At 47.4% G+C, this 72,089-nt stretch overlaps 1 protein-coding gene across 1 annotated transcript; it reads right to left on the bottom strand.

Moving 5' to 3' along the window:
- Window positions 1–28,375: 28,375 nt before the first annotated feature.
- Window positions 28,376–62,824, bottom strand: LOC146026617 (uncharacterized). Its single transcript, XM_083157427.1, has 2 exons — window positions 59,181–62,824; window positions 28,376–29,132 (listed from the first exon to the last, which is right to left on the bottom strand). The coding sequence occupies exons 1-2, from the start codon at window positions 59,635–59,637 to the stop codon at window positions 28,945–28,947; spliced, it is 645 nt and encodes a 214-aa protein (XP_083013553.1). The 5' UTR covers window positions 59,638–62,824; the 3' UTR covers window positions 28,376–28,944.
- Between the last annotated feature and the right edge of the window lie 9,265 nt (window positions 62,825–72,089).

Raw genomic sequence — 72,089 nt, 5'->3', positions numbered from 1 at the left:
CATAACTGTACCACTTTCTGATCTGCTATGAATTGGATTTTACTACACTCTGGATGTAAAATGTGAAGGGTATGCCAGCGTGCACGGACGTACGCTCACTCTCACGAGCGGTGACATACGCTGAGTTTTCCATTGAAAACAATAGAGACCCGTCCGTGCATGGAGGCGTACGCTCAGATAGCCGCAAGATGTCGGTGGGAAGACGGACGTGAGACGTCCGTAAACGGTGGCGTACGCTCTGTTGTACGCCAGTTGTTGGAGTCTAAGCGGTGATCCGTCCGTGTACGTTGGCGTACGCTCAAGTGTACGCCACTCCCCTTTGTCGGTGATTGTGTCCGTCCGTATGCGGCTGTTTTGTGGGTGGACTTTCGCTCACCGGCCGCGTACGGGGAACGTACGCTGATATGGAACGTACGTATGTTTGGCCGCCGCAACAGAATAAGGTCCTTAGAACCTTTAATTAGGCCCTGGTCATCTGAGTAACCCTCAGGGGCCGGAAGACACAGGCACTGACTCTGGCACACTCGCTGGTGCACAGCTGTAATCATTACTAAATGTCACATTCCCCATATCACCTAGCTGGTGCACAGCTGTAGTCATTACTAACTGTCACATTCCCAGATCACCTAGCTGGTGCACAGCTGTAGTCATTACTAACTGTCACATTCCCCATATCACCTAGCTGGTGCACAGCTGTAGTCATTACTAACGGTCACATTCCCCAGATCACCTAGCTGGTGCACAGCTGTAGTCATTACTAACTGTCACATTCCCCATATCACCTAGCTGGTGCACAGTTGTAGTCATTACTAACTGTCCCATGACCCAAATCCCCTAGCTGGTGCACAGCTGTAGTCATTACTAACTGTCACATTCCCCAGATCACCTAGCTGGTACACAGCTGTAGTCATTACTAACTGTCACATTCCCCATATCACCTAGCTGGTGCACAGCTGTAGTCATTACTAACTGTCACATTCCCCAAATTACCTAGCTGGCGCACAGCTGTAGTCATTACTAACTGTCACATTCCCCAGATCACCTAGCTGGTGCACAGCTGTAGTCATTACTAACTGTCACATTCCCCATATCACCTAGCTGGTGCACAGCTGTAGTCATTACTAACTGTCACATTCCCCAGATCACCTAGCTGGTGCACAGCTGTAGTCATTACTAACTGTCACATTCCCCATATCACCTAGCTGGTGCACAGTTGTAGTCATTACTAACTGTCACATGACCCAAATCCCCTAGCTGGTGCACAGCTGTAGTCATTACTAACTGTCACATTCCCCAGATCACCTAGCTGGTGCACAGCTGTAGTCATTACTAACTGTCACATTCCCCAGATCACCTAGCTGGTGCACAGCTGTAGTCATTACTAACTTTCACATTTTCCAAATCACCTAGCTGGTGCACAGCTGTAGTCATTACTAACTGCCACATTCCTCATATCACCTAGCTGGTACACAGCTGTAGTCATTACTAACTGTCACATTTTCCAAATCACCTAGCTGGTGCACAGCTGTAGTCATTACTAACTGTCACATTTTCCACCATGCTGCATTCATTCCTACTTGAGGACACATGAACTGTTGGTAGATCTTGAGGTCAGGTTTGGCCATGCCTGCACTAGTGTGTACTCAGCTTTACTTTACAACCTCTCCAACACTGTGCTCACGTACCCACAGTAACTCCTGCCATGGGCTGACTGTAGCCAGCAGTGTGGGTTTCATATACATATGGTTCATGTCATACTGACGATTGTGCTTTGGGAATACATAAAGAGAATGCCATATTTTCTTATAAATCTTCTGTTTATAGAAGATAAATCCTCTCCATGTTCCCCATCCAGCTCTATTCCCCATCAGGGATTTTATTTTGCACATCAAAAAGATCCTCTTATTATAATTGCAGATGGCTGACTTTATGTAACCGGATCCCAATTTCCATCCTGAACGTTTTCTCTGAAATTCTCGAGTGGCAGGAAATCATGTAACAGAGTCTGAACTCCATTCAGAGTGCTGAACTCACACTTATTACATTGCATTCAGCAGGGAGGTGCCGTACTCACACTCAGTCATTACATTGCATTCAGAAGGGAGGTGCTGTACTCGCACTCACTACATTGCATTAAGCAGGGAGGTGCTGTACTCACACTCACTACATTGCATTCAGCAGGGAGGTGCTGTACTCACTCTCACTACATTGCATTCAGCAGGGAGGTGCTGTACTCACACTCATTACATTGCATTCAGCAGGGAGGTGATGTACTCACACTCATTACATTGCATTCCGCAGGGAGGTGCTGTACTCACACTTATTACATTGCATTCAGCAGGGAGGTGCTGTACTCACACTCATTGTTACATCAGGGTTGCCGACCCTCCCGGAATTTCCGGGAGTCTACCGAAAATCGGGTCCCCCTCCCGGCCCCCCGGAAGGGTGGACAACCCTCCCGGATTCAGGGGCAGGCCCCCGCTGACCCCCGGATCGCGGTATTAAAATGCCGCAATCCTCAAGTCTCAGAGGAGGGGGCGGAGCTAAAATTACACAATCGCGTCATTTTAGCCCTGCCCCCTTAACGGAGATCCCTGAATTCGCTGGTTTACCAGCATGGGGCGGGGCTTAGTGATGTCACGCTTAAGCCCCACCCCCTGAGCGGCTACTGAAACTCTCCTCTCCGCGCTTCTCCTGGAGAGGAGAATAAGAAAGTCGGAAACCCTGTGTTACATTCCTGCTGGCTGCACTCATCACATTACATTGATGCTTGGGGGCACACTCGTCTCACACTCATCTTGTGACATTCCCATTGGACATTCTCACACTCATCATGTTACATTTCCATGGGGCACACTCAGATTTATTATGTTACATTCCCATGGGGCACACTCATTTTGTGACATTCCCATGGGGCACACTCATGATCTCACATTCTCATGGGGCACACTCACATTCATTTGATTGTATTTTACATTGGGCACACTCACATTGCTGTGTGGGCTTACATACAAATCATAGTACATCCATAGGGAAGGGCACACTCACACTCATAATGTTACTTCCTTAAGAGGACTCACGCATATCATATAACATTGCTGGGGGTCACACCCACACTCACATTACATTTAATGGAAGTGGGGTTCCACTGACCATATAACACTCCTAGGGGGCTACAGCTGCACGCACTTATCACAATACATTCGTGGGGATGGGATGGGGGTTGCACTCACACTTATAATGCACATTATGTTACATTCCTGTGGAGGAATGTTACAATACTCAGCATGTTACATTCATGGGGGCACACTCACACTCATCACCCCTATATTCCTAGGGGTGGGGGTTGTACTCACACTCATTGTGCAGTGCTGCACACACTCATCACATTACACTCCTGGGGGGTTATTCTGGTTGATTCGCTGAGATGCAAATTCGCCCCCTTGCGATTGAACCAGATCCCACCCTGCGAATGGTGGTACGCCCGCCCCCCTCGCAGCGTGCGTTCGTACGCAGGGCCTGCAAATGGGATTTTAACATGGGTGATGGTCGCCGACCATTGAATGATGTGGAACGTGCACCTAATATATAAGCGACTCTCACGTCCCTTAGGTTTGCGTGCACCCTCGGGAGGAAGTGGGCGGGCAGCTGACATCCGGTAATGTCAGCTGCCCGGCACCGACATCACGGCCCAATTACCATGGAAACATCCAGTGTTTAGCTGGAAACACCCATGAAACGCTGGGCGCTCCCATGGGCACGACTATCCGCCATTGCCCCAGTACCTCTGGCCGCAGCCTTGGGCGCGTCCACCCAGCCAACAGAATGTTCGCTGTGGACGCACGCACCCGGCGTATGCACATGCGCAGAAATGCGGCTGCGCATGAGCATACGCCGAACATTTATTTATTCTATTTATTTACAGATTCTTATATAGCGCAGCAGATTCCGTTACAGTGTCTTATATAGCGCAGCAGATTCCGTTACAGCGTCTTATATGGCGCAGCAGATTCCGTTACAGTGTCTTATATAGCGCAGCAGATTCCGTTACAGTGTCTTATATAGTGCAGCAGATTCCGTTACAGCGTCTTATATAGGGAAGCAGATTCCGTTACAGTGTCTTATATAGCGCAGCAGATTCCGTTACAGCGTCTTATATAGCGCAGCAGATTCCGTTACAGTGTCTTATATAGCGCAGCAGATTCCGTTGCAGCGTCTTATATAGCGCAGCAGATTCCGTTACAGCGCCTTATATAGCGCAGCAGATTCTGTTACAGCGTCTTATATAGGGAAGCAGATTCCGTTACAGTGTCTTATATAGCGCAGCAGATTCCGTTACAGTGTCTTATATAGCGCAGCAGATTCCGTTACAGTGTCTTATATAGCGCAGCAGATTCCGTTACAGTGTCTTATATAGCGCAGCAGATTCCGTTACAGTGCCTTATATAGCGAAGCAGATTCCGTTACAGTGTCTTATATAGCGCAGCAGATTCCGTTACAGTGTCTTATATAGCGCAGCAGATTCCGTTACAGTGCCTTATATAGCGCAGCAGATTCCGTTACAGTGTCTTATATAGCGCAGCAGATTCCGTTACAGTGTCTTATATAGCGCAGCAGATTCCGTTACAGTGTCTTATATAGAGCAGCAGATTCCGTTACAGCGTCTTATATAGCGCAGCAGATTCCGTTACAGCGTCTTATATAGCGAAGCAGATTCCGTTACAGTGTCTTATATAGCGCAGCAGATTCCGTTACAGTGTCTTATATAGCGCAGCAGATTCCGTTACAGTGTCGTATATAGCGCAGCAGATTCCATTACAGTGTCTTATATAGCGAAGCAGATTCCGTTACAGTGTCTTATATAGCGCAGCAGATTCCGTTACAGTTTCTTATATAGCGCAGCAGATTCCGTTACAGCGTCTTATATAGCGAAGCAGATTCCGTTACAGTGTCTTATATAGCGCAGCAGATTCCGTTACAGTGTCTTATATAGCGCAGCAGATTCCGTTACAGTGTCTTATATAGCGCAGCAGATTCCGTTACAGTGTCTTATATAGCGCAGCAGATTCCGTTACAGTGTCTTATATAGAGCAGCAGATTCCGTTACAGCGTCTTATATAGCGAAGGAGATTCCGTTACAGTGTCTTATATAGCGCAGCAGATTCCGTTACAGTGTCTTATATAGCGCAGCAGATTCCGTTACAGTGTCTTATATAGCGCAGCAGATTCCGTTACAGTGTCTTATATAGCGCAGCAGATTCCGTTACAGTGCCTTATATAGCGAAGCAGATTCCGTTACAGTGTCTTATATAGCGCAGCAGATTCCGTTACAGTGTCTTATATAGCGCAGCAGATTCCGTTACAGTGCCTTATATAGCGCAGCAGATTCCGTTACAGTGTCTTATATAGCGCAGCAGATTCCGTCACAGCGTCTTATATAGAGCAGCAGATTCCGTTACAGCGTCTTATAGAGCGCAGCAGATTCCGTTACAGAGTCTTATATAGCGCAGCAGATTCCGTTACAGTGTCTTATATAGCGCAGCAGATTCCGTTACAGTGACTTATATAGCGCAGCAGATTCCGTTACAGTGTCTTATATAGCGCAGCAGATTCCGTTACAGTGTCTTATATAGAGCAGCAGATTCCGTTACAGCGTCTTATATAGCGCAGCAGATTCCGTTACAGCGTCTTATATAGCGCAGCAGATTCCGTTACAGTGTCTTATATAGCGCAGCAGATTCTGTTACAGTGTCTTATATAGCGCAGCAGATTCCGTTACAGTGTCTTATATAGCGCAGCAGATTCCGTTAGTGTCTTATATAGCGCAGCAGATTCCGTTACAGTGTCTTATATAGCGCAGCAGATTCCGTTACAGTGTCTTATATAGCGCAGCAGATTCCGTTACAGTGTCTTATATAGCGCAGCAGATTCCGTTACAGTGTCTTATATAGCGCAGCAGATTCCGTTACAGTGTCTTATATAGCGCAGCAGATTCCGTTACAGTGTCTTATATAGCGCAGCAGATTCCGTTACAGCGTCTTATATAGCGCAGCAGATTCCGTTACAGCATCTTATATAGCGCAGCAGATTCCGTTACAGTGTCTTATATAGCGCAGCAGCAGATTCCGTTACAGCATCTTATATAGCGCAGCAGATTCCGTTACAGTGTCTTATATAGCGCAGCAGATTCCGTTACAGTGTCTTATATAACGCAGCAGATTCCGTTACAGTGTCTTATATAGCGCAGCAGATTCCGTTACAGCGTCTCATATAGCGCAGCAGATTCCGTTACAGCATCTTATATAGCGCAGCAGATTCCGTTACAGCGTCTTATATAGCGCAGCAGATTCCGTTACAGGGTCTTATATAGCGCAGCAGATTCCGTTACAGTGTCTTATATAGCGCAGCAGATTCCATTACAGTGTCTTATATAGCGCAGCAGATTCCATTACAGCGTCTTATATAGCGCAGCAGATTCCGTTACAGCGTCTTATATAGCGCAGCAGATTCCGTTACAGGGTCTTATATAGCGCAGCAGATTCCATTACAGCGTCTTATATAGCGCAGCAGATTCCGTTACAGCGTCTTATATAGCGCAGCAGATTCCGTTACAGTGTCTTATATAGCGCAGCAGATTCCGTTACAGCATCTTATATAGCTCAGCAGATTCCGTTACAGCGTCTTATATAGCGCAGCAGGTTCCGTTACAGTGTCTTATATAGCGCAGCAGATTCCGTTACATCGTCTTATATAGCCAGGGGCTGGCTGGCAACTTTTAGCCTGGGGGGCAAGTCCAGAGCACTGGCCCATAAGTAACAACGCATCATTAAATTGCGGTTTTTCGGTAAAAAAATATGTATTACTAAAAAAAAGATAATAACGACACCACAGGCTGCTCCCCCTGTATAATAACAGCACACCAAAGACTGCTCCCCCTGTATAATAACAGGACACTACAGACTGCTGCCCTGTATAATAACAGGACACCGCAGGCTGCTCCCCAGTATAATATCAGGACACCACAGGCTGCCCCCCAGTATTAAAATAACAGAATAGGACACCACAGACTGCTCCCTCTGTATAATTATACCAGGACACCACAGGCTGCTCCCCCTGTATAATTATACCTTACACCACAGGCTGCTCCCCCCGCACAATAACAAGAAGACACCACAGGCTGTTTCCCTGCATAAAATGAACCCCCTATATTAAAAGAACAGTATACCACAGGCTGTTCTCCCTGTATAATTATACCAGGACACCACAGGCTGCTCCCCCTGTATAATTATTCCTTACACCACAGGCTGCTCCCCTGCATACTAACAAGAAGACACCACAGGCTGCTCCCATATATTCCCTGTATAAGAACAGGACACCACAGGCTGCTCCCTCTGTATAATCATACCAGGACACCATAGGCTGCTCCCCCTGTATAATTATACCAAGACTGTCCTGGTATAATTATACAGGGGGAGCAGCCTGTGATGTCCTGGCAGGACACCACAGGCTGCTCCTCCTAGTTATTTATACCAGGACACCACAGGCAGCCGCCCCCCCCCCCCCCCCGGTATAATATTACCAAGACTGTCCTGGTATAATTATTCAGGGGAAGCAGCCTGTGGTGTCAGGACACCACAGGCTGCTCCCCCTGTATAATTATACTAGGACACCACAGGCAGTACTGTGCTGTATTACTGTAACTGATACTTGATTTTAGGCCCGGGTCCGTGCTGCGGCTCCCATCTCTCTGTGCACTACCTTGGTATCACTTTCCCACGCTGCGGCTCCGTCCATCTCCGATTAGCTGTCGTCCCCCATAGACACACGAGTGTGGTTGGCCAGGAATCAGGCCAGGAATGCTAATGTAACAGGCGGCCGGCCCGGGACATGTGAACATGTCCTCATGCAGGAGGCCGGCGGCCATGTTTCTGTAGCCACGGCACGGCCTACAGGAGTTCACAATGTTAAATACAAGGCGGCCCGAAGAAGTACCTTTTAGAGCGGCTCGGGGGGCACATGTCACCCTGCTCCCCGGCCCAGCCAGCAGCACCCTCCTTCACTACAGCTGCCCGTACCCCGAGTTAACTGTCTGCCTTCCCTTCTCATAAGCGGCGGGATGCGGGTCATCTGTAGCATGCCGCACAGCCCGGCATTGTGAGTGACCTTAAGTTAACAGCGCCTGCTGGCTGCTGCCTGACGATGTTTAAACAGGCAGTGCATTGGGCAGCGGGAACGCCTGGAGCCCCCACGGTGTTACATCTTGTGCTCGACGTGACTTGATGACGTCACACCTAGCGCGCCAGACGAAGGGGGCCGTGGAGCCAGTGCCCACATACTGAGTAGGAGCTCATCGGGGTAAGCCTTGTAATTGTAACACATCAGAGAGAGGGGAGGGGAAGGGAAGCCGGGGCTTCTATCTGTGACAGGCTGCTGCTGATTTTGTGTTTGAGTGAATTCGGTATGAAATCCCGACGGTCAAAATCCCAACAGGGTCAAAATCCCGAATGGGTCATAATACTGACAAGGTCAAAATACCGACATTTAAAATACCGACAAGGACAAAATCCCAACATTTGAAATCCCGACATGGTCAAAATACCGACATATAGAATGTGCAGGTGAAACTGTCAACATGACTTTGGGTCGACAGGTCACGAGGTCGACTGGGTTTTTTCACTGTTTTTTTTACCCGAATGTCGACACAGTCGACATGGACACAGTTGGGGGTGAACCGTAGCCGCTCGCTATGCTTTGGGCACACTATTTTATTCTCCCACCACGCCCTAGTGGATGGTAGGGCATGAAATACCGCCTGTCGGCACATGTCGGCTCAAAAAACAGCATCCCGTTTGAGTGTGTGTGCGCAGATTCAAGCAGCAAGGCTACAGTGTTTCATCCTTTTTTTTCAGATAGTCACTTAATATTTGTTAAAGCCTTGCTGCTTGAGCTTGCACACACAAAATTATCTTGATAATTTATTGTGAGACCAGGACCTAGTATCCCCCACCCCCCACCCCCCTGCCCGCCACTGATATATCTATCTAGTTTGTTTGTTTTTTAATATTTTTTTTTTTATTATTATTGTTTCATGTATTAAATGCTTTGTTCCTACTGGAATATTGGGCCTGATTCAGCAGGGGAGATTATAGAGGGGGTGCGGCCTGCCTATTTTGTCAGTCCGGGGCCCCACAATTTCTGATGGCAGCCCTGCTCGTTATTCATTGACACATTTTAAAATACACAGGTGAATATAATTATTATTTCACTTGCGATTCTGTGTGACAACCTGGGAAACGTGAACGGGACACGGTCATTAGGTGGACACAGTGAATGTCGACATACATTGGATGACCACTGAATGTCGACAGGCCTTAGGTCGACACAGACAAAAGGCTGTCGTGCCTAAGATCGACAGGGTCGTAAGGTCGACACATGCATTAGGTCGACATTGGGAAGGTCGACATGGGTTTTTCACTTTTTATTTGAGCCGACGTGCCAACAGGCAATATTTTATGCCCTACCATCCACTAGGTGGCAGAATAGTGTGCCGAGAGTAGCAAGGCACTGTGCCCAAAGCAAGGCAAGAGCAGTGAGTGGACGTGGTGCAACCCAATAGTAAATTGACTAGTTTCTCAAAAATAAAGAGTTGATGTTGCCGATAGCAACCGATTCGATTCTGTCTATCATTTTCTAGGACGCAATCTGAAAATAATACAGAATCTGTTTGGTTGCTATGGGCAAAATCACCTGTTTTTCATTTGTAAAAGCTTTAGTAAATGACACAATAGACTTTACGATGTGTTTAAGGTTTTGCACTTACAAATCCCACTCACGCCTCAGCAAAGCTGCAGTTTACACTATGAACACTAGAGGGTGCAATGGTAACATTCTAATGGTTCTTATACACTCACCCAGGGAAGAGACAGGACAATACGCTTCTAAGCATGAATATGTTCTCAATGTGATCTGAATTAATACGATTTTAATTATTCTTTCACATTTCATAAGGATGAAACAGAGAAGTGACTGCAAATAATATTCCTCTTGTAAACTGGGTCATTATTGTCTGCTTTCTTCATTACTGAGGGACAATGTCAATGTTACATGTAGTCATACTTGCCTACTTCTGAAAACTAGTTTCAGGAAGATTATAAAAAAATTACGCAGCACCGCATTGAGTGGGCGTGTCATGCTCCACCAAAAGGGCGTGTCTAGAGATGGTGAAAAGAGATTGTGAACGTGACAACTAGAAGCGTGGGTGTGTACTGCTACACCTGAAAGGATTTTTTTTAAATGATTTAGATCCAAATGTAGATGAGCCCCAAAGCAGTTAGTAAGAGCTACTATACTTGGTAAAGTGCTGGGAAATGGTGCTGATGATTCAATATAAATGTATCTGTTTTCTCTTTCCTTTTTCCCTCAAAATGTATCAGTGTAACGTGGGCTAGGTGAAATGAGGGAGATTGCTAGAATAATGAGGGAGAGAGGGAGATTGCTGTTATTTCAGGGAGTCTCCTGCAGAATGCAGGAGGGGAGGTAACTATGCATGTAGTATGTTTTACTTGCAGGATGCTGCAGGATTACCAGCAGATATAGGGACTGCACTGGGGCAGGATAAAAAATAGGAACATCCACAGGTAGTAATCACCCGCTGGCCCCTCAGCAGGTGCTGGCTGGCAACTTTAGGCCTGAGGGGCAAGTCCAGAGCACTAGCCCATGAGTAACAGCATTTGGCTGAGAAAACCCCCTGCTATACCTTTGTAACAACAACAACAGCAGCAGCAGCAGCAGGACCCCGCAGGTTGCTCCTCTACTATAATAATAAACCAGGACACCACATGCTGCTCCAACTGCATAAAAAGAATAGGACACCACTGGCTGCTCCCCCTGCATAATAACCCCTAGGACACTACAGGCTGCGCTCCCTCAATAATAAATGGAGGACACCACAGGCTGCTCCCCCTGCATAATAACCGGAGGACAACACAGGCTGCTCCCTCTGCCAGGCTTCTCTCCATGCATAATAACAGGACACCACAGGCTGTTGCTCCTGCATAATAAAACGACACCACAGGCTGCTCCCCCTGCATAATAACAAGACACTGCAGGCTGCTCCCCTGCATAATAACTGGACACCACAGACTGCTCCCTCTGCATAATAACTGGAAACCACAGGCTGCTCCCCCTGCATAATAGCTGTGCACCACAGGCTGCTCCGCCTGCATAATAACGACACCACAGGCTACTCCCCCTGCATAATAACACAACACCACAGGCTGCTCCCCCTGCATAATAACACAACGCCACAAGCTGCTCCCCCTGCATAATAACAGGACACCACAGGCTACTCCCCCTGCATAATATCAGGACACCACAAGCTACTCCCCCCGCATAATAACACAAAAAACAGGCTGCTCCCCCTGCATAAAGACATGAGGTACTTGTGTATTATCACGGCGCCCCCGATTTCCATCGTAGGGCATTGTACGATGAAAAATCGCGTTGCATCGCATGCGATGCAATGCAACGCGATTTCACCCGATTTTTCATTGTACAGGCACCCAGATGCCTTATACCATGTTAAATGCCCCCCCCCAGACCCGATTTTCAATTGTATACCCACCCTCATGGGTCATGAGTATGTGAAATGCCCCCCATTGTTAACGCCACCCCACTATGAACGCCAACCCGAAGCGTGGCGAGCACAGCGAGCCCGCGAGGGGCGGCGGCAGCGGCGTAACTATAGCACCGCAGCCCCCGCCACCGCATGTGGGCGCGCCGGGGGCTGCGGTGCTATAGTTACACCCCCCCCAATCCCCCGCAGACTTACCTATCTCGCTGGTCCCGGCGGCTCCGTTCTTCTGCTGAGGACCACCACAAAATGGCCGCCCCCATATAGCACACAGTTCTCTATACTTGTCGACCTAGTTGCGTTAGACCTAATACAGTTACAGGGCTAGATGTATCAAGCTTCAAAAAGTGATAAAATGGAAAGTGATAAACAATCAGCCAATCAGCTCCTAACTGCCATGTTACAAACTAGGTAAATCCATGGCTCAGCACAGATGGTTACATGGAATGGACAGATGTACTAATTAAGTCACCTGAGGCCAAGCATGGATATTCTTAAAACCTGGACCGTATTAGGGAGCCTCTAGCTTCCATGCTCCAACAGGTATTAACATATTGGATGTAGCTAAATGCTCGAATTGAATGTTCAAATGGTGACGGTGGTCTGCAGCACTAATTTGCCATTGGCTATTGACACATGGCCAAGATGCATTAAATATTGGGCATCATTTGATGAAAACTGGCTTGGTAAATATGGCCCCTAACTGACATTTACACATTTGTGACCTTTCGCTGGTCAGAGAAATCTGAATAATGTGACAATTTTACCAGAACACTGAATCTCAGCAGATATTCTCCTCTCTATGAGCAGATGAAATACGGGGATAAGTGAATCACCCAGATGTCAGTGGGGATTACAGAATATTTTGTGTATTTTCATTTTGCTTGAACAATCTACAATTGGAATTGTCTGTACAATGTGATAATCTTCCCGCGAAGGGGAGACACGATCCTGCCACAGGGTTCCCTCCTCCGTCCTTGCCAATTATATCCTACTTCACTGGAGGAGAGTAGATGTCACAGGGATGCCGCTGGTCATGTCTGTCCCAGATCTGGCCTGCCACCTGGGGAGACACTCACCTAACGTGTCTGCAGCCTGAATCTATCTGTCACAGCGGAGCAGAACTGGGCTGCAGGCAGCAGGGAGACAGGAGAGAACAAAAGTCAATTCCCTCAGTCACAACGATCACGGCGCCACTCCTATAACAGGGAGAGGCAGCCTTACTAAGGGGATGGATTGTATGGTCGACCTAAAGATGGTCAGCAGTCATTAAGTCCACATACTGCAAGGTCGACATGGGCCTAGGTCGACACATGGTTGACAGGTCATTAGGTTGACACATGTCACACGGAGCGATCCCACATACATAAAATTGACAAGTCCTTACTGAGAAGATTTCTGGATAACTGAAACAGTTCACAGAGTCCTGATATTAATCTGAAAAACTCAAAAAAAGACGGACATAGTGCAGGTGATTTAAACACCAGAGGAAAATAGATATGTCTTGATATCCCACTCACATATTCGATGTTAAATATACAGCAGAATGGGGACACTCAAGTCCTGCAAAGATCACTCTGGGCTCAGATGATAATGTTCAGGGAGATCCCTAGAACTTAGAAAAAGCATATAGTGCAACACTGTATAGATAAAGTAATAAATTTTATTACAAGTGTACACTCACATTTAAAATAAAAAACCAAGCATGTAACACCACAGCGGGTGTGAAAGAGGATGGGTGATAGCCCAGGACAATACTTGCTGCTGGTTCCAGATGGGGTTACCGGTTCCTCCAAAAGACAGCGGGTGGTATAGCGGTCAAGCAGGGTCCAAAGACTATTCCAAGGAGTCCAAATGAGATGGTGTAATGAAGCTTAAACGCGTTTTCAGACCTGGAGGGTCCTTCCTTTTTTCCTGCCTATTCTAAAACTTTGGTGAAAGTTTTTTGGTGTCATTAGAGCTGTATTCCACAAGGTGGCGCATTTAGGCGGTCTATATACATTTGTTTAAGGTCATTAGGTTGACACAAGCATTAGGTTGACATGATCTAGGTCGACATGTTTTTTTTTTCAAAGTTTTTGACCAGAATGTCGACACAGTCGACATGGACACAGGATTAAGTGTACCGCGTCCCCTCGTATGGCTCGCTGAGCTCGGCACACTATTTTACTCTCCCACCATGCCCTAGTGGATGGTAGGGCATGGAATAGAGAGAGCGAGGGCTGCCTAGGCATGAGGGAATATAAGAGTCGGTGCAGTTTGGGATGGTATGACAAAGATAGATATCAGAGTGTCACTTACCCATAGAAGTGCAGTGTAGATGGGGTAGCCAATCAGGTGTAGAAGGGGTGGTAGCTTAGGTGGAGGTATATAAGAGGTAGTCAGGTGATTCATCTTCCTCTTGAGTCTGGATTTCAGGTCAGGGACAGGTCGAGCTGCAGGGACAGAACAAACGAAGCTAAGTATTCTGCTCAGTATTTGTAATTTTTTCCTGCTGCTATATCTACTATGCGCCGCTCTCAGAGGCAAGCCCCCCCTCCCCGCTGGCTGAGTGAATCTGCCCGACCCATGTCTGCCGCAGCAGCACGGGTCTCCTCGCGGGAGTCACGGCCTAGCACCGGATCCCTCATTTATACTACCCGCTCCCCGGCAGCAGCAGCAGCCGCGGCTGCCTCACCATCAGTCACTCCAGCGGCGAGCGTCTATGGCGGCTCCCCGCCTGACTCGCCGCTGGACCTCTCCAGCAACAGGGCGCAGACGCCGGGCGGAGCGCGGGGTGTGCACATGGTTGCACAGTCTCCGGTCCCCGTGCCTCCGCCAGCGTCGCCTCGCGCGAGCAGCGCCGAATTGTTCCCCTCCCTTCTAAACCCCCTAGCGGCGTGTGCTGAGCCGCAAGCGGGGGCAGGGGGTGACGTCACGCCGCGCAGGAGCTTCACTCCGGCGGCTTCCATCCACCCCTCCACTCCTGGTTCAGGGTCTGGTTGGCCCATCATACATGGGGGGGTTAGGACGCCCCATGTATGATAACTTGCCGCAAGTTAGAGAGGGCCACAGCAGGGACACGGGACCCACACCACATGGTCAGGTTGTCCAGGGAAATCAGAGACGACATGTCATCTGGGCATCATTCCTGGTTAACTTTAACCGGGAATTGCTCTGGCCCTCTGAACCGGCGCCAAATGCCAGGCTTCAGCTATTCACAGACGCTGCAGGGTCCACAGGTTTCGGGGCGTTTTTCCAGGGGGAGTGGTGCGCCGCGCCATGGCCTCAGTCATGGGTTGACAGAGGTTTCACTGCCAACTTACTCTTATTGGAACTCTTTCCCATAATAGTGGCAGTGGGGTTATGGGCACAGAGGTTAGCGAACCAGACAATCGTGTTCTGGTGCGATAACCTGGGGGTAGTACACGCTATTAACAACCAGCGCACCTCATCCCCCCAAGCCCTGCGTCTGTTGCGGCATTTAGTACTGCACTGCCTGCAGCACAACATACATTTCATGGCGCGTCATGTCCCGGGGGTAAAGATAAAGAGCGTCGCTGGGGTCGCCCGGATGTTTTGGTGATACACCTAGGAGGTAACGACTTAGGCCGGGGAACCAGCATAGGCCTTATTTTGAGAATCGAGGCTGATCTTAAGACTCTGGTAGGCCTTTGGCCTGGATTGCAGATAGTTTGGTCCGACATAGTGCCTCGTTTCAACTGGAGGGGCTGCTGGAACCCCAAGTCATTAGAGAAGATCAGACGCAAGGTCAACTTTGCGGTCTCCAAAGCGGTCACGTCCATGGGAGGCACAGCGGTTAGACACCCCTCTTTAGCACTGGAGACCCCATCCTTCTACAGAAGTGATGGTGTACATTTGTCGGAATCAGGCATGGCCGTTCTACTTCAGGACTTGTTCAGTTGTTGCAGATAGGGGATTAGGTTTGTGTTACTCTGGTTGACTTAGTTATTGATTGGTTTGGCGGGCTTGGGTTCTTCAGTAATTGTCTTTAAGTGGCAATTTTTGAACCCAGCTGTGGCGGGAGGGCGCTCTCGATCAGCAGTCCAGTTTGAAGTACAGGTGGTCACTGTGAGGTATTGCCACCCTCTGCCAGGAAGGCTGGTGAGTTCTGCCCCCGAGGGGGGACGCAGGACACTTTTAGAACTGTCCTCATTAGGCCCTAGGAGGGGCGGCAAGACAGTCACAGCGCAGGCTGGCTTTGAATTCAATGGGGGCGGTTCCGCACCCTAGTTACAAGTTGGGGCGTTGTAGTCGCCGCCATTGCTAACGTTTATGACTGGCTGGTCGTCAAGCGCTCTCTAGGCCATCCCTTTCAATAGGGTCATACCACAATAAATACCCTTTACCTTTTTAAACTTATGCAGTGGTTGTCCGTGTCGTTATTTCAGGTCACGTGTCCGTGTGAGTTATTTCAGGTCATGTGTCCGTGTGATTTACTGCTAGGGGTAATCAAGGTTTAAGTTGAAAGAAAAGGTTCATCTCAATAATGCATTAGACGCCTTACTGCCTGTCGGCCCATGTTGGCTCACAAAACAGAGAGAAAAAACCATGTCGACCTTTGGACTGTTGACCTAGACCATGTCAGCCTAATGCTTGTGTCAACCTAATGACCTACCGACCGTATCCCCTTACTGAGGACCAGCAACAGTACTGTCTCAATAATCCTATGGCCGGCTATTACACACATCAGCAACAACCCCCTCTTAAAAACATCCAACAATAAGTAAGTGCCTCATTTTATTATGTTCCGATGCACAGATGCTTATTTCCCACAATGCATCCTAGGCAACTGCTCAGGGCCCAGTAGGTCCCAAGGGGCCCATAAAGATATCCTGACCATTCAAAACATTCACAGAGGAGCATTGTGGGAGTACAACGTGATGCCATGACATCATATGACCTGCTCACACTTTCAAGGTCCCTTTAATATTCTTTGATATGATTAAAAAAGGACACACTAAGTGATTACATCCACTGTATGGCCCTAATTCTGGTTGACTTGCAAAGCTGCAGATTTTGAAGCTTTGGGAGCCAACCCGCTGCCCGCACGAATGGCAAATGTCCCCGCATGCATGCGAATGGATGTTTTGCATCAGCTGTGTTTGAAAAATGGCAGTTAGGAGTTGACTTGCTGGTGCGTTACCACCTTCTACTTTATCACTGCTTTATCACTTCACCAGGCTTAATACATCTGCCCAATTGTACTTTATAACCCAGGGCTGGGCAACACCGGCCCTACAGATGTTAATGAACTACACATCCCAGGATGCTTTGCATTAGTTTTGCTATGTGGCCATGCTGAAACGGATGCAAGGCATGCTGGGATGTGTAGTTCATCAACATCTGGAGGGCCGGAGTTGCCCAGCCCTGTTATAACCAATGCAGGGAAACGCCACTGATGATCCCATATGAATGTATTTATCATTCCCCCAAGAATATGACAGCTACACAATGGCAGGTATTCAATACGGCCAGCGAGGGGGTTAAACAGCGAGGATTGCAGAAAACCAGCGATCCTCGCTGTTTAACCCCCGTGCCGGCCACTCGCTGTATTCAACGTTCTGGGGAAATCCCCAAAACAGCGAGACCCGCGGCTAATGCAGAAAACTCGCTGTATTTAGCCGCGAGTCTCGCTGCTTCTGGAGCCACATACGCCAATTCCCCCTCGCTCCAAAAAAATGGAGCGAGGGGGCAATTGGCATATGAGAGGGGTGCGTTGAATACTGACAGGGTGAGTGGTGACAGCGAGCAGGAAGTCCTTGAAGCATTGAATACCTGCCTTTGGGGTAAGGAGGAGGGAGTCAGGGAGATTGCTTCTATCTCAGGGAGCTCCCCTTACAAGTTGGGAGAATCGGTAAGTTTGCCCCATATCATATCTTTGTTTCTATTTCTTCCACTGAATTAAATCTATACTCACAGACACGGATTCACCGAGCGCCCTACCTGAATTCATTTATTAATAGACAGTGAGTTGGGGAAGACTCCTGATGAGGAGACAGCTGACAATCCGGCAGACATCACTATGAGGTTCTGTAATCTACAGCTGGTACCTGACCTGTCTTTGTTGAGTGAGTTATTGTGTGACAGCGGCTTATCAGCACCTCCAGCTGCTCCTCTCTCCTCCATGCTTCACTTTCTGCAGAGGGCACATTAACCCCTATATCCTTACAGGATGCATCTCATCAAGATACACTACATTCTACTAAAGGTGCCCACACACTAGAAAGATCTGTGATCGTAAGATGTGCGCATAAATTAGCCTTGATATCTTTTGCCCGTCCTGGACAAAAGATTTCAGGCAAGCACATCTCCCGTGTGCGTTCCTATGGATCTTTTACTAAATCTTCTGATCTTTCGTGCAGCACGCTCTATCTATCGGCTATATCCTTCAACTCCTACTGTCTCTGTGTTCTGGTCCCCTTACCAGACATATCCAAACTCTGGCCCTCCAGCTGTTGTCAAACTACACATCCCAGCATGCCTTGCCATAGTTGTAGCATTCCCTAATAGCAAAACTGTGGCAAGGCATGGGCCCTTTTAGACTCAGGTGTTCAGGTGTCTACAACTCATACTTGCCTACTTTTGAAAACTAGTTTCAGGGAGATTATAGTTGGTAATAGAATTTTGCAAAGCGCCCAATTGAGGGGGCGTGTCATGCTCCACCCAAAGGGCGTGTCTAGTTCCATATATGGAGAGATTGTGAAAAGAGATTGTGAACGTGGCACCTAGAAGCGTTGCTGTGTAATTTAAAATGACTTATATCCAAATGTAGTTGAGCCCCAAGGCAGTTAGTAAGAGATACTATACTTGGTAAAGTGCTGGGAATTGTGCTGACAATACACTGTAAATGTATCTATCTCTCATTCCTTTTATCCCCAAAAATGTAACAGTGTAATGTGGGCTAGGTGACATCAGGGAGATTGCTAGACTAATGAGGGAGAGAGGGAGATTTCTGTTATTTCAGGGAGTCTCCTGCAGAATGCAGGAGGGGAGGTAACTATGATGTAACAGTGTAATGTGGGCTGGGTGACATGAGGGAGATTGCTAGACTATGCTGCCCCATAGGAAAACCTGTTTAAAAAAAACTGTCTTTCGTATGGGGGCAGCCGTTTTCCAAAAGTCACTTTTCTTATAAGAAAAGTGACTTTTGGAAAATGGCTGCCCCCATACGAAAGACAGTTTTTTTAAACTGGTTTTCCTATGGGGCAGCCATTTTCTGAAAGACACTTTTTTTCATAAGTGCTTCCGACCATACAGAACTGCAGTGCCGGGATCCACAATGGAGGTACCGGCTGCACGGGGGTAGGTCGACACGGGGGGCGTCGACACACGTGGGGGGTGTCGACACGCGCGCGGGGGGGTCGTCAATACGCGCGGGGGGGTGTCGACACGCGCGCGGGGGGAGGGGGGAGCTGCACGGAGGGGAGGGGAGGGCTGAAGACTGCACTGGCTTTGACCCTGTATTTGGAAAGTTTCCAAAAACGGGTCTGCCAGTGTCAAAAAATCGGCACTTGAACGGTAATATACCGTTTAAGAGCTGCGGTGTGAAAGGGGTTTTATCTGGCAGACCCGTTTTTGGAAACGTTTCCAAATACAGGGTCAAAGCCAGTTATGCGGTCTGAAAGCAGCATAAGAAGGATTTTGTCAGAAAGAGTGAACTAGAATGAGGCCCTATGTAACTATTACTGGGAGCCGATACATCAGCCAGCGGGTACTGCTGTGTTTCTATGATTTCTATCCCCTCCCGTCCTCCCCAATTACTATGGCTAAACCTTACTGTACCTATCTGTTGTCAGGAAAGAGTTAAGAAAGGAGAAAAGTTTCCTGTGCTTGGCAAGGACACATCACATAAATTAGCATATTTAGATTAATAGACTAATTTGGTGACCATCTGCTTTTCCACGCCTGTCACTTGTGTGTCATCAGCTTCTGAAGGACGAGATGGATTCAGATAAATCTTCTCTATATGAATCTGGGGAACTGTTGTGCATATGTCTTTAATATAATCCATAAGTGGCAGCATTTACTTCCATTTATAGATTCCTTAATTCCTCTAGTAACGTGGTTCCCAACATGGAGTACTAGTACCCCTGGGGGTACTCTGCACACCAGTTGAGGGTACTTGAAAATAATATTGGTAATGACGGAAAAAGTAGACGTCTACCAATGGCAGAAGAAGTCTCCGGATACGGTGAGGATAAACCATGTTGCGTCACTTCCGGTTCAGTCTGCAGCACCATCAGCGTCTCCTTGTGCTTTTGCTCGACCAGCAATCCATGTGAGCTACCCTCGCTGCCCTCAGACATCGGCGATCATCTGACCCACGCTGATACGAGGGGAGGAAGCAGCTGTATTAATCCTAAAGGCATTAGTGGGAACCGGAAACAGAGGGACCGATTCCTGACCGCACACTACTCCTCCGCTACTCCTTACATAACTCACCAGATCCGAATAACCAACCTGTGAAAAGTATCCAACAGGTGAATTCCACCTACAACAACCAGAATGCAAACCTAAAAAACAGGCCAAAGGGGTGAGGGCATACACACAATCCCCACAGGGAAATGTATGGCATACTCAAGTTGTTTTGACAGGAAACAACTGCACCAATAGACATCTTTATTGCCCAAGGATGCACCCAACAGGCCTATCTAGGAACGACGTACGCACAGACCCCTCAAAAAGAGGTTCCCAGTGGATATGCTACACATTTTGTTCTTATTGCCTCACCAGCTACTAATGAGAGGATGACATCCCTACTGTATTACTATCAATACAGCAACAACAATATCACAATCAGCACACTTACCTTAACAACGATCTTTGTGGACAGCTACGAAAACGAATCTTCTAAATTGAAAAACAAAAGCCTCTTCGTTCAGTTATTGCAGTTTAGGCTACCCCAGCACTTAGCACATATGGCATTACAATATAAATTGTGACTTTTTTTGTTATATTAAATTATAAGGATTGATTGTCATTAATGCTACATTCATGGATCAAAGAACTGAAGACTTCCAGAGTGTCAACTTTGGATCCAAATCTTGGATCAATACTGACAAACCGATAGGATTCTGAAGAAGGGAGGAAAGTGTCACCCCTTCATCGCAGCCTACTGCAGTATCTTTCACCTGACTATAGTGTGGAGCCCCATTCAAACACACCACTGTCAAAACCACTGCCCCCCCCCCCCCCCCCCCTTTAGAACCACATGACAAGGTTCCACCTAGAGCAAGCCACTTTTCCCATAAAGCTGGTCACACTCTGAAGCAAAACTGCTGCTATCAGGGACGTGCAGTCAGGGGAGGCAGGGGAGGCAGTGCCTCCCCTGTCATTAATGATTGATCAAATAATACAAATAAAATACTTATGACACATATTATGTGTCATAACTATATGCTTTATATTATTATAATAATTTTACCCCCCTTTTTTTTCGAATGGGTTACGGAGGCATCAAGAGCGGTGCCTCGGGTTGTTAATGGTAAAGTTTCTGAACTATGGGGCAGGTGGGGGGCGGGGCCAACTAGCACGCTGTCAATGCCCATTAAAAAAAGCATTACAGGCGGCACCTATAGCGATGCCTCAATGACAGTCAGGGACATGCTTTCTGTTTCTGGCTATAAGAAAGCACACCCCTGTCACTGAGGCAGATGTGATTGGGCACAGTGGCGCTGCCTCAGTGACAGGGGAGTGCTTTCATATAGCCAGAAACAGAAAGCATGTCCCTGACTGTCACTGAGGCACTACTATAGGTATCGTTGTCTGTCCGTCCGTTCCGTGCGTCCCCCCACCCCTCCCCCCAAGCCCCAGCCCCTGCTCCAGCGCTACTCAAGAGAGACCAGCGGGAGAATTATTTGGCGGATCCCTCTCTCCCCTGGCACTGTCCCCAGCTCCAGAGCTGAACTTTAGTCCAGCGGGGGGATAAAAGGTTGTCTGCCTCCCAGCGCCGTCCCAAGCGCTGACTGACACCAGCGGCTCCCGCTCCCCCTATCCCCGGGCGCTGGTCCCAGCTCCAGAGCTGAGTGTTAGTCCAGCGGGGGATAAAAGGTTGTCTGCCGCCCAGTGCCGTCCCAAGCGCTGACTGACACCAGCGGCTCCCGCTCCCCCTCTCCCCGGGCGCTGGCCCCAGCTCCAGTGGCTCCAGCACTGATCAGTAGCTGAATGTGCTCAGCAGCACTGATCAGCACTGATTGTGACATCAGCGTCTCCCCCTCTCCCCCCGGCGCTGGCCCCAGCGGCTCCAGATGACACCAGCGGGGGAAGTGACTTTGTGGCTGCCGCCTGGTCCCAGCCCAGGCTCCATTTCTGATGAGATCAGCGGGGCTTGAAGGCTCCCTCCTCGCCTGACGCCAGTACTGCTCAGCAGCGCAGCTGGAGCTGAGGAAGTGCAATCCCCATTCCCCAGGTCAGTGCTTCTATTCCCCAACCCCCATCCCCAGGCCAGTGCCCCCTAACCAGCCACCACCGTCCCCAGCCCAGTGCCCCCTATCTAACCAGCTATCCCCTTCCCCAGCCCAGTGCCCCTATCTAACCAGCTATCCCCTTCCCCAGCCTAGTGCCCCCTATCTAACCAGCTATCCCCTTCCCCAGCCTAGTGCCCCCTATCTAACCAGCTATCCCCTTCCCCAGCCCAGTGCCAGTATCTAACCAGCTATCCCCTTCCCCAGCCCAGTGCCAGTATCTAACCAGCTATCCCCTTCCCTAGCCCAGTGCCCCACTATCTAACCAGCCATCCCCATCCCCAGCCCAGTGCCCACTATCTAACCAGCTATCCCCTTCCCCAGCCCAGTGCCCACTATCTAACCAGCTATCCCCTTCCCCAGCCTAGTGCCCCCTATCTAACCAGCTATCCTCTTCCCTAGCCCAGTGCTCCACTATCTAACCAGCTATCCCCTTCCCCAGCCTAGTGCCCCCTATCTAACCAGCTATCCCCTTCCCTAGCCCAGTGCCCCACTATCTAACCAGCCATCCCCGTCCCCAGCCCAGTGCCCCCTATCTAACCAGCTATCCCCTTCCCTAGCCCAGTGCCCCACTATCTAACCAGCTATCCCCTTCCCTAGCCCAGTGCCCCACTATCTAACCAGCTATCCCCTTCCCCAGCCCAGTGCCCACTATCTAACCAGCTATCCCCTTCCCCAGCCCAGTGCCCCACTATCTAACCAGCCATCCCCGTCCCCAGCCCAGTGCTTCCTATCTAACCAGCTATCCCCTTCCCTAGCCCAGTGCCCCACTATCTAACCAGCTATCCCCTTCCCTAGCCCAGTGCCCCACTATCTAACCAGCCATCCCCGTCCCCAGCCCAGTGCCCCCTATCTAACCAGCTATCCCCTTCCCTAGCCCAGTGCCCCACTATCTAACCAGCCATCCCCGTCCCAGCCCAGTGCTTCCTATCTAACCAGCTATCCCCTTCCCTAGCCCAGTGCCCCACTATCTAACCAGCTATCCCCTTCCCTAGCCCAGTGCCCCACTATCTAACCAGCCATCCCTGACCCCAGCCAAGTGCCCACCTATCTAACTAGCCATCCCCATCCCCAGGCCAGAGCCCCCATCTAACCATCCCCCACCAACAGCCCAGTGCCCCCATCAGCAGGGTTGGTAGAACAATGGGCAGACTCTGTGGCGGCTTGGTGGAGCCAGCACTGACAGGGTCTGCTGGGAGAGCTGGGTCAGGGTAGGAGATGCTTATGCAGGCGGCTGCTCCCGCACTTGCCTGTCAGCGCAGAAGCAACGCAGACCCGGTGCTCCCAACAGAGCTTGTCGGCGCTGGCTCCACCAAGCTAGTGCCTCACCATCCACTAACCACACCGCAGGTCACTGGCTGCTATTAATTTTTGTACGTCGGTTAAACAGAGCATTCAGACTTTGGACAGCTCCTGACTCTAAACAGAGCAGCTTAAGGGCAGATTCAATTAGCCACATGCTAAAGCTCTGCCAAGTGCAATTCCCTAACTGCCGCACAGTGGTGTAGCAAACCCCAGAGGATGCACTTTCTGCGAGGAAAAAGCTACTTTAAGTGCACCCTCTGGGGCTTACCCGGAATCTATGAGTTAACGTGTGCACTGCCTTACCGCATAGAGAAAATTGATGTTTAATTGAATAGCTCCAGATGTTAAACCTAATGCTAAATCTAATTGAATCTGCCCCCAACAACGTCTTCAATCTTCCTCTTCATGAGTTCCTTATAGGATGAATTAAGGGGCTCATTTATCAATGAGTGATACAACTCGGTGCCTATGATAAATACTATTACAGCCCATCGGCCCCTAACTGTCATGTGTTTGAAAAAGGACAGTTGAGAGATGATTGGCTGTAGCACAATTTAGCATCTGCAACAAGTGATATCGTAACCCAATCGTTGATAAATGATAAGAATATTGTTTTATAGTAATTTATGTAGAAATGTTATATACAGGAAAGTATGTCTGTACTTTAAACTTTATTTCACTTCTTTCCAACTAAAAACATGAATTAGGAAATGTATTTTTAGAAGGCATCAGACCTGGCTTCTGTCATTGGGGGCTTTAACCACATATTCTGGTAACGTCAATTTTAATCCAGGAGCCGAGTCATTGCCACATGAAGAAGGGAGATCAGAAGGACAGATTTAGAATCTCTCTCCTTCCTTCAGTCATCCGGAATCTTTGGCATAACATCCTATATACACTGTCTACAGATATTATCCCCTGAGGGGGTTGATGGCAACATATTTTACACTTCAGTCGCTGAAATCCTTTTGTCTGGAATCCGCTTATGTTCAGAAACGAAACCGAGGTGTGAAGCGGAGCGGACCAGGGCTTAATATAAACCGGGGCATGCAACATGCAGATTGATGAAGAAAGTAATCCCTATGATCTTATTCAAAAGTCAGGTGCAGTGCACAGGGCTCGTGATGATTAAGGTGCCCACAGCTGCCTGCTACCCTCTTCCTGTTATATATGGTTTTCCCTGTCACACTCTGCCTTCCCCTGCCTCTCCCTGTCCCCCTCTGCCTCGTCCTGTCACCCACTGTTTTCCCTGTCACACTCTGCCTCCCCCTGCCTCTCCCTGTCCCCCTCTACCTCTTACTATCACCCACTGTTTTCCCTGTCACACTCTGCCTTCCCCTGCCTCTCCCTGTTCCCCTCTGCCTCTTCCTGTCACCCACTGTTTTCCTTGTCACACTCTGCCTTCCCCTGCCTCTCCCTGTCACCCTCTGCCCCACCCTGTCACCCACTGTTTTCCCTGTCACACTCTGCCTCCCCTGCCTCTCCCTGTTCCCCTCTGCCTCACCCTGTCACCCACTGTTTTCCCTGTCACACTCTGCCTTCCTCTGCCACTCATTGTTCCACCCTTTCTCTCCTTGTCACCCACTGTCATATTGCATTTTTTGATCGCTGACCCCCAGTTGGTCAGGATAGCACCCCCGCTATATGAAATAAGAACAGCGGTAAAAACCCGATAATACAGGGCAAGGAATAGAATAAATTGAGTGCAGAATCCACAACCCCATCTGTTCACACTCTGCCTTCCCCTGCCTGTCCCTGTCCCCCTCTGCCTCGCCCTGTCACCCACTGTTTTCCCTGTCACACTCTGCCTTCCCTGTCCCCCTCTACCTCTTCCTGTCACCCACTGTTTTCCGTCACACTCTGCCTCCCACTGCCTCTCCCTGTCACCCTCTGCCTCGCCCTGTCACCCACTATTTTCCCTGTCACACTCTACCTTCCTCTGCCACTCATTGTTCCACCCTTTATCTCCCTGTCACCCACTGTCATATTGCATATTATGAATTAATTTTATTTAGTAACTTAAACTTATCTTTTGAACGGGATACATATGATATCCCAGCACTGATGATGTGGAGAATCCGGATAGGGGCTCATTAGTACTGTAACCCTATCCCCTTACCCTCCCTTGAAGCAGTATAACCCTCCCATCCGCCTGGCATCCTGACACTAACCCTTCTTGCTAGTTCCTAAACCAGCCCCTCTGTACCCTGCCACCTAAACCTAACCCTCCCTCCTCACTGCCTAACCCTACCCCCCCCCCACTCCATGGCAGATTAATCCTAACCCCACTTTCTAAGTGCCTGTCCCTATCACCCCACACACAACTAGTGCCTAGACCTAACACCCACCTTTCACTTCTATGCCCACTTACCAACAAAGATGCCGGCTGTTGATATCCCAACATCGATCCTGATCTGTTAGAAGTTCTGGTGCTGGTCCTCTGATGGCAGTTAGGATACCAGCGTCAGTATACTGAATGCATCCCTTATGTACACACCAACCAATCGCTATATATATATGCGTGTGTACCCAGCATAGCAAAAACAAGCATGAAAATAGACAAAGAACCACACTGCACTGCAGGTGGGGCAGATGTAACATGTACAGAGAGAGAGTTAGATTTGGGTGGGGTGTGTTCAAACTGAAATCTAAACTTCTGTGTAAAAACAATGCAGGTAGTATTTATCCGCCTGCAAAGAAAAATTATAACCCAACCAAATCTTACTCCCTCTGCACATGTTATGTCAGCCCCACCTGCAGCGCAGCATGGTTTTGCTCGTGTATGTGCTTTTTGCTTTGTTAACAAAGCTGCATCAATTCAGGATTCACATTCAATCCACAATTCAGGATTCTGTATGCAATTGGCTCTGGTGAATGCCCCAGAATTTGGTCTCAATTCAGTCTCTCTCCTGAGATGCAGTACCGTCCATTTCCCCATCCTAGTGAGTAGGTTAATGCCAACCCACCAAATGCATATAATATATATATATATATATATATATATATATATATATATATATATATATATATACATACAAAGGAACAATTGGGGTGTGCAACCTAATCCTTACAGTGTACCTCCCAGTTTGTATTATAATAAAATCAGAAATCCATTCTGGAGATTGTTTCCTTGTGTTTGGTGTTGAATATATGCGCAATAATCATGCACAGTCCTTTTCAAGATGAATCGTCTTTTTATTGTGAAAAAAAACGACGCGTTTCGTCCCTAAGACTTCATCAGGGTTAAAACCAATCAAAAGCTTATATGAGTAGCGCTCCTAGCGGGAGTCTCTGCTGATCGCTGTAGTTTTTTATTCAACATTTAAAAACATATCAGTATAGTATTCTGGAAATGGTCAAACAATTTAGTGTAATTCTGTTTTTTTTTACTGAGGGTGAACTTCCAGGATAAATAATCAATTTTTCATCCAAAAAAGAAAGTGAATTTCAGGACACTTTCTCAGTGACAGCCACCTGATCCTACATTCAGAAATGGAATTTCACAATAAAAAGACGATTCATCTTGAAAAGGACTGTGCATGATTATTGTGAATATATTCAACACCAAACACAAGGAAACAATCTCCAAAATGTATTTCTGATTTTATTATAATACAAACTGGGAGGTACACTGTAAGGATTAGGTTGCGCACCCCAACACCCCAATAATAACTCTATTATTCCGAGAGACAGGTGTGACACCAGCATTCTCCAATATTAAATCAAGACGGTTTCATTAGTCACTGACAGAATACATTTCATTGAAAAATACAGAAACTGCAACAAAATGATATAATCACAAAGCTGAAGTGGGACACATACAAAAATAGCAGCCGACGTGATCAGAATATCAGCCGAGTTAGAAAAGCTTAGGAAAATACCCAGATTATCATCAGTTTGCTGGAGACACAACACAATTGGAGTTTAAATACACATTGGATGAACTGGGGTATGGGTAAAAACCGGAACAGCACCCCGGAACGCTGGACCAGACAGGCTCCATTCATATGGAAAGGAGATGATAAAGAATCACGAATGCTGATTAAGCAGAGAGGGAGCATAAACCCCTGATGGGTTCCTGCAGGTTGCACTGTTAGTTAGTCATGTGATATGGTAATGAGGATGGGCACAAGGCCTATCAGAGCAGGGGGAGGGATGTAGACAGGGTAAGAAAAATCACATGTTAGATGTGAACTTCCTCTGTCCTGCGAAGATTCACCCACCCTTTCCTATTTTCTCTTCTTCGGCGGCGGTAAAGAACGGTCATACTTTTAAGAACTCTGTGTGTGTGTAGATAGTGGGGTGCACTCTCCCTTGACATCGATTGTCATGGGCCATGCTTCTGCACGGGGGATGGCCACACCACCTGCCTGGGTGGATGACCAGGGAGAGTGATCACCAGCGATGGTGTGTATGTGTATCCACCTTTAACCCCACTTTCCTATAGTGACCGTTCTTTAGTGCCGCCACCATTTAAAGTCATAGTTTAATTGTCAAAAATAAATTTGACATTCATTTTTTAAACGCCAGCACTTTCTGTCTGTGTCTTTTTTATTAGGATAAGTTAGTTAAGTTAAGGTTAAGTTACGGTTTAGTGCAGGGGTGGCCAAACCTGTCCTCAAGATCTACCAACGGTGCATGTTTTCCAGGCCACCTGTGGATCTATAGTAGGAATGAATGCAGCATGTTTGAAAATGTGACAGTCAGTAATGGCTACAGCTGTGCACCAGCTAGGTAACCTGGAAAACGTGGACCGTTAGTAGATCTCGAGGACCGGTTTGGCCAGCCCTGGTTTAGTGTGTTAACTTGTAAGTGTGGACCTGGGGATACCCGATGGTGAGTTTATGAATTAACAACACGTTGAGGGGCGCAGGGAATATGCGATGTTTGGAAAAGCTGCAGTGTGTGTAAGCTTCATAAATATATGTCATTCTGGTGCTTATAGTGTCCGGTCCGGGGGGGGGGAGGGGGGGCTGCTGTGATACCTGTCATCAGAGAGAGGAGATGACAGCCTCCCTGCATGGTCCAGGAAAGTAATAAAAACAGAACGGTCCAGACCACAACACGGGGAGGCTGTAAGTTCCCCTTCCCCATGTCCCTGGTGAAAGCTATAACAGGGATACCACTGGACAAGACAACCCCCCCCCCCCGGAACGGACACTACAAGCTCCGGAATGCAGAGTTTGATGTCCGGTCCAGCGTTCCGGGGACTTGTCCGGGTCCGGTTTTTACTGCATCCCGATGAACTCTAACAATGACATGTTGGGGCGGGGACTAAACACTCCTTGCTGTGCATGTTTCTTTAAAAACTAGTCCAGACGTCACAGAATAAATACAGAAAACAATTTATGGATTACATCTGGGTATTTATCACCCAACGTTTGCATTTATGATGTAACCAGTCCTTGAGAAATGTCCTCTCGATCAGACCTCAATAAAAGTGTAATTACTGAGCAGATGGACTCCGGCAGTCACAGCCTTAAAACCTATCCTGTTTTCATCCTGAGAGAACAAGACGAGAGCTGACAGGGGGTTGGGGTGTCATGTTTGTTGGGGAAGGTGGGTGATCTCATCCATACGTACGAAGAACTCTCCGGTGGGGGCTTGCTCCAGATGGTTAGAGGACACAGAAAGTTCTAGGTTCTCGCTGGTTTCGTTTGCACTGGGGCTGATACGGTTGATCTCGCCCTTGTTTGCGGTGGCATCTGGGCTGGAGCCAAAAATCCAGTCTGGTTTGGGAAGAAAATAGAAAAATGGAATAGTCAGAAAAAGTCACTACACAGGCAAAGGGTGTTACTGTTGTGAATGGAAAGGAAGTTATGCACCAATAGAAACATAGAAACCTAGAATTTGACGGCAGATAAGAACCATTTGGCCCATCTAGTCTGCCCCTTAATACATTGATTACATTGCCTATTGTACAGTGGGTGGCAGCGTTTGCTGCCTTACAGTCCTACGGTAACATTCAGTTCCTGACCAAGGGCCTGACCCTACCTGCCAATGGAAATGGGGGCTCCAAGGCCAGGAAGTGATCCTTGGCTCTCTCCAACTAGAAAATGGGGCCCACATGTCCCCGTTTTAGGAACGCAGGAGTATGGATCATTAGGTCTCTAAGCATTGGGACGACACCATTAGGTCGACATGCCCAAAGGTCGAGATGGTTCTAGGTCGACATATCATCAGGCCGACACAAGCATTAGCTTGACATGGGCAAGGTGGACAGTCAAAAGGTCGACATTGGGGTTTTTCAGTTTTTTTACCCAAATTTCGACACTGTCGACATGGACACTGAAATGTAGCACCGCATCCCCTCGCATGGCTCGCTGCGCTCGGCGCACTATTTTATTCTCCCACCACACCCTAGTGGATAGTAGGGCATGAAATACCGCCTGTCGGCACATGTCGGCTAAAAAACAGTGAAAAACCCCATGTCGACCTTTTGACTGTCTACATTGCCCATGTCGACCGAATGCTTGTGTTGACCTAATGACACGTTGACCTAGAACCATGTCGATCTTTCTGCATGTCGACCTACTGGTGTCAACCCAATGCACATTGACCAGATGCTTGTGGACCAAATTACCGTATCACCAACGCAGCCCTTCCTCCACCCCCTCCGTACAGCAGCGCATGGCACATTCCGCGGAACTAGTTCTATAAGTGTGTCACTCACAATGTGCCAGTTAGTAATGAATGCACCTGTGCTCCAACCAGAAGATACTGAGAACACGCAATGTAAGTGTTGCTTGAGGGCCGTAATTGAAATAACTCCCGTACAGTAAGTGCTGCTTTTCTATTATGCGATTCATTCCCATGCGAACTCGTACATAGCAAAAGCTGCATATGAGTTTGGATTTACAGGGCTGCTCTGGTCCTGATACTGTCTCTGGTCCTGATACTGTCACGGAAATGTCACATGTGAAGAACACTGCAGGGCTCTACACTGAGGTGTCCCCCTCACTGACAGACATCCTACAGGTGAGTGCTCCTTCACCATGGAGGATAATTGCTTTTCCCCTTCGCCTGACAATGTTCAGAGTCCATGAAGGCAGAAGATCCTGGAGTCTCCTGCAGCACAAACACTTCATATCGCTGGCTGGGTGGCTGGGGCAGAGGTGAAGATGGCTCAGTGAGCAGAGACACCAAGCGGGGGCAGGAAAGAGCTCTGGTTGCACCTAGTACCAGAATCTGACTTCTTATACTGTAGGAGGGCTATATAATATAACTGCATACTGACGTCACCGGATATAGGCCCTTATTCAGATCTGATCGCAGTACAAATATGTTCTCAAAATGGGCAAAACCATGTGGTGGGGCAGATGTAACATGTGCAGAGAGAGTTATGGCCCCCATACATCAGCAATCACAATTTAATTGCTTCAAAGATCCAGTGATTCCCCCCCCCCCCCCCCCCCGCCAGATAAATGGTTTCTTCAATCTATTTGACTTGCCCGCACATTACAGATTTCAGCAGAATTTTCCTGTTAGAATGCCCACACATACAAAAATGAAACTCCAATAAAACCAGATTTTTAAACATGTTTAAAAATCTGATTCAGCAATCGATTGGCGATCCCTATTAATTTTTGATTGGGATCGCCAAAAGGGGGAGCCCACACATTAAAGATTAAATGTGAAAATCATCTCCAGAACGGAGGATTGTCACAATTAATTGCTGATGTATGGGGCCCATTAGATTTGGGTGGGGTGTGTTGAAACTGAAATCTAAATTGCAGTGTAAAAATAATGCAGCCAGTATTTACCCTGCACAGAAACAAAATAACTCACCCAAATCTAACTCTCTACACATGTTACATCTGCCCCACCTGCAGTGCACATGGTTTTGCCCATTTTGAGAACAAATTTGTACTGCGATCAGATCTGAATAAGGGCCATAGAACAGTAACTGGGATTTAGAACATTTTTAGAAAATTTGTCCTAATTATTGCCTACTGCAGCAACTTTGAATGTGTTTCTATCATACCTGTCTATTTTTTATAACTCCTCTCTAGGGATGGCCATCGACCATTGATGATTCAAAATCATCAATGGTTTATGGCCGATGTCAAATACTTTGGCCATCAATGGGGGAGAACCAGATAGTTTCCCTCCATCGATTGCCATCAAAGGTAACCTTTGATTACCATCGATGGTAACCTTTGATGGCAATGGCAACAATGGCCATCCCTTTCACTCCTGGAGAAGTGAAAGGGGGACAGGACGAGGCTACGTGCCGGGGGCGGGACGAGGCTGACGTCACCAAGCCCCGCTCTTATGTCAGTCAGCAGCGGATTGGGAGAGGGGCTAAAATAATGCAAAGTGCCGCAATTCCTGCCATTTTAGTACTGCCCCCTCCCCGCGGACAGGCAAAATTTGGCATTTTATACAGCGGGGGAAGGGGGGACCGGGACTGCGGCAGCGATGCAGGAGACTTGCCCACGTTCACGGGGGTCGGGAGGGTAGGCAAGTATGTCTAGGGTCATTTATCAAGAACTGGGACAAGGGCTGTGGTTAAAAGGCTGTCGATAAAATAATATTAAAATAATCTAATAAATATAAAATAAATAATGTCAATGTTAAATAATTTATAGATATGCCAAAATGTTTTCAGCTGCTTGTTGTCTAAACATGAAAAAACCCGCGTCGACCTTTTCAGCGTCGACCATGTTGATGTCAAACTTTTGCTTGTGTCGACTTTCTGTCAATGTCAACCTAGGGTATGTCGACAATTTATAGGTGTATAGGTGTCATGATGATTAGCCATGCATTAGGTATCCCTTAGTATAGTCCAACCAACTGCTGTTGACAATTGTCATGAAATTCCTCCTCTTGCCTTTAGGTGTCGCTGTTGCTATTGCTGATCACTGCAGTGACTACAAGCTCTCCTCCTATAATATGATATTAAAGGGGACAAGTAGGAATAGTATCATGCACAGGACAATAAGAGAATTAAAAATAGTTAAAGAACCAACTGGAAAGACTGTATAGTTGATGACATACAACAGTTGTAACGTTGGAGGTGCCTCCAGGAATCAAGTACTAGTATACTTAAATATTTAAAATATTTAAATTGTGGTTCAACTCTTCATGGCTAACTATGCTTCATATGATTCTATAGAGTTACCACTATTTTAAATTAATCGGAATTAAAAGTTAAGTTTTAACTCAGTCATTATACATCATTTCTAACAAATTAAAAGTGTGCCTCCAAAAAGGAATCCTTTCTGCGAACGGCTGCCCACTCTCTGCGGACCACCGTTTCTCTTCCCTTTAAGGATATTAAAGGGGAACAAGACCCTGAAGGGGAGATTTATCTTGTCTTGGAGTTGCCCAAACTTCTACCATTTTATAGACTGTGCTAGATAATGACAGAGGCTAATTGGGTGCTTAATACATCTCCCCCTGAAAGTCATAAAACTTATCCTTATAATGAAATACACTGTTCATCTCGGTTACATCTGAGAACTAGGTTGCCAGCTCTCGTTACAAATAAATATGCTATTTCTACAATAACATTACTACGAAGCGCTAACAAAGTTGGCTAATTAAGGCCTGTCCGCCAGATCCCGTCTGTGAAGTGTCAAATGTTCCAGACAGTTATTGTAAATGACTGTACAGTGTCGGAGCCAGAACAGAAGAGCTGACATCTCTATAGACCGCTCCCCCCCACCCCTAGGAAATACCCTGAAAGGGCAGCTCATCAGAAATTCAGATTTGGTGTGAAGGGCATGATGTGGTTCTATTATCAGCCAGTGTGGGAGATGGGAATATGCCGCAGCTGATAATGATGCATATATTATGTACAGGCAGTATATAATAAACCCATTGTTATCATTGTTAATCTCCATCATTATCAATTATGTGTAATATATTTTCTGTGTTGACTATGGTTCTGTGACATTTGCCAAAGTAAAGTTAATGGGCTGGTGTGGGCTGGCTGCCTTGTGGAATCACACTGTAATTCCCCTTTCACACTGCAATCAATATAATAGGCAAATGCAGGGGGAGTTTCTGGTTGCCTGGAAACCCCCCTTTTTTTTGGTCAGTGGCTCACATTATGACAATAGCAATAGTACATAATACAATATCCACAGCTGCCACCAGAACATCTGGTTTAAGCGGACCTGACGCACCCTACTTGAAAAGGGGATGGAGCTTGAAGCCCAATGGGCATGGTCTCTCGACAGAGGGGGCATGGCCTAACTACACTACCCCAGTTATTGTCACTTTTGGTGCATGTCCAGCAGCTCCCTCCCTGCTCTGTAGCATCCATTCTCTGATCACCAATCAGAGCAGGGGAGATCTCCAGCTTCCTCCAAATGCCACTCCCCCTGTCCGCGGGACACTGTGACCCGCAGGAGGGGCAGTGGGACTGCCTGCAATTAGGGAGACTCTCCAGCTGTAACCGGGACAGTTGGAAGGTATGGTTTAAGAGACAGAGCAGCTGTAACAGCTTCTTCTACCAAGTTTGCTTTGTGAGTGGATCTGTGTGCTCAATCAGAGCACTGGACCAGAGAGCAGCTACCAGGAAGAAGAGACAGGAGCCTTACCATGAGGTGGGAGAATGTGTGATCAAAAACTGCTTTTCTGTAAAATGTAATGGGAAGTTTTACTTTTTAACTGATGACTTGCTTACACAAGGGGCGATTTCATCCCATTTTCTAATCGATCTGACTAGATCGCTAAGAAAATGACCCTACATCGCTTCATGTGTAGGGGCCATAGCAATAGCAATGCATGCAGAATAAATCTAGTTAGATTGCCAGTCAGGGCTAATGTGCTCACCGGAGAACACTGGCCCTGACCAATCATTCAGCACACAGCTCTGACGCATCGCTGTGCAGCGTTGTGTGCTACGCGATCATGCTGAGCGATCTACATATCATGGCAGACATTAAAAAGGACTGTCCTTGTCTGTAGCAGCAGGGTGAGGAAGGGGGTGGTTAACGATGTGCGAATGCACGCATCGTTAACAATATTGAGTGTACACACTAGAAGATATATTAAAAGATGACGTTCAGAAAGCCCTTTCTGAGCTATATAAATATATCCTCTAGTGTGTATAGGTCGTCAGTCTGATTTGCATTCAATATACAAATGTCTGGAATTTATACAAACATGTTGCTGTGCAGCAAATACATTTATACTGTTTCTGTGCAGGGTAAATACAAGGCTGCTTTTGCATGTAGCCCACAGATGTTAGCTTTATTTTTACACAACAATTTTGAACACATCCCACTCAAAACTTGCGTGCATTTTTTGCTTTGCTAACCAAACTGAATTTTTTGCTTTGCTAACCAAACTGAATCAGACCCTTGTGCCGATATACAGGGATCGGTTTCATGGCTCTCTCTGTATCTTGGTAATATTACATTAGAGTATGGCGAATCGAGGTTGCCATGGGAACACAGTGATTACCAAAGTACGAATGTAACTTTTACAAAGTAATGGAACCACTTCAGCTGCTGAAATCCAAGTCACCGACCGGAGGGGCCGGCAGCCGTAGCGTCTTATCCTCTGTCTTGCTGGCGTCTCTCCAGCAAAGTTCCAGGGTTTATGTTGGAGAAGAGATAAAACAATCGCTACTTGACAGAGGATTAATCAATCTCCCCTGACATTTGGGGTAGATAGGAGAGGCTGCGGGATATGTACAGAGCTCATCTGATTTCAAATCGTTTAGTTACTGATAAATATTACATTTCTATAAATGATGGGAGACGGAAACACAGATACAGAACGCTTTCCCGGAAGAGCATGCACGGGTTACTGTGGGCCTGATTCAGCCCCGTACGCTAGGCTGTATGTACTCGGCCACGCGAATCCTCTCGCTAGCATGTGTATGCGAACACATCCCCTCTCATACGGCCACCTAGACAAAAAATAAATCGATGGTCGTTGACTAACGATTGATTTTTTTCCTCCGTTCGTGGATAAAAGTAGTCTATACTTACTTATCCTGGACGCAGACGGCCAGTGGAGGGCAGCAATTTTGAGCAGGTCCCCCCCCTGGATAGAGGTGAGTGGTGGCAGCAGGCAGTGGCAACTCCCCCCACCCCTCTCTTGAGCGACTAGGCAGCCGTTCCCCTCCCCACCCATGGAGTGTTGCATCCCCTGTCACCCCCCGCCCCTGGCAACCCCCCCTCCCCCCGTGGAATGATGCGGCGGCCTGCCGCCGCAATACCTTGCTTGCAGTTCTGGAATGGTCTCCGGCGCTGGGGGAGGCAATATGGCTGAACCCATCGCTATCTCGGACTCAGGAAACAAGCCAGGCGGGGCACAGTACAGGGCAGCAGTCTGCAGGCTAGAGCGGAGAAGTTCGGGCAGTCTCGGTGCTCAGGCGAGCGGTAGCCGGGCGGCGGGGCCCTGCTCCTCCTGGTGTAATCAATGTGCACGCAAAGATCGGTGTTCCCGTTACTGCTTCCGGCGCTGTGCTGGGACTCACCCCTGCTGCTCCCTCACCCTGCTCTGTGCTGGCACCTGCAGCATTCTCCTTCTGCTGGGACTCTCCCGCAATACCAGGACACCCCCCCCCCTTCCCGTGTGGAGCGTCTGAATACCCGGCAAACTCACACATGCCCCCCCCGGTGAGCGCCGGAGCGCCCCCACCTGCCTGGGGCGCTCCGGTGTCTGGCACCGGCCCTGCCTGGACGGAGATGGCCGAGAAAGGGGACGGGTGCTTACGTCAACCACCCACCCCACGCAGGCATCGAACACTCAGAGGTTGTTTTGGGGAAGCCCTTAAAATGCTGGCTGTTCCGTTGCTACCGCCCCTGGCCCTACCTGTCCGGAGTGAGTGTGAAACTCCCAGGGGTTTGAGCATGTGTATATTCGTGCAATGCACATGTGCAGACCCCAAACATCGGGGAAGGAGCCAAATGTGGACCCGAGCGGGCCTGAATTGGCCCTTGAGTGTGAATTCTTAAAGCAATATGATTCGTTAGTAAATATGCCATAATGGAGAAATGTCAGCTGTCGTCACCAGGAAAACTGGTGTTTAACCCCTTCAGTGGCAATCCCGAGAATTTTCCAGGCTGTGCCTCAGTGCCCAGTCTGGCAAGCCCGGAAAATTCTCGGGATTGCCACTGTTTGGAGCCGGGCAGTGCCGCTGAGTTCACTCACTGATCTCAGGCAGCTTTGCGCTGCCCAGCTCCCTCCCCTCTGCGGCGCCGCCTCCTTCCCCCTCCCCTCCGGGTTTCTTATTGAAGTCCTCGGTGCCGGCTTATGACAAGCCGGCTGCCGGGGACAGGGACACGGCGTGGGGGCGCAGGTCCGGGCAGCCGCTGATTGACAGTGCAGCGGCGCTGCCCGGACCCAGGGAGGTAGTGGTGTTTTTTTTTTAAGGGAGCGCCCCCCTTAAAAAACTTGCCCAGTGGGGAGCGCTCCCAAAGAAAAAACTACATGTGGTGGTAAATAATAAGGGCCTTCTTTTACACTGGACTGGGTTGGCTACTGCTTTGGGCCCCACAAGTCTAGGGGCCCCAGAGCAGCCTGAGGCAGGGTTAAATCAAAAATAAAATGTTGCTTACGGAAATCCCATTAGCGCTGGCCAGCGCTAATGGGATTGTCGTAAGCAACGTTATATTTGGCCGGCATCCCTTCTCCCCCTGTCCTCCTCCAGTGGTCACACTGAATGTCAGGTGTGATGTCATCATGCTGGAAATTAGCAGTGAGGAGGCCGAGAGGAGCCATCAACGCAACACTAATGCTGGCCATACATGAGAACGATTTTAGGGACCAATGCGCGACTGAGATGCATTGTGTGAGATTTGAGTGCAAATCGTGAGGGGTTTCGGTAATGATGCACGGACCGGTGGGTCGTGAGATGGAACCTACAGTATGATCTTACCTGCTGCACATAGATCTGAAGATGCTACTAATGACCAGTATGCTGGAGTTGTAGATCTTACAGTAGATCTCAAGGTCAAGGGAAATTGTGTGTGAAATCTTGATTCCAAATTGTTGTAATGCAGCGTTTCTCAAACTGTGTGCCCTGACCCCAAAGTGGGTCAAGGCCTTCTCAGCATGGGGTCGCGACTCCATGTTGCTGACCATCAGGCTGATGACTTTTCTAATCTCAGTCAGTGATTCAAGGAGTCTGAAAAATCGGTTGCGTTGTCTGTTATGTTAGACTCCTCCCATTATTTTGTGCCTCCACAATGCTGCCATGTATGTGCTGGCTGCTGACTACACATGTGACTTGATGACCTTCTGCAGTAACTTGCTGGGGTCCTGTCATTATTTTTATTGTCTAATGGGGTCATAGCAAAATAGTTTGAGGACCCCTGTTCTAATGTATGGCCAGCCCTGGAATTGTATGCAGGTTGTGGAGCGGTCAAACTAGCGATCGCATGTGCTTAAAAAGAAACATGATCTGCTTACGACCGCAAGGAGAGCCGGCAGATGAGACGTGCAGCATATCTAAGGGCCAACCTCATAACCCACGGGATTGCGCATTGTGTTATGATGATGTGCACACAATCCGTCATATGACACAACAAGATTGTGCGTTTGTGTCCAATGTCGTTCTGGTGTATGGGGGGCCCCTACATCGCTCCATGTGCTGGATAAATCTATAATCTCCTATGTCAGATCCAACGTTCTGGCCACTCACCCTATTCAATGTTCCGGGGGAATCCTCGCTGTTAGAGGACGGTGAGGATTCCCTTAAACGGCGAGGTTCACGGCTAATGCACTGCTTTGCCCCGGGGCCCATAATGTTGATAAGATGGCCCTGGTGGTAATATCTCCAGAATATGTCATGTTACCTATAAAGATGGTCTCAACAGATTAAGGGTTTATCAAATTTAGGAGGGCAAGTGGAAAAGTTGCTCCTAAGTATCCAATAAGAGGTACTTATATGTTAGTTGGGCGCCCACTAAGCAATTTGCTTAGTGGGCTATTCTGCGTAGTGAAATCGCATCGCATCGCATGGGCCATTTTAGGGCCATGCGATGTGCGATGCGATGCGATTTTCCTATGTAAGTTATTCACTGCTCTCTCAGCCCCGGGCCATCGTATCTGCCGCAAAATCGAGCGAGCCCCGCGATGGGACGCGGATTACTTTACATGTATTCTGCGTCCCCTCGCCACGCTTCAGGCTCGGTGGCTTGCTGCGCTTGCCACACTATGTAAAATCAACTCCACGCCGACGTGGATAGTGGGGGGGGGGGGTGCGTTAAACCTATTTTTGGGTCATACAATCATATTATTGTATACCTAATGTCATGTCATCACACATCCTATGAAATCGCATGCGATTTTTTAAGGTGTGTGATGCCATGACATTCGGGGTGGCGTGGATAGTGGGGGGGTGCGTAAAACCTATTTTTAGGACATACAATCATATTATGGTATACCTAATGTAAAATCGCATGCGATCTCATGCGATTTTGCAGGAGGTGCGATGCGATATTGTGGTGTTAATTAATAAAAAAAATACATGAAAAAATCGCATCGCATGCCCTTAAAATGGCACATGCGATGCGATTTCTCTATGTTACCGTCCGTATGCTAATTGGGCGCCCAACTAACCTATAACTACCCAATTAGATTCTACCTATCAATAATCTAGTACATTCTAGAAAATGATAGCTAGAATCTAATGATAAGGGTAACTTCTGTGTATCTAACCTTGTCCTCCAGAGAAGGTTAGATACACCTTCCCCAAATCTGCTTCATTATTATAACACAAAATATACATAACTGCCATCTGCAAAATGGATTATTAATGGGTCAGTTTAGCATATATGTTAATTGTGTCCACTTAACCCTGGGTGTAATGGAATCATTCCAAATGTTCCTGGGAATAAAGCATTTTGTAGTTCCCGAATGTTCTTCTGTCTCTTAATACACAAACAATCTGGTACCTTAACTCTTTAAGTGCCAGGAGAATTTGTCAAAATAGGTGTGAAAATTGGAAAACATGTTCGTCAGAATAACCAATAACGTTACCGTATATAGGAAATATCATCTTTAATATGCCCACAGTAACCAACCAGTCTGCCATGTTACAGGCTGAGGGGTAGCAGTGATAAGGGAGGAGAAGTGAGCCAGATAAGAGGCCCATGGCAACCAATCAGCACTGAAGTGACATCTATAATTTGCATAATATTACATTATACAGAGCAGCTGATTGGTTGCCATGTACCACTTCTCTGGCTCACCCCTGAGTTTGAAAAATGACAGGAACAGGTTGGCAGGTAGTTCATCACTCTCCATTTTTCAAGGCTTAGTACATCTGCCCCTGAGAATTCTACAGAAAACAACAACAAAAAACAGACAAGGGAAAGTGTAGAAGGAAGTGAGCAGTGGCGGGCTGGGCAGGGGGACAGGGTGCCAGCTGCACCCCAGGCCAGTGCAATGTAACTGTTTGGGGCCGCAGATCTGCCATGCATACGTATACCTGTGGCCTCGAGGCATTGCAGCGTGTTCTCCTGACTGCTCTGACAGCCTCTCAGGACTGGAGTAGTCGGGTCAAAGACGCAGCGCACTGAACGAAGCCATGAGCCTACACAGCTGTGCAGTCCCTCTTTCCCTGGGACAGCCACCAATGAGCTGAGCTACATGCTTGCTGGCCCCTCCCCTCCTGTGTCCTGACCTCAGGCTCCTCCTCTTCTCTCCTGTTGCTACAGTATCTGGTACCTGTATATAGACAGTAGCGTCTGTAGCTATATATCTGGTATAGTTATGTGTGTATATGTACCATTTCTGTATGTGTTTCTGATAATTGTATATGTCTATACAATCTGTATATTCCAAGGTTTATCTGTATATACAGTATGAGTGTTTGTGTGTGTTTATATACGTACCTATATATATTAATATACACTATGTGTACCTATGTACAGTATATAAGTTCAGTAGCATAGGGTGTAGATGGGTATGTAATGTAGTGGTGGGTGTAGAAGGGTCAATTATGTACAAGGGTGTACAGAGTTCATTAGTGTAGCTTTTAGAGGGGTCAATAATGTAGTGGTGGGTATAGAGGGGTCAGGGATGTAGTGTAGAGTATAGAGGGGTCAGTGATGTAGTGTAGAGTATAGAGGGGTCAGTGATGTAGTGTAGAGTATAGAGGGGTCAGTGATGTAGTGGCGGGTATAGAGGGGTCACTGATATAGTGGCGGGTATAGAGGGGTCAGTGATGTAGTGAAGGGTATAGAGGGGTCAGGGATGTAGTGGCGGGTATAGAGGGGTCAGTGATGTAGTGTAGAGTATAGAGGGGTCAGTGATGTAGTGTAGAGTATAGAGGGGTCAGTGATGTAGTGGCGGGTATAGAGGGGTCACTGATATAGTGGCGGGTATAGAGGGGTCAGTGATGTAGTGTAGAGTATAGAGGGGTCAGTGATGTAGTGTAGGGTATAGAGGGGTCAGGGATGTAGTGGCGGGTATAGAGGGGTCAGTGATGTAGTGTAGAGTATAGAGGGGTCAGTGATGTAGTGTAGAGTATAGAGGGGTCAGTGATGTAGTGGCGGGTATAGAGGGGTCAGTGATGTAGTGTAGAGTATAGAGGGGTCAGTGATGTAGTGTAGAGTATAGAGGGGTCAGTGATGTAGTGTAGAGTATAGAGGGGTCAGTGATGTAGTGTAGAGTATTGAGGGGTCAGTGATGTAGTGTAGAGTATAGAGGGGTCAGTGATGTAGTGGCGGGTATAGAGGGGTCAGTGATGTAGTGTAGAGTATAGAGGGGTTAGTGATGTAGTGGCGGGTATAGAGGGGTCAGTGATGTAGTGTAGAGTATATAGGGGGCAGTGATGTAGTGTAGAGTATAGAGGGGTCAGTGATGTAGTGTAGAGTATAGAGGGGTCAGTGATGTAGTGGCGGGTATAGAGGGGTCAGTGATGTAGTGTAGAGTATAGAGGGGTCAGTGATATAGTGTAGAGTATAGAGGGGTCAGTGATGTAGTGGCGGGTATAGAGGGGTCAGTGATGTAGTGCTGGGTATAGAGAGGTCAGTGATTTAGTGGCGGGTATAGAGGGGTCAGTGATGTAGTGTAGGGTATAGAGGGGTCAGTGATGTAGTGTATGGTATAGAGCGGTCAGTGATGTAGTGTAGGGTATAGAGGGGTCAGTGATGTAGTGTAGAGTATAGAGGGGTCAGTGATGTAGTGTAGGGTATAGAGGGGTCAGTGATGTAGTGTATGGTATAGAGCGGTCAGTGATGTAGTGTATGGTATAGAGAGGTCAGTAATATAGGGCAGAGTATAAAGGGGTCAGTGATGTAGAGTAGGGTATAGAGGGGTCAGTGATGTAGTGTAGAGTATAGAGGGGTCAGTGATGTAGTGGTGGGTATAGAGGGGTCAGTGATGTAGTGGTGGGTTTAGAGGGGTCAGTGATGTAGTGTAGGGTATAGAGGGGTCAGTGATGTAGTGTAGGGTATAGAGGGGTCAGTGATGTAGTGTAGGGTATAGAGGGGTCAGTGATGTAGTGGCGGGTATAGAGGGGTCAGTGATGTAGTGGCGGGTATAGAGTGGTCAGTGATGTAGTGGCGGGTATAGAGGGGTCAGTGATGTAGTGGCGGGTATAGAGGGGTCAGTGATGTAGTGGCGGGTATAGAGTGGTCAGTGATGTAGTGGCGGGTATAGAGGGGTCAGTGTTGTAGTGGCGGGTATAGAGGGGTCAGTGATGTAGTGGCGGGTATAGAGGGGTCAGTGATGTAGTGGCGGGTATAGAGGGGTCAGTGATGTAGTGGCGGGTATAGAGGGGTCAGTGATGTAGTGTTGGGTATAGAGGGGTTGGTGATGTAGTGGCGGGTATAGAGGGGTCAGTGATGTAGTGTAGGGTATAGAGGGGTCAGTGATGTAGTGTAGGGTATAGAGGGGTCAGTGATGTAGTGTAGGGTATAGAGGGGTCGTGATGTAGTGGCGGGTATAGAGGGGTCAGTGATGTAGTGTAGGGTATAGAGGGGTCAGGGATGTAGTGTAGGGTATAGAGGGGTCAGTGATGTAGTGTAGAGTATAAAGGGGTCAGTGATGTAGTGTAGGGTACAGAGTGGTCAGTGTTGTAGCGGCGGGTATAGAGGGGTCAGTGATGTAGTGTAGGGTATAGAGGGGTCAGGGATGTAGTGGCGGGTATAGAGGGGTCAGTGGTGTAGTGGCGGGTATAGAGGGGTCAGTGATGTAGTGGCGGGTGTAGAGGGATCGGTGATGTAATGGCGGGTATAGAGGGGTCAGTGATGTAGTGGCGGGTATAGAGGGGTCAGTGATGTAGTGTAGAGTATAAAGGGGTCAGTGATGTAGTGTAGGGTACAGAGTGGTCAGTGTTGTAGCGGCGGGTATAGAGGGGTCAGTGATGTAGTGTAGGGTATAGAGGGGTCAGGGATGTAGTGGCGGGTATAGAGGGGTCAGTGGTGTAGTGGCGGGTATAGATGGGTCAGTGATGTAGTGGCGGGTGTAGAGGGATCGGTGATGTAATGGCGGGTATAGAGGGGTCAGTGATGTAGTGGCGGGTATAGAGGGGTCAGTGATGTAGTGTAGAGTATAGAGGGGTCAGTGATGTAGAGTAGGATACAGAGTGGTCAGTGTTGTAGTGGCGGGTATAGAGGGGTCAGTGATGTAGTGTAGGGTATAGAGGGGTCAGTGATGTAGTGGCGGGTATAGAGGGGTCAGTGATGTAGTGGCGGGTATAGAGGGGTCAGTGATATAGTGGCGGGTATAGATGGGTCAGTGATGTAGTGGCGGGTATAGAGGGGTCAGTGATATAGTGGCGGGTACAGAGGGGTCAGTGATATAGTGGCGGGTATAGAGGGGTCAGTGATATAGTGGCGGGTATAGATGGGTCAGTGATGTAGTGGCGGGTGTAGAGGGATCGGTGATGTAATGGCGGGTATAGAGGGGTCAGTGATGTAGTGGCGGGTATAGAGGGGTCAGTGATGTAGTGTAGAGTATAGAGGGGTCAGTGATGTAGAGTAGGATACAGAGTGGTCAGTGTTGTAGTGGCGGGTATAGAGGGGTCAGTGATGTAGTGTAGGGTATAGAGGGGTCAGTGATGTAGTGGCGGGTATAGAGGGGTCAGTGATGTAGTGGCGGGTATAGAGGGGTCTGTGATGTAGTGTAGAGTATAGAGGGGTCAGTGATGTAGTGGCGGGTATAGAGGGGTCAGTGATGTAGTGTAGGGTATAGAGGGGTCAGTGATGTAGTGTAGGGTATAGAGGGGTCAGTGATGTAGTGGCGGGTATAGAGTGGTCAGTGATGTAGTGGCGGGTATAGAGGGGTCAGTAATATAGTGGCGGGTATAGAGTGGTCAGTGATGTAGTGGCGGGTATAGAGGGGTCAGTAATGTAGTGGCGGGTATAGAGTGGTCAGTGATGTAGTGGCGGGTATAGAGGGGTCAGTGATGTAGTGGCGGGTATAGAGGGGTCAGTGATGTAGTGGCGGGCATAGAGGGGTCAGTGATGTAGTGTAGGGTATAGAGGGGTCAGTGAAGTAGTGGTGGGTATAGAGGGGTCAGTGATGTAGTGTAGGGTATAGAGGGGTCAGTGATGTAGTGGCGGGTATAGAGGGGTCAGTGATGTAGTGGCGGGTATAGAGGGGTCAGTGATGTAGTGGCGGGTATAGAGGGGTCAGTGATGTAGTGGCGGGTATAGAGGGGTCAGTGATGTAGTGGCGGGTATAGAGGGGTCAGTGATGTAGTGTAGGGTATAGAGGGGTCAGTGATGTAGTGGCGGGTATAGAGTGGTCAGTGATGTAGTGGCGGGTATAGAGGGGTCAGTAATATAGTGGCGGGTATAGAGTGGTCAGTGATGTAGTGGCGGGTATAGAGGGGTCAGTAATGTAGTGGCGGGTATAGAGTGGTCAGTGATGTAGTGGCGGGTATAGAGGGGTCAGTGATGTAGTGGCGGGTATAGAGGGGTCAGTGATGTAGTGGCGGGCATAGAGGGGTCAGTGATGTAGTGTAGGGTATAGAGGGGTCAGTGAAGTAGTGGTGGGTATAGAGGGGTCAGTGATGTAGTGTAGGGTATAGAGGGGTCAGTGATGTAGTGTAGGGTATAGAGGGGTCAGTGATGTAGTGGCGGGTATAGAGTGGTCAGTGATGTAGTGGCGGGTATAGAGGGGTCAGTAATATAGTGGCGGGTATAGAGTGGTCAGTGATGTAGTGGCGGGTATAGAGGGGTCAGTAATGTAGTGGCGGGTATAGAGTGGTCAGTGATGTAGTGGCGGGTATAGAGGGGTCAGTGATGTAGTGGCGGGTATAGAGGGGTCAGTGATGTAGTGGCGGGCATAGAGGGGTCAGTGATGTAGTGTAGGGTATAGAGGGGTCAGTGAAGTAGTGGTGGGTATAGAGGGGTCAGTGATGTAGTGTAGGGTATAGAGGGGTCAGTGATGTAGTGGCGGGTATAGAGGGGTCAGTGATGTAGTGGCGGGTATAGAGGGGTCAGTGATGTAGTGGCGGGTATAGAGGGGTCAGTGATGTAGTGGCGGGTATAGAGGGGTCAGTGATGTAGTGGCGGGTATAGAGGGGTCAGTGATGTAGTGGCGGGTATAGAGGGGTCAGTGATGTAGTGGCAGGTATAGAGGGGTCAGTGATGTAGTGGCGGGTATAGAGGGGTCAGTGATGTAGTGGCGGGTATAGAGGGGTCAGTGATGTAGTGTAGAGTATAGAGGGGTCAGTGATGTAGAGTAGGGTACAGAGTGGTCAGTGTTGTAGTGGCGGGTATAGAGGGGTCAGTGATGTAGTGGCGGGTATAGAGGGGTCAGTGATGTAGTGGCGGGTATAGAGGGGTCAGTGATGTAGTGGCGGGTATAGAGGGGTCAGTGATGTAGTGTAGGGTACAGAGGGGTCAGTGATGTAGTGGCGGGTATAGAGCGGTCAGTGATGTAGTGTATGGTATAGAGAGGTCAGTGATATAGGGCAGAGTATAAAGGGGTCAGTGATGTAGTGGCGGGTATAAAGGGGTCAGTGATGTAGTGGTGGGTATAGAGGGGTCAGTGATGTAGTGTAGAGTACAGAGGGGTCAGTGATGTAGAGTAGGGTACAGAGTGGTCAGTGTTGTAGTGGCGGGTATAGAGGGGTCAGTGATGTAGTGGCGGGTATAGAGGGGTCAGTGATGTAGTGGCGGGTATAGAGGGGTCAGTGATGTAGTGGCGGGTATAGAGGGGTCAGTGATGTAGTGGCGGGTATAGAGGGGTCAGTGATGTAGTGTATGGTATAGAGAGGTCAGTAATATAGGGCAGAGTATAAAGGGGTCAGTGATGTAGTAAAGGGTATAGAGGGGTCAGTGATGTAGAGTAGAGTATAGAGGGGTCAGTGATGTAGTGTAGGGTATAGAGGGGTCAGTGATGTAGTGTAGGGTATAGAGCTGTCAGTGATGTAGTGTATGGTATAGAGAGGTCAGTAATATAGGGCAGAGTATAAAGGGGTCAGTGATGTAGTGTAGAGTATAGAGGGGTCAGTGATGTAGTGGCGGGTATAGAGGGGTCAGTGATGTAGTGGCGGGTATAGAGGGGTCAGTGATGTAGTGTAGAGTATAGAGGGGTCAGTGATGTAGTGGCGGGTATAGAGGGGTCAGTGATGTAGTGGCGGGTATAGAGGGGTCAGTGATGTAGTGGCGGGTATAGAGGGGTCAGTGATGTAGTGGCGGGTATAGAGGGGTCAGTGATGTAGGGTAGGGTATAGAGCTGTCAGTGATGTAGTGTATGGTATAGAGAGGTCAGTAATATAGGGCAGAGTATAAAGGGGTCAGTGATGTAGTGTAGAGTATAGAGGGGTCAGTGATGTAGTGGCGGGTATAGAGGGGTCAGTGATGTAGTGGCGGGTATAGAGGGGTCAGTGATGTAGTGGCGGGTATAGAGGGGTCAGTGATGTAGTGGCGGGTATAGAGGGGTCAGTGATGTAGTGTAGAGTATAGAGGGGTCAGTGATGTAGTGGCGGGTATAGAGGGGTCAGTGATGTAGTGGCGGGTATAGAGGGGTCAGTGATGTAGTGTAGGGTATAGAGGGGTCAGTGATGTAGTGCAGGATCTAGAGAAGTCAGTAAAAATACTAATCCTTCATATATCAATTTAATTTAGACTCAAAATACAGGAAAAGTTGTGCAATATGGGTTAAAATAAAAAACGGAGGGGTAGCAAACTCAGAGGTCAGATATGAGTCAACTGTGTAATGTCGCGCACCACATACCGCAATGTTTAAACTGAGGTATGCTATTTTTTTGTGTGTCAGATGGGGGTCAGCAAAGGAAATTTTTGCCCTGTGCTCCATCATTTGGTCTTCAGGCCCATGCACACTGGGTGACTTTGAGCTGAAAGCCGCTCAGTTTTGTCTTTATAGCTGCTTTCAGCTCAAAATCCGGCCTATGCGTATGGGGCAGCGATGAGTGGTGAGCGCTGCTGCACGTTCCCGCATCATCGCTGGCCAACATCGCTCATCTGCTGGTATTATCAGCAGAAGAGTGTCTGAGTGGACAGCCTTCCATAGCGTCCAACTATGGGAAGTCGTCCCCACCTGGGGAAAATCGCTAGCATGGACAAAAGACACTAGGGGGGTTATTTTTGTTCACTCTTTCTGACAAAATCCTTCTTAGATGGATAAAACCATGTGCACTGCAGGTGGGGCAGATGTTACTTGTGCAGAGAGAATTAGATTTGGGTGGGGTTTTACTTCAAAGTGAGATCTATATTGCAGGGCAAAAATAAAGCAGTCAGTATTTACCCTGCACAGAAACAAAATAACTCACCCAAATCTAATTCTCTCTGCACATTTTACATCTGCCCCCCTGCAGTGCACATGGTTTTGTCCATCTAAGGGTTGGGATCGTTTGGTCGAATGCATTATGGTCGAATGTCATTACATCGAATCCATTAGGTCGAATTGCTAAAAGGCCGACATGATTCTAGGTCGACATGGGAAAAGGTCGAAATGATTCTAGGTCGAAAGGTCATTAGTTCGACAGGTCATTAGGTCGACAAGGTCATTAGTTCGACATTGTCTAGGTCGACATTCACAAAGTCGACATGGGATTTTTCACTGTTTTTTTACCTGAATGTCAACACAGTCGACATGGACACAGTTTAAAGTGCACTGCATCCCCTCGCATCGCTCGCTGCGCTCGCTATGCGTCGGTCACGGTGCCTCGCTACGCTCGGCACACTATTTTATTCTCCCACCACGCCCTAGTGGATGGTAGGGCATGAAATACCGCCTGTCAGCACATGTCGGCTCAAAAAACAGTGAAAAACCCCATGTCGACTTTGTGAATGTCGACCTAGACAATGTCGAACTAATGACCTTGTCGACCTAATGACCTGTCGAACTAATGACCTTTCGACCTAGAATCATTTCAACCTTTTCCCATGTCGACCTAGAATCATGTCGACCTTTTAGCAATTCGACCTAATGGATTCGATGTAATGACATTCGACCATAATGCATTCGACCAAATGACCGCATCCCTGTAAAAGGGCTTCTTTTTGCAATATGAACTGAGAGGATCCAGTTTGTTTCCTCCCAGTGTCTCCTTTTATCTTGTTTCCTCCCAGTGTTTTGTGTACCACTTGCCTGCACTTCAAAGTGATCTTAACAATCTAAATGAGTTGGCTAAAAGGTGGAAGATGAGGTTCAATGTGGATAAATGCAAGGTCATCATGCACCTCGGGAGGCATAACCAGTGTGCTAGTTATAACCTAAGCGGGGATGAATTGGGTATTTCAGTACATGAAAAGGATCTTGGAGTCCAAATAGATAACAAACTGGGGTGTAGTGCTCAATGTCACACAGCAACAAAAAAGGCCAACAGAATTCTAGCATGTATTAAAAGGGGCATGGAAACTAGGGACTCAAAATTATGCCTCTGTACAAATCATTGGTTAGACCGCACCTCGAATATGGAGTACAGTTCTGGGCCCCACACTATAAAAAGGACATAAGAGAATTAGAAAAAACCCAAAGAAGAGAAACAAAGCTTATTAGGGGGATGGAGAATTTAAGCTACAAGGAAAGATTGAGCACTTTGGGACTATTTACATTAGAGAACAGACGTTTAAGGGGGGACATGCTCAACATGTATAAATATATCAGGGGCCAATATAAGGAACTGTCAAACACCCTTTTTACTGCAAGAAAGGAATCTAGGACGCGAGGGCACGAGTTTAGATTAGAAGAAAGAAGATTTTGTTCCCTCAAAAGAAAGAATTTGTTTACAGTCAGAGCAGTCAAACTGTGGAACTCTCTTCCTGGAGAAGTGGTGTCGGCAGACACTATAAATACGTTTAAAATAAGGTTGAATAAACATTTATTGGATAAAACATCCAAGGGTACTAACAAGAATCCTATTCTGTCTTTAAAAATGACTCACACTCTTTTACAAGGGATAAGCTATTAAAACCAAGGTTGAACTCGATGGACGCAAGTCTTTATTCATCGTTATCTACTATGTAACTATGTAACTATGTGTGTGACAGGCAGTATTTTCTAATCTCAATCCTGCAAAACCCCTCCCCCCACTGTCACTCCACACCCACATTAAGCAAACTAACAAAGTGAATCCCGTTTTACATTTCATATGCTGGTATAAAAAGCAGGGCCACTTGCATGTTGTAAACGTTATATTGCAGTTTCAATACCGTTTTTGTACCTTTCAGATTCAACCCGTATCACCCATAGAAAGCCATACAATGTAATTTTAAATGTTTATTTCCTGCTTGTGGGCGGGGATTATGCAGGGAGATAACCTATCATCCCTGTGTGGTTATCATTTGTAGCAAATACCGTTTCTGAGCTGTTCAGACTGCAGGGAAAATGGCTCAGAAACGGCTTTTAACACGTTTCAAAATACTGGTATTCTGTAACCGGTAAACTGACAATGGAGCTTTCACACGGGCAGCTGTACCCGTTTTAAAACGGTAAAAAAACGGCAATATACCATGTTCAAGCTGCAATGTGAAGGGGGTACACTATACTACAAAACCAACCTGGTTTATTAGCAAAATGATTTTCTGCTTTAAAATAATCATGTAGATGCACCAGAATAAATTTGATATCTGCATCTTTTGTTCACCATATTGTTGGTGACTATACTTTTCTAGAAGTCTGAAAATACTGACGGACACTGGGATAATAAATGTTCAATGCTCATGTGAAATCAATCAATCCATTAGTACATTTCTAAAGGTTCCCATGCACTAGTGTGATTTGGACCCTTTCACTCCATTCCGACGCATCAATCTGAGAAATCGGCTGAAAAGTGTCAAATCGCATTTGTTTTACCTCTGATTCTGATCCGATGCAAGGTCACGTGCGCATCGGATCAAAGCCAGAGATTGCAAAGGCTGCCATCAAGATATATCGGATCCAGGAGCCCTTGCTGGAAACACATACGATACATTGTATGCCAAAAGACCACATTCGATGTATCGTTTGCGATCCTGCCATCTGGGAAGCTGCTGGCGGTTCAAGGAAGATCTTATGCAACTTCTCCCATTGTAGAAGTAACATATGACCTTTTATCATGCACAGTGTATGGGTGCATGAAAAAAAACACATCCATGGACAAGGAGCCAGGGACAGGGAGCCAGTTCCTGTTATGCGGAAGAGTAAAGTGATCACTAATGCACCTCTGACTGTAGGATGCTGCAGCATGTGTGGTCTTCAGACTGCACATGTGTGAGCAGCCATTACCAGGGAGGGATCTTACAGATTCCTCTCCTGTTAAAGTATGCAATCTGTACAAAGTACAATTGCTCCTGGGGTCAAGCTCCATAATGCGAACTTGGAGAATCTCACAATATAGCATCTGTATATTTGTTTTGTGTTTGGAAGTTTCACCCAAATGTTGTTTCTAAACATTTACAAATCCAATACTGAGCGTTATTGCTGCAATATGTTGCATGAAAGTGTCTGCTATGGATCGCTGCACGCTACACAGACATAGGGCACTACACCACCAACACGACCTGGTCATTCCACACATGACCATAATACAATTCTATTACAAGCTATACAGACATAGGGCACTACACCACCAACACGACCTGGTCATTCCACACATGACCATAATACAATTCTATTACAAGCTATACAGACATAGGGCACTACACCACCAACACGACCTGGTCATTCCACACATGACCATAATACAATTCTTTTACAAGCTATACAGACATAGGGCACTACACCTCCAACATGACCTGGTCATTCCACACATGACCATAATACAATTCTATTACATGCTATACAGACATAGGGCACTACACCACCAACACGACCTGGCCATTCCACACATGACCATAATACAATTCTATTACATGCTATACAGACATAGGGCACTACACCTCCAACATGACCTGGTCATTCCACTCATGACCATAATACAATTATATTACATGCTATACAGACATAGGGCACTACACCACCAACACGCCCTGGCCATTCCACACATGACCATAATACAATTCTATTACACGCTATACAGACATAGGGCACTACACCACCAACATGACCTGGCCATTCCACACATGACCATAATACAATTCTATAACACACTATACAGACATAGGGCACTACACCACCAACACGCCCTGGCCATTCCACACATGACCATAATACAATTCTATTACATGCTATACAGACATAGGGCACTACACCACCAACACGACCTGGTCATTCCACACATGACCATAATACAATTCTATTACAAGCTATACAGACATAGGGCACTACACCACCAACATGACCTGGCTATTCCACACATGACCATAATACAATTCTATTACAAGCTATACAGACATAGGGCACTACACCACCAACATGACCTGGCCATTCCACACATTACCATAATACAATTCTATTACACGCTATACAGACATAGGGCACTACACCACCAACACGACCTGGCCATTCCACATGACCATAATACATTTCTATTACAAGCTATACAGACATAGGGCACTACACCACCAACACGCCCTGGCCATTCCACACATGACCATAATACAATTCTATTACAAGTTATACAGACATAGTGCACTACACCACCAACACGCCCTGGCCATTCCACACATGACCATAATACAATTCTATTACACGCTATACAGACATAGGGCACTACACCACCAACACGCCCTGGCCATTCCACACATGACCATAATACAATTCTATTACACGCTATACAGACATAGGGCACTACACCACCAACATGACCTGGCCATTCCACACATGACCATAATACAATTCTATTACACGCTATACAGACATAGGGCACTACACCACCAACACGACCTGGCCATTCCACACATGACCATAATACAATTATATTACACGCTATACAGACATAGGGCACTACACCACCAACACGACCTGGCCATTCCACACATGACCATAATACTATTCTATTACACGCTATACAGACATAGGGCACTACACCACCAACACGCCCTGGCCATTCCACACATGACCATAATACAATTCTATTACACGCTATACAGACATAGGGCACTACACCACCAACATGACCTGGCCATTCCACACATGACCATAATACAATTCTATTACACGCTATACAGACATAGGGCACTACACCACCAACACGACCTGGCCATTCCACACATGACCATAATACTATTCTATTACACGCTATACAGACATAGGGCACTACACCGCCAACACGCCCTGGCCATTCCACATGACCATAATACATTTCTATTACAAGCTATACAGACATAGGGAACTACACCACCAACACGCCCTGGCCATTCCACACATGACCATAATACAATTCTATTACAAGCTATACAGACATAGGGCACTACACCACCAACACGCCCTGGCCATTCCACACATGACCATAATACAATTCTATTACAAGCTATACAGACATAGGGCACTACACCACCAACACAACCTGGCCATTCCACACATGACCATAATACAATTCTATTACACGCTATACAGACATAGGGCACTACACTACCAACACGCCCTGGCCATTCCACACATGACCATAATACAATTCTATTACAAGCTATACCGACATAGGGCACTATACCACCAACACGACCTGGCCATTCCACACATGATCATAATACAATTCTATTACAAGCTATACAGACATAGGGCACTCCACCTCCAACACGCCCTGGCCATTCCACACATGACCATAATACAATTGTATTACATGCTATACAGACATAGGGCACTACACCACCAACACGACCTGGCCATTCCACTCATGACCACAATACAATTCTATTACAAGCTATACAGACATAGGGCACTACACCGCCAACACGCCCTGGCCATTCCACACATGACCATAATACAATTCTATAACACACTATACAGACATAGGGAACTACACCACCAACACGCCCTGGCCATTCCACACATGACCATAATACAATTCTATTACACGCTATACAGACATACGGCACTACACCACCAACACGACCTGGCCATTCCACACATGACCATAATACAATTCTATTACAAGCTATACAGACATAGGGCACTACACCACCAACACGCCCCAGTCATTCCACACATGACCATAATACAATTCTATTACAAGCTATACAGACATAGGGCACTACACCACCAACACACCCTGGTCATTCCACACATGACCATAATACAATTCTATTACAAGCTATATAGACATAGGGAACTACACCACTAACACGACCTGGCCATTCCACACATGACCATAATACAATTCTATTACAAGTTATACAGACATAGTGCACTACACCACCAACACGCCCTGGCCATTCCACACATGACCATAATACAATTCTATTACACGCTATACAGACATAGGGCACTACACCACCAACACGCCCTGGCCATTCCACACATGACCATAATACAATTCTATTACACGCTATACAGACATAGGGCACTACACCACCAACATGACCTGGCCATTCCACACATGACCATAATACAATTCTATTACACGCTATACAGACATAGGGCACTACACCACCAACACGACCTGGCCATTCCACACATGACCATAATACTATTCTATTACACGCTATACAGACATAGGGCACTACACCACCAACACGACCTGGCCATTCCACATGACCATAATACATTTCTATTACAAGCTATACAGACATAGGGAACTACACCACCAACACGCCCTGGCCATTCCACACATGACCATAATACAATTCTATTACAAGCTATACAGACATAGGGCACTACACCACCAACACGCCCTGGCCATTCCACACATGACCATAATACAATTCTATTACAAGCTATACAGACATAGGGCACTACACCACCAACATGACCTGGCCATTCCACACATGACCATAATACAATTCTATTACACGCTATACAGACATAGGGCACTACACTACCAACACGCCCTGGCCATTCCACACATGACCATAATACAATTCTATTACAAGCTATACAGACATAGGGCACTATACCACCAACACGACCTGGCCATTCCACACATGACCATAATACAATTCTATTACACGCTATACAGACATAGGGCACTACACTACCAACACGCCCTGGCCATTCCACACATGACCATAATACAATTCTATTACAAGCTATACAGACATAGGGCACTATACCACCAACACGACCTGGCCATTCCACACATGACCATAATACAATTCTATTACAAGCTATACAGACATAGGGCACTCCACCTCCAACACGCCCTGGCCATTCCACACATGACCATAATACAATTTTATTACATGCTATACAGACATAGGGCACTACACCACCAACACGACCTGGCCATTCCACTCATGACCACAATACAATTCTATTACAAGCTATACAGACATACGGCACTACACCGCCAACACGCCCTGGCCATTCCACACATGACCATAATACAATTCTATAACACACTATACAGACATAGGGAACTACACCACCAACACGCCCTGGCCATTCCACACATGACCATAATACAATTCTATTACACGCTATACAGACATACGGCACTACACCACCAACACGACCTGGCCATTCCACACATGACCATAATACAATTCTATTACAAGCTATACAGACATAGAGCACTACACCACCAACACGACCTGGCCATTCCACACATGACCATAATACAATTCTATTACACACTTTACAGACATAGGGCACTACACCACCAACACGCCCCAGTCATTCCACACATGACCATAATACAATTCTATTACAAGCTATACAGACATAGGGCACTACACCACCAACACACCCTGGTCATTCCACACATGACCATAATACAATTCTATTACAGGCTATATAGACATAGGGAACTACACCACCAACACACCCTGGCCATTCCACATGACCATAATACATCTAATAAACGCTATACAGACATAGGGCACTACACCACCAACACGACCTGGTCATTCCACACATGACCACAATACAATTCTATTACAGGTTATACAAACATAGGGCACTACACCACCAACATGACCTGGTCATTCCACATGACCATAATACATCTAATACACATTAAACAGACATAGGGCACTACACCGCCAACACGACCTGACCACTGGCCATGACTATAATACATCTATTACAATCTACAGGCATAGGACACTATTTATTTATTTATTTACAGTTTCTTATATAGCGCATATTCCGTTGCGCTTTACAATTAGAAACAACAGTGATTACACAAACTGGGTAGATACAAACCGACATGGAGGTAGGAGGGCCCTGCTCGCAAGCTTACAATCTATAGGGATAATAGGAGGGGTACATAAGGATAGAATTCCATAGCATGGCAGTCCCATCAGATTACTAGACGGTCCTGATGAGATGCAATTATGATGAATGAATGAATGAATGACACTACAACTTCAACATGAACTGACCACTGGCCATGACCATTTATACAGTGGCGTAGCTAGTGTAAGGCAGCCCCCGCTGCTGCTTGGGGGAGCGGGGCCTGCATGGGCGCCGGGTTCTGTCTGGTGAAGATTCTCTGACAAGTCAGTCACAAACAAATTACAATACATACATATGCTGTGCGTGGCGAATTGAAAATTGCTCAATCCCGGGATTGCCGGGATCCCGGGATTGGCCTGTGAGCGTGTGAGGCGTTGTGGGCCCGGGGGCAGCAGTGGTGCAGCCTGTGCAGCGTGATTGTCATGCTACGCAGAGCTGCATGCCGGGGATTAGGATAACCCAATAGCCAGGCAGCATCAGAGCAGGTGCTCAGATGCTGCCCGCCATATACTGTGCAAGCGCGCAGTCTAATCCCAAAATCCCAGGATTGGAAACTCCAATCCTGGGACTGAAATCACGCTATTTTGGGTCAAATCCAGGGATCCCCCCGGGACTATACAGAAACATAGGACCCTACCCACGAACAGTGATTTTAATTATACAAGTATTTATTTGGGCTATTTCCATGAATCTTGATAGTTTGAGTTGTACCCAGGGCTTAAAGTGGTAATGCAGAGGTGGGGGAACTCATTTCTCTATGCCATCTAATTGCCTCCCCTCCCCATCCCCCATTAGGCAGAGACAGGGCCAGTGGTAGGGGTTTTGGCATCCCCCTGCAAACTAGAATGCTTTTCTGTGAGAATTACTGTACAGGGCCAATGTGGAGGTTAAAATGTTCCACCTCACCATTAGAGGTGGTGGAACTCAGTTCCACCCGTTCCCCCTCACTTTAACCCCTGTTTGTACCTTTATGCTAAAATTTGCTCATCCCCTTGATATTAGCAATTTTATAAATCATTTGGCCAAATTTTACTGACATAATTATGTAAACTGAAAATAACTGTTTTTTATCAGGGAAATTTTTTTTACATAATTTGTTATAGACAAAAACTGTTTTATAAACCTTGCGAAATAATTTGTTTAGAGAGATGGAGAAATAGGTGACCCTTATGTTCTTTTTGCCCAATGCAACCGATTTTGTTGTTCACTAAATGCTTATCCTTAATACAATTGGTTATTGTGCACTACAACAAGCAATGAAAATAAATTAATTCAAGAGGATTTTAAATTCAAGGGAAGATTTTTCAATAGCAAATCCTCTTTTGTAAACCAGAGACATCTGACAATTACACAAAAATTTGCACAGTTCTTGTGAAGGTTGCATTTCAGGTGGATTCTTCTGTCCCCTGATCTCCGGGGAAGGTTAATGCCTTATTCAGATATCCATTATCCAAATTACTTAGAAAACCATCTTTTACAGAATGTACTGTGCTAAAAGCACTACTTGGGACATGCTATGTAACTGGCACTACTGGGGACATGCTATGTAACTGGCACTACTAGGGACATGATATGTAACTGGCACTACTTGGGACATGCTATGTAACTGGCACTACTGGGGACATGATATGTAACTGGCACTACTTGGGACATGATATGTAACTGGCACTACTTGGGACATGATATGTAACTGGCACTACTTGGGACATGATATGTAACTGGCACTACTGGGGACATGGTATGTAACTGGCACCACTGAGGACATGATATGTAACTGGCACTACTAGGGATATGATATGTAAGTGGCACTACTTGGGACATGATATGTAACTGGCACTACTGGGGACATGATATGTAACTGGCACTACTGGGGACATGATATGTAAATGGCACTACTGGGGACATGATATGTAACTTGGACTACTAGGGACATGCTATGTAACTGGCACTACTAGGGATATTATATGTAAATGGCACTACTGGGGACGTGATATGTAAGTGGCACTACTGGGGACATAATATGTAACTGGCACTACTGGGGACATGCTATGTAACTGGCACTACTAGGAATATGTAACTGGTACTACTGGGACATGATATGTAACTGCACTACTACGGACATGATATGTAACTGGCACTACTGGGGACATGATATGTAACTGGCATTACTGGGGATATGATATGTAACTGGCACTACTGGGGACATGATATGTAACTGGCATTACTGGGGACATATGTAGCTGGCACTCCTGGGGACATGATATGTAATTGGCACTACTGGGGACATGATATGTAACGGACACTACTAGGGACATGGTATGTAACTGGCACTACTGGGGACATGATATGTAACTGGCACTACTGGGACATGATATGTAACTGGCACTACTGGGGACAAGATATGTAACTGGCACTACTGGGGACATGATATGTAAATGGCACTACCTGGGACATGATATGTAACTGGCACTACTGGGGACATGATATGTAACTGGAACTACTGGGACATGATATGTAACTGGCACTACTGGGAACATGATATGTAACTGGCACTATTGGGGACATGATATGTAACTGCCACTATTGGAAACATGACATGTGACATGATATGTTACTGGCACTACTGGGGACAGGAAATGAAACTGAAACTAAATATGTGCAAGAAAATGATTGCTTGGCATTTAAATTCAGTACCTGAGATAGTACAAACTTTGGTTCATGTTTTAAAACCTTGTTTTATGCACAAATAAAATATATTTGTGTGTATTTCATGTCTGTACAACATAAATGCAAGATACCTTAAGATACCTTATTGAAATATAAAAGTATTCAGAAATACGGAATAATCCGTTATCCAAAATACTTCTGGTCCCGAGCATTTTGCATAAGGGATAGTCAACCTGTATTAGCCTCCAATCTTAAGCACATTATCTACATATAGAAAGCTTTACCTACGTCACTAGTTGATTCTAGAATGGATTACATTACAGTTACTGATCTCACACTGCACCCCATAAACCTGCAACCATATAAGGGCTGTGAGTTGACTGAAGCTTCTAAAATTGAAAAGAAATGACATTGCCCATTGCAACCAATCAGATTTTATGTTATAATTTTTCTATGATGCAACAGAAAAATTATAGAATAGGTACATATTACCAAATGGGGCGGATGGGGGGGGGGGGACAAAAAAGAATATTTCGGTTTTTGGAATACACGGATAAGGGAAACCCGACCTGTAGTTGTATCGCAGAAAATTAAGATCACCAACTGGCTACATAAGATCAACTGGCAATAGCTGGATACACACTATACAATAATCAAGATAGTCTTCTTGGTAGAATAACCCCAGAGTGTTTTTGCAGAACTCAAGCCCAATATGCGTCCAAAAGCAATTGGATCAGATGTTTGGATCTGACCTGCAACAAGACATTTATCCCAAAGGAGCAGATACAGAACACGTATTAATTACAGTGTGTATGAATTCCAAATCACCTGTCTGGCATTTCTGCTGATAGTTCATGTGTTATGGTCTTAACAAAGGTAATCATTTAAAATGAACATTACATTTCTAGTGTTTTTACTGAAAATCTGATGTTCTCCAAAAAATTTTACACATAGAAAATCTTAAAGTCGGTCAGATCAGAAGGTGGAAATAGGGGTTCATTTATATATACATTTAATCTGTGATTTTCAAAGCAGTGCTATAGTTCTGAGGACCACCTTTTGTTGCTCCCCTGTCATTATGACCTACCCCTACTTCTACTTACCTAAATCTTAGCTAACCTGGAAGACCATTCTCTGCAGGATCCAGTATGAGCATGCAATGTATAAGTCATAAAGGTCTACAAAGACCAGAGAAGACTTTAGGAAAGTCATGAAGGTCTAAAAAGACCAGAGAAGACTATAAGAACCCTTACACGCCACCTTATGATCTACCACCCCCCAAGATTGATCCCCCATCTGCCAAGTCAATAATGGGTTCCTACCTTTTTTTTTTTATAATTGGAGGTGCTCACTCTTCATCCACAATATAAGTAAATGATATAGATTGTACCCATAGAGTTGAAACCCATTATACCAATGTCCCCCATGCTCTCAAACAAGCCAAAAGAACTTACCTATGAAGTCATGAATGAGATCCTTGATGAGGTGCCCTACAATGGCATACACCACGGCCACCATGACCAGCGCTGCCATCAGCAGGTAGAGCACAGCCTTGGGCAGAGGCACCGGCTCTTTGGGGGGTGGCTTATTGTAGTCCTTGTAGAGCTTCTGGTCCTCAGAGGACTGGGAGTAGGTGTAGTGGAAGAGCCGCTCAAGCCCGGTGGTGAAGTCATTGTTGGTCATGGGCTCAGTGTTGGGCAGGTAGCTGGGGGGCTCTGGCTCCTGGAGGACACTCACCACTGAGCTTGTTGTTGCCTCCACCGTGTTGATGCCCTGGTGCACCAGGCGGAGGGTCTTATTGACTTTGGGCAGGAGCTGAGAAAGGAACATTCCCCAATCTCTGATGGCGCTGATGTTACATAGCATCATGGTGAGTAGAACGTTGTAGAGGATGAGGCGCCCCCAGGACATGGGACACACTACTCCCCTCTGCAGCTGATTGCATGGGGCACCGCTTACTTCTCACTCAAGCCCTGCTCCATGCTAGGACCATCGACAGAGATGCTGGACCTGATCAGTCACTGGCTACTCTTCAACCCATCCTGTAAGGCGACACCAAAGCTCCCATTCTAAGCAACGGTGCTCACCACTACACTGCAGCCCCTCAAATTCTATCCAGCCAGTACTCTTCCAAGTTCCACTCATCAAGTGCTCCCTCAAGTTTAACTCAACCAGTGCTCCCCCAAGTTCAGCTCATCCAGTGCTCCCCCAAGTGCAACTTATCCAGTGCTCCTCCAAGTGCAACTCATCCAGTGTTCCCCCAAGTCCAACTCATCCAGTGTTCCCCCAAGTCCAACTCATCCAGTGTTCCCCCAAGTCCAACTCATCCAGTGCTCCCCCAAGGGAAAATCATCCAGTGCTCCCCTTAGTGCAAAGTGCAGTTCATCCAGTGCTACCCCCCCAAAGTTCAGTCTATCCAATGCATAGTTGGAAACTTGCACCCATCTCCCTGTCAGTATCTCAACACTACTGACTTCTCTCTCCTGTGTGAATGCTCTGGGTGGGTGTACCCAGATTCTGAGCTGTCTCCTGTGTATTTGCACTGGAGACGGGTCTCCTAGTTGTCTCCTATGTGCATGTGCTGTGCAGGGGTCTCTGCCTGTGTCCTGCGCAGTCTCTGCGCTGTCCCCTGTGTAAATGTGTTAAGTGGTGGTTTATGTGCTGTGTCCAGGTTTATATGTTGAGTGAGGTCACTGAGCTCTCTCTTGTGAATATTTGCTGGGTAGGGGTCTCTGAGCACTCTCCTGCATATTCTTGCTGGGGAAGGGTCTCTGAGCTGTTTCCTGTGTAAATGTGTTGGGTGGTGGTCTATGTGCTGTGTCCAGGTTTAAATGTTGAGTGAGGTCTATTAGCTCTCTCTTGTGTATATATGTTGGGTAGGAGTCTCTGAGCTCTCTCCTGTGTACTCTGAGCTCTCTCCTGTGTATACTTTCTGAGTAGGGGTCTCTGAATTATCTCTTGTGTATATGTGTTGGGTGGGGGTCTATGTGCTATGTCCTGTGTATATGCAATTTTTTTATGCTCTCTCTTGTATACTGTATATGCTGAGTAGGGGTTTCTTAGTGGTCTCCTGTATATACGTATGTGCTGGTAGGAGGATCTGAACTTTCTCAGAGAAATACTGTATGCTGTGTTGGGGTCTCTGATGGGGGTCTCTGATGTGTCCTGTGTATATGTACTGGTGGGGGTGCCTATGTTTAGTGGGTTTGCTGTGGTGCAGGGACTCTCTGTGGGGTGTGGAATATGTGGTGTGAGGTCTCTCTGGCGTGGAGTTTCAGTATTGCACGGTCTGTGGTGTACACTGTTGGTTCTTTATGTTGTAAGTTCTTTGTCCTGGGCAGTCTCTATGATGTAGGGTCAGTTTGGTGTGGGGTCTCTGTGCTGGGGAGTTAGTGATGTTGGGTCACTGTGATGTAGGGTCAGTTTGGTGTGGATTCTCTGTGCTAGGGAGTCCCTTTGATGTGGGGTATGTGCTGGGGAGTGTCTGCACTGAGGAGTCTCTGTGATTTGGGGTCTCTGTGCTGGGGAATCTCTGTGATGTGGGGTCAATTTGTTGTAGGGGTCTCTGTGCTGTGGAGTCTCTGTAATGTGTGGGTCTCTGTGCTGGGGAGTCTCTGTGATGTGGGGTCTCTGTGATGTGAGGTCTCTGTGTTGGGGAGTCTTTGTGATGTGGGGTCTATGTGTTGGGGAGTCTGTATGATGTAGGGTCTCTGTGCTGGGGAGTCGGTATGATGTGGGGTCTCTGTGAGCTGGAGTCTCTGTGATGTGGGGTCTCTGTGCTGAGAAAGCTGTATGATGTGGGGTCTCTGTGAGCTGGAGTCTCTGTGATGTGGGGTCTCTGTGCTGGGGAGTCTGTATGATGTGGGGTTTCTGAGAGCTGGAGTCTCTGTGATGTGGGGTCTCTGTGCTGAGAAAGCTGTATGATGTGGGGTCTCTGTGAGCTGGAGTCTCTGTGATGTGGGGTCTCTGTGCTGGGGAGTCTGTATGATGTGGGGTTTCTGAGAGCTGGAGTCTCTGTGTTGCGGGGTCTCTGTGTTTGGGAGTCTCTGTGATGTAGCTTCTCTGTGCTGGGGAGTCTGTACTATGTGGGGGTCTCTGTGAGTTGCTGTCTCTGTGATGTGGAGTCTCTGTGCTGGGGAGTCTGTATGATGTGGGGTCCCTGTGAGCTGGAGTCTCTGTGCTGGGGAGTCTGTATGATGTTGGGTCTCTGTGACCTGGAGTCTCTGTGATGTGAGTTCTCTGTGCTGGGGAGTCTGTATGATGTGGGGTTTCTGTGAGCTGTGATGCGGGGTCTCTGTAATGTGGCTTCTCTTCTGGGGAGTCTGTATGATGTGGAGGTCTCTGAGTTGCTGTCTCTGTGATGTGGAGTCTGTATGATGTGGGTAACCTGTGAGCTGGAGTTTCTGTGAGGTGGGGTCTCTGTGTTGGGGAGTCTGTATGATGTAGGGTCTATGTGATGTGGGATACCTGTGCTGGGGAATCTGTATGATGTAGGGTCTCTGTGAGCTGGAGTCTCTGTGATGTGGGGTCTCTGTGCTGGGGAGTCTGTATGATGTAGGGTCTCTGTGAGCTGGAGTCTCTGTGATGTGGGATACCTGTGCTGGGGAGTCTGTATGATGTAGGGTCTCTGTGAGCTGGAGTTTCTGTGATGTGGGGTCTCTGTTCTAGAAAGTCTGTATGATGTGGGTTCTCTGTGCTGGTGAGTCTGTATGATGTGGGGTCTCTGTGCTGGCTGGGGATTTTCTGTGATGTGGCTTCTCTGTGCTGGGGAGTCTCTGTATAATGTAGGGTCTCTGTGAGCTGGAGTCTTCCTGAAGTGGAGTCTCTGTGCTGGGGAGCGCTGTCCGTTCTGCCTCCTGTATATCCGTGCTGCCGGCAGTGTGCTGGGCGCAGGTCCCCCTCTGTACGCGCTGTTGGCTGTGGCGGTGACGGATTCTTAGTGGAGCTGTCCAGGTGCTGAACGCGTCTCCAGCAGCAGCAGCAGCAGCTCCGTCTCCTCTGATGTAAAGGGGGAATTCTCATGCGAGACACTGTCTATTAATGAGCAATTCTTATTACCCCTTCTGTCATGCCGCGTCCCCAGCACTAAATCCTACATTCATTTCCCTCTCACAAATGTCACATTTACATTCAGGACAAAAATATGCAGAATAAGGAGGAGACACCATGGACAACCCAGTTACTTGTACACCAGGCTGTGGACAACATGCTACACCATACAAACACGTTACACATAATATATAAGTAGTAATACTACTACTAATGGCTCACGTTATCCTGAAATACACATCACTCATCTCAGAGGTGTGACCTCTATACATTTACACTGTATGAGCTGCAAAATTCCAACAGTTAGGAATGACTGCATCTGTGCAGCAGCTAGGTGGTCTGGAAACATGTACTGTTGGTAGATCTTAAGGACAGATTTTTCCAACCCTACCTTGGAGCATTACTGTACCTCAGGATCATTTCAGGAGATGTCTTGGTCTTAAGGAACACATTAAGAAGCTCTATTACAACTTTTTAATGCTAGATAAATCATTGACCAAAAAAAAAAAAATATTTGAAATATCAGTTTCTTAAATTGCATTTTTTGGGGAGAGTTTTATTTTTCAGTTGTTACTGGAATATAACAGATGAGACTAAAACAAAACATTTATCTGTGACACTTTATTGCTGAGAGATAAGCAGCCAAAATGGAATTGTGCAGAAAAGGTGGAAACTGAAATCATCTCCTGAATATAGATATGTCATTAAATATTGTACTATGTTTGGAGGGGGGGGGGGGGGGGGGGGGGAAGAAAGGGGTAATCACGTATATTTAAACTTGAATTCACTACTGAAGAACTGCAAGAATGGATGAATCTCTGTAATAAGTATTTTATATAACTTTGCTTACTATAATATAACCTGGAAGACCTTCAAACAAGCTTGTGTACGATATCTATCTATCTATCTATCTATCGATCGATATATCTACCTGCCAGTAACCACAGTAAGGCAGTCCCCTTGGGAGGTGTTCCCGCCCCCCTGGGACTGCCAGTCTGGACTGTGCTTAGCAGAGAGGGGGCTCCTTGTACCAAGCCACTCCCTATCTTTCAAAGAGCCCTAGCCGGATTCTATAGGCTGCAAATGATGCAGTCTGTAGAAGCTGGGATTTTGCACATGTGTTGTACGCATGTCCCAGTGCCGATGCCTGTTATATACAGTGTGTGGGTACCAGAACCGAGCAAGGATTGGGTAGTACATTACGCAGCGAGAATAGGGCAGCATGGCCAGCAGCAGCCACCACCTTCATCCAGGTGTGAGATACTGCTGCTGAGGAGCACTGCTTAGCTGCTGCTTTGAGGAGGCTTCTGCAATGGAGGTTTTGTGCAGACATAGGCCAGAGGTTTGGTGGTACAACCGATGGTGTATCTCTGGGCATGCTGATCCTTGTAGTGATATTTGGAGGATCCTTGGGTGCCTCCAGGTGTGTTGGCTTACAGTTTAGAAATAAATAAAATTGTAGTATGACCCACAGTGGTTCTTTATTGATTAGCATAGGACCACAAGAGAGGAGACTTTGGATCTGTGCATCCTCGGCCCTGCACAAGTGCAGGTCTGGTCCTGCAACATTAGTCACAGTGCTCCAAACAATGCAGCATGCTTAGCTTACTGCTGATGTTTAGGGCAGCGACCGGGAATGTTCTTAAACACGGGTATGCCGAAGCCAATGGCTACATCCTGGGTAACCTGAGGAAACCTGTATAACAGAAATACGATGAACACATAGTAAATCTGATGCTGCATCTTAGGTGCTGCAGTGGTTCAGAGAAGTCAGCAGAAGTCAACTTTATTATTTGCTTGTTACGCAGCAGTCACTGACTCAGGCTCTGTATCAGGGTTGCCTACTTTTAAAGTCTCCTCTTCGCGGGGGGGGGGGGGGGGGGGGGGGTATTGATGTAGATGCCATCAAGCCCGCCCCCAGTATTGCACATCCTGCAATTTGCGGGTCTTTGAGACGGCGGGGCTAAATTACATGATTTGCATCTTTAGACCCCCCCCCCCCCCCCGGAAAAGCCGAAAATCGCAAGAAATTAACGCTGCCAGGACTCACTGGCAGTTGGGATTCCGACATTATTTACCCTGATGTTGGAATCCCGACTGCTAAAAGCCCGACACACGGGCAGCGGCTATTCTTCTTCCACCCCCCCCACAGAGGGAGAATAAAATACGTGACGAGCGCGTAGCCCAAAAGGGGCTGCATTTCCGCAGTCGGAGTTCCGTCATCGGGCTACTAACTGTCAGAATCCCGACTGTCGGGGTTGTTATCCCTCTGAGGGATAACCCAGCTCCTGTACCTGTGTAGAAGGTAGAACTGCAGCCAAGGCACTTTTTCGGGGGCAGTCTGCATCTCCCATAACCCCCGCAGTGATGAAAATAATGGTTCTGGCCCCAAGGCCACACCCCTTTTTGATAGAAGAGACCACATTGGGAGACTATGAAGGTAAGGATGCCATTGGCCAAGATCTAAGGGGATTATTCAGGCCTGATCGCATGGCTGCTAATTTTGGAGCTCTGCAATCAGGTATATGCCACCCCGCCAGAGTAATATCGCGCCCTGTGCAAAGCTGCAAATTCCTTAGAACGGCTTCTGAAATTTAGCTGGATTGGCGAATTGCTGCAAATCCATTTGCAAGCCGATCACCATTAGATGATTTCTCCAGTGTGTGCAGTCTGTGCGTAGCCCAGGACTTGCTTGGCGGCTCCAATAGAAGCAGTCTGATTGGGGCCGGAGCTGGCGTCACGCGCCTTCCCCTCAAACACCGGAGCACGCCTTCATTTCCCTGACACTCCCAGAAAACGGCCAGCAATTGAAAAAGTAGCAGGATTTTAGGTACTTGTTTCCTTAAGGTATGCGATGGGACCCGACGGACCCGATTTTCTGGCTTTTGTAACATTGTATGTAATGTTAAATTCCTATGTAAAATCGGGTCCATTGTATGCCATTATAATGGCATACAATGCGACCTATGCGATGAACCCGATTTTACATAGGAAGCAATGATAAATGGCCCCACATACCCAATTTTTGATTGTATACCCACCCTGATGTGTAATTTCTATGTCAAATGCACCCCCATTGTTAACGCCACCCCACGATGAACAGCAACCCGAAGTGTTGCGAGGGGCGTCTGTACGCAGCCTCGGACCTTTTCATACCCCCACTATCCACGTCGGCGTGGAGTCGACTTTATACAGTGTGGCGAGCGCAGCGAGTCACTGAGCCCGAAGCGTGGCGAGTGCAGCGTCCCCTCGCGGGGCTCGGTGGCACGCTGCGCTCGCCACACTATTTCAAATCAACTCCACGCGTATAGTGGGGGTATGTAAAGGTCGGAGGACACGTACCGCCGCCCCTCGCGGGCTCGCCACGCTTCGGGTTCACGTTGATCGTGGCGTGGCGTTAACAATGGGAGGGGGAGCATACAATGAAAAATGGGGTCTGGGGGGCATTTAACATTGGGGCCAATGTAAAAAATCGGGTCGGTCGGGTCAATCGCATCGCATTCAATATGGTTGCATGCGATGCGATTGACCCGATTTTTGCAACCCGATTGCATACAATTAAAATCGGTGGCGCCGTGTTAGGAAACAAGTACCGGATTTTATTGCAGGTCGGCCTCGCGCATGCGAATAGGCCATAATCATGCACAGTCCTTCAATAATTTGCAGCCGTGCGACCAGGTCTGAATAACCCCTAAATGCAGATTTATGGCCTTATTCAAAGTTGTATGTAGCTATGAATATGGATAAAGCAATTTCTCAGTATTTGAATATTTCATTTCTTGTCACTATTGTCACTGCACTTCTGCAGAAGTAATGTCCCAGAGATCCAATCGTGTCGGGTCTGTGCTGCCAGCACGGAGGATAGCGGGAGTGCACCGCGAATCACGTATTAGAGAATGATGGCAGAGAGAGAGTGATGGAGGGGAATGGATGTTAGCTGCAGATGGGGAGTCACCGTTCTGGGAACAAGTTTCAATTTATGGGAAGAAATCTTTGCAGAATGAGGAGGTATTGGATTCCAAGGGATAATGGTCTCAATTCATCAGCGCAATGACAGCGGGATAAATAGGACAGTGGGTGCTCCAGACAGAGAATGGAACACAACAGTGTATAGTTTAATCCACAGGTTTATCTACTAGAGGGTGGTATATAAACTGTTGTATATCAAATCTGCTAATAACCGCCAAACCAGAAGCACTTCTGCCTCGCTCCATGCTGTTATATGTTTATCACTGCATTCTGCTCTGTACTCCATGCTGTACATAATATGTCACTGCATCTGCATTCCACTCTGTACTCCATGCTGTACATAATATGTTACTGTATTCCCCTGTCATGCTCCATGCTGTTATATCTCACTGCATTCCACTCTGTCACGCTCCATGCTGTTATATATCACTGCATTCAGCGCTGTCTCACTTCGTGCTGTTATATCTCACTGCATTCCACTCTGTCATGCTCCATGCTGTTATATATCACTGCATTCAGCCCTGTCTCACTTCGTGCTGTTATGTCTCACTGCATTCTGCTCTGCCATGCTCCATGCTGTTATATCTCACTGCATTCTGCTGTCATGCTCCTTGCTGTTATATCTCACTGCATTGTGCGTTGTCACACTCTATTTTGTTATATCTCACTGCATTCTGCTCTGTCACACTTCGTGCTGTTATGTCTCACTGCATTCTGCTCTGTCACGCTCCATGCTGTTATATCTCACTGCATTCAGCCCTGTCTCACTTCGTGCTGTTATGTCTCACTGCATTCTGCTCTGTCATGCTCCTTGCTGTTATATCTTACTGCATTCTGCTGTCATGCTCCTTGCTGTTATATCTCACTGCATTCTGCGTTGTCACACTCTATTTTGTTCTATCTCACTGCATTCTGCTTTGTCACACTCCATGCTGTTATATCTCACTGCATTTAGCCCTGTCTCACTTCGTGCTGTTATATCTCACTGCATTCAGCCCAGTCTCTTCGTGCTGTTATATCTCACTGCATTCAGCCCTGTCTCACTTCGTGCACTTATATCTCACTGTATTCAGCCCTGTCTCACTTCGTGCTGTTATATCTCACTGCATTCTGCTCTGTCATGCTCCATGCTGTTATAACTCACTGCATTCTGCTCTGTCACACTCCATGCTGTTATATCTCACTGCATTCTGCTTTGCCACACTCCATGCTGTTATATCTCACTGCATTCTGCTCTGTCACACTCCATGCTGTTATATATCACTGCATTCTGCTCTGTCACACTCCATGCTGTTATATCTCACTGCATTCTGCTCTGTCACACTGAATGCTGTTATATCTCACTGTTACCTGATCTGTCCCACTTCATGCAGTAATATCTCACTGCGTTCTCTGTGCAATTATATCTGACTGCACTCCACTTTGTCCCACTCCAGGGTGTTATATCACTGCATTCTACTCTGTCACACCCCATGCTGTCATATCTCACTGCATTCTACTCTGTCACTCCATGCTGTAATTTTTCACTGCATTCCAGTCTTACTTCATGCAGTAATATCTCTCTGCATTCCACTCTGCCCCCCTCTTTACTGTTATATCTCACTGTATTCCACGCTGTCACACTCCATGCTGTTATATATCACTGTTACCTGCTCTGTTCCACTCCATGCAGTTATATCACTGCATTCTGCTCTGTCAAACTCCACGCTGTTATATCTCACTGCATTCTGCTCTGTCACACTTTGTGCTGTCATATATATCATATCTGCATGTGCCCGCCCATTGACCTGTCAATCACTGGCGGCTCCTGCATCAGCTGTATAGGTCAGGCATGTCCAAACTATGGCCCTCCAGCTGTTGTGAAACTACACATCCCAGCATGTCTTGCCATGGTTTTAGAATTTACCTAATGGAAAAACTGTGGCAAGGCATGATGGGACTTGTAGTTTCACAACAGCTGGAGGGCCATAGTTTGGACATGCCTGGTATAGGTGGTTGCAGATCAACCGTACACACGATACTATCAGACAAATTGAAATATAATGCAAGTAGCAAGTGAAACTACATCTCTTTCTATCTCTTACATTAACTACCTTACTAGCTTTCGAAGCATTTGCTTCGGGCGGGCTTACTAGTCTGTAAACAATGACGTTCACAGATATATCGCTGGTACACACTATATGATGGTCCATTCCATTGAAAGGCCAACATATTGGCCAGTGTGTACGCACCTTATGAGGTGCATTGCGGGTTTAGGAGGTTTTAAAATCCATTGTGCTTACAATCACCAACAAAAATACTCAGTTTTTTTTTTTTTATATAAATGTGGAAAAGCTAAACCGTGACGTTTGAATGAATGGTTCTTTTAATAGAATTTGCAAATTGAACAAATTCATATTTACAGAGAACTCAAACCTCAAACATTGCAGCAAATTATAATTACTGCCCCATTATTGTGACTCAAACCCCAGGGGATTCAATCCTCTCAATGTAATTTAAGATGGGGATGAGGATTTTGTGTTTTAGGTGCTGAGAGAAGGACTTATCTGGATTGCAGAGAAATTGACACAGCAGCTAACGAGGGCTCTCCCTTTCTCCTTCGTTATCAGTCTCTGAGCCAGTGGCCTCCCCTGGAATATGTGACAGAATTCCCCTACCTCATAAACACTGTAAATCTTGCAGGAGGCTGCTGTCAACTGGGGGCCCCCCAATCCATTTTTTGTTTATGAGTGGAGCCGGTGATTCACAGCTCCTGAATCACAGACATAAATAGAGGATTTAACTCCTTCTGGTCTTATGACAAACCAGACACCAAATGTAATGGGAAACTGCTGCATGATGAGACTCTGCAAGGGATTGGGATCATTTGGTCTACAGCATGATGGTCGACAGTCATTAGGTCGACACCATTAGGTCGACATGGGAAAAGGTTGACATGGGTCTAGGTCGACATAGGAAAAGGTCGACATGGTTCATTAGTTAGGGGGTGGATGGGTACCCCAGGCACCTGCGGTGTATGATGTCCTTGTTATTCAACAAGTATTGTGGAGATTTAGCCCTACTGTATTGAAGTCCATTTAATAAATTTCTGTCTTTGTGTTATTAATATATGCATGTCATATGTCACTTGGTTTGGTTCACCGCACGTGTCAGCGTGCCTCCTGCTCCTGCATGAAAGTTGGGAGGTACGCTACTAGACACTACGGGCCTTATTCTGGTTGAGTCGGATGGCTCTGAATGCGTACGGCCTGCTGATGATTTGTATTTGCGCATGTGCAGAGGCGTATCTGCGCATGTGCGAACGCCTCACACGTCCAAACCACGTCCAAACCATCCGAGCAGGGGGTGGAGAGGGACGTGAAGGGCTGTTTGGGCTCATTACCATATGCGTACGCCCCATGTTTCATGGGTGTTCCCATGAAAATGCTGGGCGTACGTATGGTAATCCGCCCGTGACGCACGTGAGGGGGGGCGGACATATGACATAGCCGGATGCCAGCTGCCCGCCCATATCCTTGCGTTGGCACAGAAAAATGCCCGAGGGGTCTGGAGCACTCGGTGCTGCCTAAGCACTCGGTGCAGCATTCGATGGTCGGCGGTCCTTGGTTCCAGTCCGCAAATACGCATCCGTCCGAACCAACCAGAATAAGGCCCTACATGTGGATTGATCGATACATAATGGCTCCTAGACAGGGGCGTAAATAGATATTCATAGGACCCATACCAAAAGTTTGTAAGGGCCCCCTATTTAGCGACTGATGGTGATAAATGTATGTAAAACATTTTACAGTAAAGATGGCCCCCTTCAGCTCTGGGCCCCATAGCAGCTGCACCCCTTGCACCTAAGGTAGTTACACCCTTGCTCCTAGTTATAATAGTAGTTATAAACCGTGTAAAACTAAAGGGCTGTCTATTACCAACACACACAGTGGCATATTTATAATGGGTGCAGTGTGCGTGGTGCACAAGGGTCCCCGAATCCCAGGGGGGTCCCACACCGCACACTTGGCATGCACATTACAATCTGAGCCCTCTAGTGCTCAGACTCTACTGTGGTGTGCACTAGTGCGGCACTGCAGCAGGAGAGAGGAGGGGGCCTGAACAGAGGAGGCTGCACACAGGCCTTCTCCTCTCCTAAACTGCCACTGATACAGGTTGAGTCTCCCCAGTGGCCTAACTATAGTCCCGCAGCCCCCGCGGTTGTGGGGAGGCGCTAAAAAGGTGTGGGCGCCGGGGGGTCTGCGGGGCTATAGGTACCTGCTGCTGTCCGCCTGCCGGCGCTTCTGGGTGCGGGGAGTCGGGCGGCTAGCTACTCCTGTGCCGGGTTTTCCGGCTAGCTGTCAGTGACAGTGTGGCCGGGTCGCACCCCCTGCTGCTGCCAGCCGCCGGGTAGGTGAGACGCGGCTCCTACTTGTAAACATGCTCCCCACATTGGCTGCCCGGCTGCCAGCGACGCACACCCCGCCCGCTGGTACCTCCTGCTGCTGGCGCTTCTGTCGGGTCCCGGGCCGGCTCCGGCTGCTAACAGAAAGAGATACACGGAAAATGGCTGCCCCTATACCTCAAAAGCTGTCTACAGTATGGGTGCAGCCATTTTCCGAGTGTCACTTTTCCGTCCGGAGCCGGGAGAGTCGGGGACCCGTCAGAAGCACCGGTGCTAGGAGGCAGGGGCGGATTGGCCCACTGGAATACCGGGCTTTTCCCCGGTAGGCCGGCCCATTTGAGCCATGCAGCGGCCGCTCGCATCCCCCTGGCTGGGCCGCGGACCGCCCGACCGCCTTCTCCGCGGTTAGCGGCCGCGGCCACAGCAGTTTTCCCACAATAAAGATGGCCGCGGCCAGCCTCATCCCTGGCTGCTAAGTTGATCCCCAGTAGGCAGCGCATCACAACTTATTTGCACACTGGGGATCAAAAAGAGGAAGGGGGCGCCGCGGCCGCTCAGGTGATGGGACAGGCGCGGGTACGCCTCTCGTGAACGTGCACCGAGCAGCCCCTGGGAGCGCTGGCTGAACTGTCGCGGCTCGTCCACGTCTGCCGGCGACAACCAATACAACAGGACAAGTCGCAGTGAGTGCAGAGCGGCGGAGACGGCACCGGATCCCCCGGTCACCATGAGCTATACACACAGGTACTACCCCTCCCTTCTGTGTCATCCAGCGCTATGAACCTGTTCCTATTCCCTGCAGTCTGGGGCTCAGGCAGTGCTGCAGGCTACACAGTGCAACAAACTTTCTGCATCAAGACTGGCCTGTGTGACAGGTGGCTCCTGGGGAGGGAACACGTCCATCCATCAGGGGCACTGGCACATACACTGTACTTCTGTCTACAGCTGGAACCTTAATAAT

Source organism: Crinia signifera, chromosome 8 (genome assembly GCF_055691185.1).
Source record: "Crinia signifera chromosome 8, ASM5569118v1, whole genome shotgun sequence".
Taxonomy (NCBI): Eukaryota; Metazoa; Chordata; class Amphibia; order Anura; family Myobatrachidae; genus Crinia; species Crinia signifera.
This window is presented reverse-complemented; position numbering and strand designations above follow the sequence as displayed.

Coding starts and splice junctions, on each gene's coding strand:
- LOC146026617 (XM_083157427.1), bottom strand. CDS start 59,637: ATGTCCTGGGGGCGCCTCATCCTCTACAACGTTCTACTCACCATGATG. Junction 29,133..59,180: donor TCTCATTCATGACTTCATAG/GTAAGTTCTTTT, acceptor TTCCCAAACCAG/ACTGGATTTTTGGCTCCAGC.